We start from the raw sequence: 72,089 nt of genomic DNA, 5'->3' as shown, positions 1-72,089 counted from the left end.
GTAGTGGCTTAGTCCCTGGAGGCTCTGATTGCTTGGCATTGTTGTACTTTTGGGGTCTCGAGCCCCTTCAAGCTCTTCCAGTTCTTTCTCTGATTCCTTCAATAGGGGACCTATTCTCAGTTCAGTGGTTTGCTGCTGGCATTCGCCACTGTATTTGCTGTATTCTGGCTGTGCCTCTCAGGAGAGATCTACATCCGGCTCCTGTCGGTCTGCACTTCTTTGCTTCATCCATCTTGTCTAATTGGGTGGCTGTATATGTATGGGCCACATGTGGGGCAGGCTCTGAATGGGTGTTCCTTCAGTCTCTTTTAATCTTTGCCTCTCCCTTCCCTGCCAAGGGTATTCTTTTTCCTCATTTAAAGAAGGAGTGAAGCATTCACATTTTGATCATCCGTTTTGAGTTTCGTTTGTTTTAGCCATCTAGGGTAATTCAAGCATTTGGGCTAATAGCCACTTATCAATGAGTGCATACCATGTATGTCTTTCTGTGATTGGGTTAGCTCACTCAGGATGATATTTTCCAGTTCCAACCATTTGCCTACGAATTTCATAAACTCGTTGTTTTTGATAGCTGAGTAATATTCCATTGTGTAGATGTACCACATTTTCTGTATCCATTCCTCTGTTGAAGGGCATCTGGGTTCTTTCCAGTTACTGGCTATTATAAATAAGGCTGCGATGAACATAGTGGAGCACGTGTCTCTTTTATATGTTGAGGCATCTTTTGGGTATATGCCCAAGAGAGGTATAGCTGGATCCTCAGGCAGTTCAATGTCCAATTTTCTGAGGGACCTCCAGACTGATTTCCAGAATGGTTTTACCAGTCTGCAATCCCACCAACAATGGAGGAGTGTTCCTCTTTCTCCACATCTTTGCCAGCATCTGCTGTCACCTGAGTTTTTGATCTTAGCCATTCTCACTGGTGTGAGGTGAAATCTCAGGGTTGTTTTGATTTGCATTTCCCTTATGACTAAAGATGTTGAACATTTCTTAGGTGTTTCTCAGCCATTCGGCATTCCTCAGCTGTGAATTCTTTGTTTAGCTCTGAACCCCATTTTTTAATAGGGTTATTTGTTTCCCTGCGGTCTAACTTCTTGAGTTCTTTGTATATTTTGGATATAAGACCTCTATCTGTTGTAGGATTGGTAAAGATCTTTTCCCAATCTGTTGGTTGCCGTTTTGTCCTAACCACAGTGTCCTTTGCTTTACAGAAGCTTTGCAGTTTTATGAGATCCCATTTGTCGATTCTTGATCTTAGAGCATAAGCCATTGGTGTTTTGTTCAGGAAATTTTTTCCAGTGCCCATGTGTTCCAGATGCTTCCCTAGTTTTTCGTCTATTAGTTTGAGTGTGTCTGGTTTGATGTGGAGGTCCTTGATCCACTTGGACTTAAGCTTTGTACAGGGTGATAAGCATGGATCGATCTGCATTCTTCTACATGTTGCCCTCCAGTTGAACCAGCACCATTTGCTGAAAATGCTATCTTTTTTCCATTGGATGGTTTTGGCTCCTTTGTCAAAAATCAAGTGACCATAGGTGTGTGGGTTCATTTCTGGGTCTTCAATTCTATTCCATTGGTCTATCTGTCTGTCTCTGTACCAATACCATGCAGTTTTTATCACTATTACTCTGTAATACTGCTTGAGTTCAGGGATAGTGATTCCCCCTGAAGTCCTTTTATTGTTGAGGATAGCTTTAGCTATCCTGGGTTTTTTGTTATTCCAGATGAATTTGCAAATTGTTCTGTCTAACTCTTTGAAGAATTGGATTGGTATTTTGATGGGGATTGCATTGAATCTGTAGATTGCTTTTGGTAAAATGGCCATTTTTACTATATTAATCCTGCCAATCCATGAGCATGGGAGATCTTTCCATCTTCTGAGGTCTTCTTCAATTTCTTTCCTCAGTGTCTTGAAGTTCTTATTGTACAGATCTTTTACTTGCTTGGTTAAAGTCACACCAAGGAACTTTATATTATTTGGGTCTATTATGAAGGGTGTCGTTTCCCTAATTTCTTTCTCGGCTTGTTTCTCTTTTGTATAGAGGAAGGCAACTGATTTATTTGAGTTAATTTTATACCCAGCCACTTTGCTGAAGTTGTTTATCAGCTTTAGTAGTTCTCTGGTGGAACTTTTGGGATCACTTAAATATACTATCATGTCATCTGCAAATAGTGATATTTTGACCTCTTCTTTTCCGATCTGTATCCCCTTGATCTCCTTTTGTTGTCTGATTGCTCTGGCTAGAACTTCAAGAACTATATTGAATAAGTAGGGAGAGAGTGGGCAGCCTTGTCTAGTCCCTGATTTTAGTGGGATTGCTTCAAGTTTCTCTCCATTTAGTTTAATGTTAGCAACTGGTTTGCTGTATATGGCTTTTACTATGTTTAGGTATGGGCCTTGAATTCCTATTCTTTCCAGGACTTTTATCATGAAGGGGTGTTGAATTTTGTCAAATGCTTTCTCAGCATCTAATGAAATGATCATGTGGTTCTGTTCTTTCAGTTTGTTTATATAATGGATCACGTTGATGGTTTTCCGTATATTAAACCATCCCTGCATGCCTGGGATGAAGCCTACTTGATCATGGTGGATGATTGTTTTGATGTGCTCTTGAATTCGGTTTGCCAGAATTTTATTGAGTATTTTTGCGTCGATATTCATAAGGGAAATTGGTCTGAAGTTCTCTTTCTTTGTTGTGTCTTTGTGAGGTTTAGGTATAAGAGTAATTGTGGCTTCGTAGAAGGAATTCAATAGGGCTCCATCTGTTTCAATTTTGTGGAATAGTTTGGATAATATTGGTATGAGGTCTTCTATGAAGGTTTGATAGAATTCTGCACTAAACCCATCTGGACCTGGGCTCTTTTTGGTTGGGAGACCTTTAATGACTGCTTCTATTTCCTTAGGAGTTATGGGGTTGTTTAACTGGTTTATCTGTTCCTGATTTAACTTCGATACCTGGTATCTGTCTAGGAAATTGTCCATTTCCTGAAGATTTTCAAATTTTGTTGAATATAGGTTTTTATAGTAAGATCTGATGATTTTTTGAATTTCCTCTGAATCTGTAGTTATGTCTCCCTTTTCTTTTCTGATTTTGTTAATTTGGACGCACTCTCTGTGTCCTCTCGTTAGTCTGGCTAAGGGTTTATCTATCTTGTTGATTTTCTCAAAGAACCAACTTTTGGTTCTGTTGATTCTTTCTATGGTCCTTTTTGTTTCTACTTGGTTGATTTCAGCTCTGAGTTTGATTATTTCCTGCCTTCTACTCCTCCTGGGTGTATTTGCTTCTTTTTGTTCTAGAGATTTTAGGTGTGCTGTCAAGCTGCTGACATATGCTCTTTCCTGTTTCTTTCTGCAGGCACTCAGCGCTATGAGTTTTCCTCTTAGCACAGCTTTCATTGTGTCCCATAAGTTTGAGTATGTTGTATCTTCATTTTCATTAAATTCTAAAAAGTTTTTAATTTCTTTCTTTATTTCTTCCTTGACCAGGTTATCATTGAGTAGAGCATTGTTCAATTTCCATGTATAAGTGGGCATTCTTCCCTTATTGTTATTGAAGACCAGTTTTAGGCCGTGGTGTTCCGATAGCACGCATGGGATTATTTCTATCTTTCTGTACCTGTTGAGGCCCGTTTTTTGACCAATTATATGGTCAATTTTGGAGAAAGTACCATGAGGAGCTGAGAAGAAGGTATATACTTTTGCTTTAGGATAGAATGTTCTATAAATATCTGTTAAGTCCATTTGGCTCATGACTTCTCTTATCTGTCTACGTCTCTGTTTAATTTCTGTTTCCATGATCTGTCCATTGATGAGAGTGGGGTGTTGAAATCTCCCACTATTATTGTGTGAGGTGCAATGTTTGTTTTGAGCTTTAGTAAGGTTTCTTTTACGTATGTAGGTGCCCTTTTATTTCGGGCATAGATATTTAGGATTGAGAGTTCATCTTGGTGGATTTTTCCTTTGATGAATATGAAGTGTCCTTCCTTATCTTTTTTTGATGAATTTTAGTTGGAAATTGATTTTATTTGATATTAGAATGGCTACTCCAGCTTGCTTCTTCTGACCATTTGCTTGGAAAGTTGTTTTCCAGCCTTTCATTCTGAGGTAGTGTCTGTCTTTGTCTCTGAGGTGTGTTTCCTGTAGGCAGCAGAATGCAGGGTCCTCGTTGTGTATCCAGTTTGTTAATCTATGTCTTTTTATTGGGGAGTTGAGGCCATTGATATTGAGAGATATTAAGGAATAATGATTATTGTTTCCCTTTATATTCATATTTGGATGTGAGGTTATGTTTGTGTGCTTTCATTCTCTTTGTTTTGTTGCCAAGACAATTAGTTTCTTGCTTCTTCTAGGGTATAGCTTGCCTCCTTATGTTGGGCTTTACCATTTATTATCCTTTGTAGTGCTGGATTTGTAGAAAGATATTGTGTAAATTTGGTTTTGTCATGGAATATCTTGGTTTCTCCATCAATGTTAATTGAGAGTTTTGCTGGATACAGTAACCTGGGCTGGCATTTGTGTTCTCTTAGGGTCTGTATAACATCAGTCCAGGATCTTCTGGCCTTCATAGTTTCTGGCGAGAAGTCTGGTGTGATTCTGATAGGTCTCCCTTTATATGTTACTTGACCTTTTTCCCTTACTGCTTTTAATATTCTTTCTTTATTTTGTGCGTTTGGTGTTTTGACAATTATGTGACGGGAGGTGTTTCTTTTCTGGTCCAATCTATTCGGAGTTCTGTAGGCTTCTTGTATGTCTATGGGTATCTCTTTTTTTAGGTTAGGGAAGTTTTCTTCTATGATTTTGTTGAAGATATTTACTGGTCCTTTGAGCTGGGAGTCTTCACTCTCTTCTATACCTATTATCCTTAGGTTTGATCTTCTCATTGAGTCCTGGATTTCCTGTATGTTTTGGACCAGTAGCTTTTTCCGCTTTACATTATCTTTGACATTTGAGTCAATGATTTCTATGGAATCTTCTGCTCCTGAGATTCTCTCTTCCATCTCTTGTATTCTGTTGGTGAAGCTTGTATCTACAGCTCCTTGTCTCTTCTTTTGGTTTTCTATATCCAGGGTTGTTTCCATGTGTTCTTTCTTGATTGCTTCTATTTCCATTTTTAATTCCTTCAACTGTTTGATTGTGTTTTCCTGGAATTCTTTCAGGGATTTTTGCGATTCCTCTCTGTAGGCTTTTACTTGTTTATTAATGTTTTCCTGTGCTTCCCTAAGTATTTTCATGTCTTTCTTGAAGTCCTCCAGCATCATGATCAAATATGATTTTGAAACTAGATCTTGCTTTTCTGGTGTGTTTGGATATTCCGTGTTTGCTTTGGTGGGAGAATTGGGCTCCGATGATGCCATGTAGACTTGGTTTCTGTTGCTTGGGTTCCTGTGCTTGCCTCTTGCCATCAGATTATCTCTAGTGTTACTTTGTTCTGCTATTTCTGACAGTGGCTAGACTGTCCTATAAGCCTGTGTGTCAGGAGTGCTGTAGACCTGTTTTCCTCTCTTTCAGTCAGTTATGGGGACAGAGTGTTCTGCTTTCGGGCGTGTAGTTTTTCCTCTCTACAGGTCTTCAGCTGTTCCTGTGGGCCTGTGTCTTGAGTTCACCAGGCAGCTTTCTTGCAGCAGAAAATTTGGTCTTACCTGTGGTCCTGAGGCTCAAGTTCGCTCATGGGGTGCTGCCCACGGGCTGTCTGCAGCGGCAGCAATCAGGAATTCCTGTGCCGCCCCTTCCGGGAGCTTCAGTGCACCAGGGTTCCAGATGGTCTTTGGCTTTTTCCTCTGGCCTCTGAGATGTGTGTGCAGGGAGCAGTCTCTTCTGGTTTCCCAGGCTTGTCTGCCTCTCTGAAGGTTTAGCTCTCCCTCCCACGGGATTTGGGTGCAGAGAACTGTTTATCCGGTCTGTTTCTTTCAGGTTCCGGCGGTGTCTCAGGCGCAGGGGTCCTGCCGCTCCTGGGCCCTCCCCCACGGGAGCCCAGAGGCCTTATACAGTTTCCTCTTGGGCCAGGGATGTGGGCAGGGGTGAGCAGTGTTGGTGGTCTCTTCCGCTCTGCAGCCTCAGGAGTGCCCACCTGACCAGGCGGTTGGGTCTCTCTCTCACCGGGTCTGGGAGCAGAGAGCTGCTGCGGGCCGGGATCCGCGGGTGTGGGACTTCCGCTAAACACAGAACATGCCCGGTCCTAGAGAAATTCTGCTTCCGTGTGTCCCAAGCTCGCCAGGCAGCTTTCTTGCAGCAGAAATTTTGGTCTTACCTGTGGTCCCGAGGCTCAGGTTCGCTCGTGGGGTGCTGCCCAGGGGCTCTCTGCAGCGGCAGCAACCAGGCGGTCATTACTTTCTTAATTCCATTTTATATCTTCAAACAGGATTTAGTTCCATTACATATTCTGGTGTCCCTTTAATCCTTTAATCCTTTTTTTTTTTTTACACTCCAGATTTTATACCCCTCCTGGTCTATTCTCTGACTCTTCCACATCCTGTACCTCCTCCCCCAACCCCTATCTGCACCAGGATGTCCCCACTCCACCCACCTCACCAGCCCTCCCCACTCCCTGGGGCCTCCAGTCCCTTGAGGGTTAGGTGCATCTTCTCTGACTCTACTCATACCCCGAAGTCCTTTGCTGTATATGTGTTGGGCGCCTTGTATCAGCTGCTCTATGCTGCTTGTTTGGTGGTCCAGTGTCTGAGATATCTCTGGGGTCCAGGTTAGTCGAGACTGCTAGTCTTCTTAGAGGTATCCCTCCTCAGCTTCTTCCAGCTTTTTCCTAATTCAACCACAGGGGTGAGCAGCTTCCCTTCATTAGTTGGGCATAAATATCTGTATCTGATTCTTTCAGCTGCTTGGTGAGTCTTTTGTAGGGCAGTCATGTTGGTCCCCTTTTTGTGAATACTCGATAGCCTCAGTAATACTATCAGGCCTTGGGACCTCCCCTTGAGTTGGATCTCACTTTGGGTCTGTCACTGGACCTTCTTTTCCTCAGGCTATTCTCCATTTTTTTCCTCAGGCTATTCTTTCACACAGGAACAATTCTAGGTCAGAGTTTTTGACTATAGGATGGCAACCCCATCCCTCACTTGATGCCCTGTATTTTGCTGGAGTTGGGCTCTACTAGTCCCCTCTCACTACTGTAGAGCATTTCATGTAAGGTCCCTCCCTTTGAGTCCTGAGATTCACTCACCATGCTTGAACAGTGCATCTTATAGTTTTCTTCCTAAGCTTGCTAAGGTTGATCAAAATGATCTTCATAATAGTGGACCACAGGACATATTCTATGCTGGACGTTTCCTTTATCAATGCAATTAATCTAAATTTCTTTAATTTAACCTCAGCAGGCTCTTCAGAGAAGGGCAAAAATAGCCTTGTTCTTCACTGCAATATCACAAGAAAGATTTCGAGTCAACATACAAAAGTTCTTCCATAATACCTCTTGTTCTAGGTATGCCCCACAGTTTAAATCACTGTCAGCACCACTGTCTTCCATAGTATTACTAGGATGGCTATTAAGCGGTGCTTAACACATTCTATTGCTTTCTAAATCAAAACTCCCAAGTCCACATTCTTCCAAACAAAACCATTGTCAGACCTATTATAATGATACCCTATTCCATGGTACCAATTTCTACCATGGAAAGTTTTATTGCTATGAAGAGACATTTTGCAAAGGGTAATTCTGAACTCATATAAAGGGAAACATTTGATTAACATACACAAAACTATTTGCAATAAACTGCTTGAAAATTCAAGAAGACATCAAAAAGTTATCCACCATGATGAAGCCTATGTCATTCTAGGATGTTGTCATAGACAGGGTTTGTACTCTAGCACAAAACATCATAATCAAGAAGCAAGTTGGGGAGGAAAGGGTTTATTCAGCTTACACTGCTGTTCATCAGCAAAGGAAGCCAAGACTGGAACTCAAGCAGGTCTGAAAGCAGGGGCTGATGCAGAGGTCGTGAAGGGATATTACTGCTTCCCCTGGCTTGCTTAGCTTGCTTTCTTGTAGAACCCAAAACTACCAGGGGTAGCACACTCACGATGGGCCCTCCCACCCTTTATCACTAATTGAGAAAATACCTTACAATTGGATCTCATGGAGGCATTCTCTCAAGGGAGGCTCCTTTCTCTGAGATAACTCCAGCTTTTTTCACGTTGACCCAAAAACCATCCAGTACAATTGACCGCTTGTCAACTTGACACACAAACACATCACTATTAAGCTTCAATTCTTATTTTCTTATTCATCCCCTAGATCTAAATATCTTTAAAAGTCCCACAGTCTTTACATATTCTTACATATTAGAATGCCATTCCCTTTAAAATATAAAATCTCTTTTAAAATTCAAATTCTTTTTATAATTCAAAGTATCTTAACTGTGCGTTCCACTAAAATACTTTCTTATTTCAAGTGGGAAAAATATCAGGGCACAGTCACAATCAAAAGCAAAACCAAACTCAATGTGTGGAATGCACTCAAGATCTTCTGGGCTCTTCCAAAGAGCTGCTGTCACTTCTTCAGCTCTGCACTCTGTAGTACTCTAAGCTCAGTTTGATCCACTCCACTGACACTTCTCTTCTACATGATCATCTTATGATACTGGCATCTCTAAAACACTGGAGACCTTTGCTCTAAGAAGGCTGAACCAACAGCTGCTCATAGGTACTCTTCATGGTACCACCCTCAATACTTTGCATAACCCCTTTGGTCCTGGGCTATTAACTAGAATTGAGGATGGATCTTTACCAGGCATTCACTGAAATCTCACAGTGCCAAGACTCAGTTGCTATTTAGGACCCCTTCAAGTCCTCAAAACCAGTACTATGTGAGTGATTATTTCTCATTACCTAGTCCAGTTGCTATCTCGAGAACACAGCTTCTTTGTGCTGTCAGAAAATAATATTTCATCTTAGTGATGCTGTTCTCTCCTTAATCACTGCTAATTTTTAACCCCAGCTAACCAGCAATTATTGTCTCAGTAACACAGAGGTTTCATTTTTGTAGGTCTGGTACCTTGTTAATCACACCTGATTCTTCATTCCCAGCTAACCAAAAGCACATAATCTTTACAAACAAAAAAGCAATGGCCCCGATAAGTGTCTTTAAGCATCCCTCTGAAGTTGTGAAAGCCAGGCCTCCATCTTCTGCACTGTTCTCAATATTGTTTTCCAAGCTCCTACAGAACATCCCACATAGCTCTTAATACGCAGTGGCACGTCTAGCCCAAAGTTTCAAAGTCATTCCACAATCCTCCCAAAAACACAGTCAGGCTGTCACAGGAATACCCCACTATGCTGGTACCAATTTGTCTGAGTCAGGGTTTGTATTCCTGCACAAAACATCATGACCAAGAAGCAAGTTGGGGAGGAAAGCATTTGTTCAGCTAACATTTCCACATAGCTGTTCATAACCTAAGGAAGTCAGGACTGAAACTCAAACAGGTCAGAAACCAGGAGCTGATGCAGATGTCATGGAGGAATATTACTTACTGGCTTGATTCCCCTGGCTTACTAAGTTATTTTTATTTTATTGGATAGGTTATGTATTTACATTTCAAATGTTATCCCCTTTCCTGGTTTCCGATTCTCCCATTCCCCCTCCCTGTGCTTCAAGGAGGTTGCTCTTCCTCACACACACCCACCTATTCCCCCATCACCACGATGTCATTCCTCTACATTGGGGAAATGAGCCTTCAGAGGACCAAGGGCTTCTCTTATTGATGCCAGACAATGTCATCATCTGCTACATAGGCAACTGGAACAATGAGTCCCCCCATGTGAATTCTGTGGATGGAAGTTTAGTCCCTGGTAGCTCAGGGTGTCTGGTTGGTTGACAGTTTTGTTCTTCCTATGGGGATGCAAACACCTTCAGCAACTTTAGTCCTTTTACTACTCCACAAGAGTCCCTGTGCACAGTGTGATTGATAGCTGCAAGCATCTTAATCTGTATCAGTAAGGCTCTACTAGAGACTCTCAGGAAACATCCATATCAGGCTACTGTCAGCATGCAGCTCTGGGAATCAGGAATAGTGACTGGGTTTAGTAGCTTCATATGGGATGAATCAACAGGTGGGGAAGTCTCTGGATAGCCTTTCCTTCAATCGGTTCCACTGTAGGTCCCCATATCTCCTCCCATGAGAATTTTGTTCCCAATTCTAGGAAGGATTGATGCACCCACATTTTGACCTTCCTTCTTCTTGAGCTTCACGGGGTTCATGATTTGGATCATGGGTCCTCAGGTAGTACAATGCCCAATTTTCTGAGGAAACTCTAGACTGACTTCCAGAGTAGTTGTACCAGTTTGCAATCCCACCAACAAAGATGAGTGGTCCTCTTTATTCACATCCTCAAAAGCATCTGCTGTCACCTGAGTTTTTGATCTTAGCCTTTATGACTGGTGTGAGGTGGAATCTCAGGGTTGTTTTGATTTACATTTCCCTGATGACTGAGGATGTTGAACATTTCTTTATGTACTTCCTAGACATTTGCTATTTCCTAGCTGAGAATTCTTTGTTTAGCTCTGTACCCCATTTTTAATATGGTTATTTTGCTCTCTGGAGTCTAACTTTTTGAGTCCTTTGTATATATTGGATATTAGCCCTCTATTGGATGTATGATTAGGAAAGATCTTTTCCCAATCTGTTGTTTGCTGTTTTGTCCTAATGAGAGTGTCCTTTGCCTACAGAAGCTTTGCAATTTTATGAAGTCCAATTTATCGATTCTTTTTTTAATGCTAATGCTAAGTTACTCTTTAATACAAAACAAAACATCAACAATTTTTGTTATCCCTTAAGTAAGGGATTTTCATGCATAGCCAATTAAAATTTCCCCAACAATCTTCTAGAGTAACATATTCCCTGGACCTACTAAAGGTTCCACTAATCCAACAAAAAGCAAAACTCCTGTTAAGAGATTCCAAAGCACTACTTAAAAATACTTAATATATTGTTGGATGCTTAAGAAACCAATGTGAGAAAAATGTCATTACAAGGTAGTCATTTTAGCATGATTGTCTTTGAATGGCCTGTCTGAAACTATAGTGCAAAGCAAAAGTCATATCTATCTTGCAAAACACATCAGAATGGGGTAAAAAGAAATCATATCTCATTGGAACATTAGCAACCTGTAATTTTTTTTATACAACAGAACAAAATAAAGATTTTTTTCTTCTTTTGGAAGATGTTTGCAGATAGAATAAACCCATGGTTTATGTTCTTCCTCAGAATTCCCAGCCTTGTTTTTGGGTTCTGCTTACACACTGCTTCTAGTGCATAAGAAGTGATTGTTCCTTTTCTCACAAACCAGAAATGCCTGGGATTATTAAAGTCATTAATATGCAGTCCAAGATCCACTAAGTGGCAGTTGGGATGTTTTATAGCATCATATAGCAGCTTCACACCAGCATCTTCTAGCTTATTATTTGAAATTTGTAGACCCTTCAGGTTCTGGTTATTCCTTAAGACTTCAGCCTGGTCCTGGCAGCCACTAGAGGTGATGAGACAATGTGTCATACATAGTGACTTCAGAACACAGCTTGGGAGAGTCAGAGCCTTACAGAGAATCTTCAATCCTTTATCCTTCAGGTCATTATTGCTGATATCTAGATGGCCCAGAATTTTGTTCTGCCGAAGACCATCAGAACAATTTATCGATTCTTGATCTTAGAACATAAGCCATTGGTGTTCTGTTCAGGAAATTTTCCCCAGTGACCTTGTGTTCGAGACTCTTCCCCACATTTTCTTCTATTAGCTTGACTGTATTTGCTTTTATGTGGAGGTCCTTGATCCACTTGGACTTGGGCTTTGTACAGGGTAATAAGAATGCATTGATGTGCATTCTTCTACATACTAACCTGCAGTTGAACCAGCACCATTTGTTGAACATGCTATCTTCTTTCCACTGGATAGTCTTTGCTCCTTTATCAAAGATCAAGTGACCATAAGTGTGTGGGTTCATTTCTGGGTCTTCAATTCTATTCCACTGATCTACCTGCCTGTCTCTATATCAGTAGAGATACAGAGACAGATGTATAGATGTATAGATGTCTTAGCATCTAATGAGATGATCGTGTCATTTTTTTCTTTGACTTTGTTTATATAGTGGATTAAGTTGATAGATTTCCGCATATTGAACCATCCCTGCATCACTGGGATGAAACCTACTTGATCATTATGGATAGTCATTTTGATGTGTTCATGGATTCGGTTTGCTAGATTTTTATTGAGTATGTTTTGCATCAATATTCACAAGGAAAATTGGTCTGAAGTTCTCTTTTTTGTTGAGTCTTTCCGTGGTTTAGTTATAAGCATAATTGTGGCTTCACAGAAGGAATTGGGTAGTGTTCCTTCTCCTTCTATTCTGTGGAATAGTCAGGACAATATTGATATTAGGTCTTCTATGAAGGTCTGATAGAATTCTGCACTAAACCTATCTGGTCCTGGGTTCTGTTTGGTTGGGAGACTTTTGATAACTTCTACTATTTCCTTAGGAATTATGGGAATGTTTGGATGGTTTATTTGATTCCGTTTTAACTTTGATACTGGTATCTGACTAGAAGTATTCCATTTCCTCCAGATTTTCTAGTTTTGTTGAATATAGGCTTTTGTTGTAGGATCTAATGATTTTTTTTTTATTTCTTCAGATTCTGTTGTTACATTTCCCTTTTCATTTCTGATTTTGTTAATTTGAGTACTCTCTCTGTACCCTCTGTTGACTCTGGCTTCTATCCTGTTGATTTCTTCAAAGAACCAGCTCCTGGATCTGTTGATCCTTTGTATAGTTCTTTTTGTTTCTACTTGATTAATTTCAGACCTGCATTTGAGTTTTTCCTACCTTTTACTCCTCTTGGGTGTATTAGCTTCTTTTTGTTCTACACCTTTTAGTGGCGCTGTCAAGCTGCTAGTGTATGCTCTCTCCAATTTATTTTTGGAGGCACTCAGAGCTATGAGTTTTCTACTAGCACTGCTTTCATTGTGTCCCATAAGTTTGGGTATGTTGTACCTTCATTTCCATTACATTGTAAAACATCTTTAATTTCTTTCTTTTATTCTTCCTCGACCAAATTATCTTTGAGTAGAATGTCATTCAACTTCCATGTGCCTGTGGACTTTCTGTTGTTTTTATTGTTATTGTAGGCTAGCCTTAGTCTGTGGTGATCTGATAGGATGCATAGGATTACTGCAATCTTCTTGTACCTGTTGAAGCCTGTTTTGTGATAGATTAAATGGTCAATTTTGGAGAAAGTACCATGAGTTACTGAAAATAATATATATATATATATATATATATATATAATTTTTAAGGATGAAATGATCTATAGGTATCTGTTAAATTCATTTTGTTCATAACTTCTGTTAATTTCTCTGTCTCTGTGTAGTTTTTGCTTCCATGATCTGCCCATTGCTGAGAATGAGGTGTTGAAATCTCCCATTATTATTGTGTGAGGTGCAATGAATGCTTTGGGCTTTAGGATGGTTTCTTTTATAAATGTAGGTGCGCTTAAATTTGGAGTGTAGATACTCAGGATTGAGAGTTCATCTTGGTGTATTTTTCCTTTAATGAACATGAAGTATCTTTCCTTATCTCTTTTGATACCTTTTGGTTTAAAGTCTATGTCATTTGATATTAGATTGGTTACTCTAGCTTGTTGCTTAGGACCATTTGCTTGTAAAAATTTTTACAGCATTTTCCTCTGAGGTAGATTCTATCTTTGTCACTAAAGAGTGTTTCGTGTAAGCAGCAAAATGCTAGGTCCTCTTTATTTACTCAGTCTGTTAGGCTATGTCTTTTTATTAGGGAATTGAGCTCTCTAATGTTTAGAGATATTAAGTAATAATGATTGTTGTTTCCTGTTATTTTTGATGTTAGAGGTGGAATTCTCTTTCTTTGGCTCTCTTTTTTGAGTTTGTTGCAACAAATTTACTTTCTTGCTTTTTCTATGTGTACTTTTTCTTTTTGTGTATGAATTTTCCAACTACTATCCTTTTTATGGCTGGATTTGTGGAAAAATATTATGTGAATTCTTCCTATAATATCTTGGTTTCTCTATCTATGTTAATTGAGAGTTTTTCTGGATTTAGTAGCTTCGACTGGCATTTCTGTTCGATTAGGGTCTGTAAGACATCTGCCTGGGGTTTTTTGGCTTTCATAGTCTCTGGTGAGAAGTGTGGTATAATTCTTGCAGGTCTGTCTGTATATGTTACTTGATCTTTTTCTCTTACTACTTTTAATATTCTTTGTTTTGTGCATTTGGCTCAAAATACAGGCAGAAACAGGATGCATCTTCTCCCTGACTGCTCCCAGTTTTCTGTATTCAGAGACCTCTAGTCGGGTTCCTCTTGGGTCAGAAATATGAGCAGAAGTGGTGGTCTCTTCTGAGCTCTCAGGATTGTGTGCTCTTCTGAGTGTCTAGCTCTCTCCCCCATTGGATTTGGGTATAGATAGCTGTGAGACCAGAACAGCTCCAGGCATAGGAACACTTTTTCTTTATTTTGTTTATTATATTCTTTAATCTTTTTTTGTGCCTCCATCTTTTCTTTTTCCCCCTTTTTCTTTTACATCTTTATTAACTTGGGTATTTCTTATTTACATTTCGATTGTTATTCCCTTTCCGGTTTCCAGGCCAACATCCCCCTAACCCCTCCCCCTCCCCTTCTATATGGTTGTTCCCCTCCCCATCCTCCCCCCATTACTGCCCTCCCCACAACAATCACGTTCACTGGGTGTTCAGTCTTAGCAGGACCCAGGGCTTCCCCTTCCACTGGTGCTCTTACTAGAATATTCATTGCTACCTATGAGGTCAGAGTCCAGGGTCAGTCCATGTATAGTCTTTGTGGAGTGGCTTAGTCCCTGGAAGCTCTGGTTGGTTGGCATTTTTCTTCATATGGGGTCTCAAGCCCCTTCAAGCTTTTTCAGTCCTTTCTAGGATTCCTTCAACAGGGGTCCTGTTCTCAATTCAGTGGTTTAATGCTGGCATTTGCCTATGTATTTGCTGTATTCTGGCTGTGTCTCTCAGGAGAGATCTACATCCAGTTCCTGTCAGCCTGCACTTCTTTGCTTCATCCATCTTATCTAGTTTGGTGGCTGTATATGTATGGGCCACATGTGGGGCAGGGTCTGAATGGGTGTTCCTTCTGCCTCTGTTCTAAACTTTGCCTCCCTATTCCCTCCCAAGGGTATTCTTGTTCCCCTTTTAAAGAAGGAGTGAAGAAGGTCATCCTTCTTGAGTTTCATGTGTTCTGTGCATCTAGGGTAATTCGAGCATTTGGGCTAATATCTACTTACCAATGAGTGCATACCATGTTTGTTTTTCTGTGATTGGGTTACCTCACTCAAGATGGTATTTTCCAGTTCCATCCATTTGGCTATGAATTTCATAAAGTCATTGTTTTTGATCGCTGAGTAATATTCCATTGTGTAGATGTACCACGTTTTCTGTATCCATTCCTCTGTTGAAGGACATCTGGGTTCTTTACAGTCCAGTTCTTACCTACTTCAGATTTTTCCTCTGAAAGTTCCTCATTCTAATCCTCCTACCTCATCTGAAAGAGGATATCATCACAAACCACATCCACTTCCACCATCTCCCAACCAGTTCTTCCTACTCTCTGTGACCTCAAGTTTCTCCAGGCTTAGGTACATCCTCTCTCACTGAGGCCTGACCAGGCAGACATCTGCTGTACATGTGTCTGGGACCTCATAACGGGTAGTGTATGCTGTCAGGTTGGCTCACTGTCTTAGTGATCTTAGGGGTCTAGGTTAATTGAGACTGTTAGTATTCCTATGGGACCCCCCTCCTCCTCAGCTTCTTTCAGCCTTTCCATAATTCAACTACACGGGTCCTTGGCTTCTATCCCTTAGTTGGATATAAGTATTTGCTTCTGAATCAGCTGCTTATTTAGCCTCTCAGAGGGCAGTCATGATAGGCCCCTTTCGGTGAGCACACAATAACATTAGTAATAGTGTCAAGCCTTGGGACCTCCCCTTGAGCCGGATTCCAGTTTGGACCTGTCACTGGACCTGCTTTTCCTCGTTTTTTTTTTTTTTCTCCATTTTTATCTTTCCATTTCATTCAGACTAGAACAATTATGTGTCAGAGTTTTTGACTGTGCGATGGCAACCCATACCTCCAATCGATGTTCTGAATCTTTACTAGAGATAGGCTCTACAAGTTCAATCTCCCTACTGTAGGTCATTTCATATAAGTCCCTCCCTTTGAGTTCTGAGCATCTCTTACTTCTTAGGACTCTGGTACATTCTACAGTGTTACCTCACTCCTACCTTCTGAGGTTGCCTGTTTCCTTCCTTTTTTGAGGGACTCTAAGTTCTTGTATACAGAGTTTTCATTTGTATCATTAGAATAACCCCAGGATATTTTATATTATTTGTGACTATTTTGAAGGGTGTTCTTTTCCTAATTTCTTGCTCGGGCAGTTTATCATTCAAATAAAGAAAAGACACTGATATGTTTGACTTAATTTTATATCCAGCCACTTTGTTGAAGTTCTTTATCAGCTGTAGTTCTCTGGTAGACTTTTTGAGCTTGCTTATGTGCACTATCATATCATCTGCCAATAGCAGTACCTTGACATTTCTTTGTCAATTTGTATCCCCTTGATTTATTTTTATTGTATCATTGCTGTAGCTAGAACTTCTAGTACGATATTGAATAGATAAGGAGGGAGTGGGCATCCTTGTCCTCAATTTTAATGGGATTGCTTCAAGTATCTGTGCATTTAATTTGATATCAGTGTATACTGCTTTTATTATGTTTAGATATGAGTATTGAATTCCTGATCTCTCTAACACTTTTTTTATTTATTATTTTGATTTTACAAAATTTATTATGGTATAGTCAATAAATAGAACTACATTCTTAGGTAAGAAAGGCATTTGCTAAAACAACTTAATTTCCTTCTTTTCTTCCTTCCTTCCTTCTTCCCTGCCTTCTTTCCTTTCTTCCTGTTTCTTTTTCTTTTCTAAATAATTCTATTTTTCTTGGATACTTATATATATATATATATATATATATATATATATATATATATATATTTCAAATGTTATCACCTCTCCCTCCCCCTCCTTCTGTGAAAATGCTCCCGTTCCCACCACCTCACTCCAAACTCAACACCCTGGGATTACCCTACATTGGAGAAACAAGCCTTCACATGACCAAGGGCTTTTTCTCCCATTGATGCTGGACATTGTCATCCTCTGCCACATATGTGACTGGAGTCATGGGTCCCTCCATGTGTACTCATTAATTGGTAGTTAGTCCCAGGGAGTACTGATAGGGTTTGGTTGGTTGATACTGTTTTTCATACTATGGTGTTTAAAACCCCATCTGCTCCTTCAGTCATCTCTTTATCTCCTCCATTGGAGTCCCCTTGTTCAGCGCAATGGATAGCAGCAAGCACCTTTATCTGTGTCATTGCTTTTAATAGCTGAGTAGTACTCCATTGTGTGAATATAACAAAATTTCTGTATCCATTCCTCTGTTGAAGAACATCTGAGCTCTTTCCAGATTCTGGCTATTATAAATAAGGCTACTAGGAACGTAGAGGAATATATGTCCTTGTTATATGTTGGAGAACCTTTTGGTATATGCCCAGGATGGTGTAACTATATTCTACTCAGGTAATACTATGTTCAACTTTCTGAAGAAGTGGTAGATTGATTTCCAAAGTGGTTGGACCAGTTTGCAATCCCACCACAATGGAGCAGTGTTCCCCTTTCCTACTTCCTTGCCAGCATCTGCTGTCACATGAGTTTTTGATCTTAGCCATTCTGACTTGTGTGAGGTGGAATCTCAGAGTTGTTTTGATTTACATTTCCTGGATGTTGAACATTTCTTTAGGTACTTCTCATCTATTCTCTATTCCTCAGCTCAGAATTCTTTGTATAACTCTGTATCCCATATTTTAATAGGGTTATTTGAATTTCTAGAGTCTAACTTCTAGAGTTCTTTGTATATATTAGGTATTAGCCCTTTGTTGGATGTAGGATTGCTAAAGATCTTTACCAATCTGTTTGTTGTCATTTTGTCTAGTTGACAGTGTCCTTTGCCTTACAGAAACTTTGCAATTTTATGAAGTCCTATTTGTTGATTCTTAATCTTAGAGCATAAGCCATTGGTATGTTGTTCAGGAAATTTTCCCCTGTGCTCATGTGCTCAGGGCTCTTCCCCACTTTCTCTTCTATTAGTTTGAGTATATCTGGTTTTATGTGGAGGTCTTTGAACCACTTGGACTTGAGCTTTCTACAATGAGGTGAGAATGGCTTAATTTGTAATCCTTTATAACCTGACCTCCAGTTGAACCAGCACCATTTGTTGAATACACTATCTTTTTTCAGTTGGATAGTTTTTGCTCCTTTTTCAAAGATCAAGTGACCATAGGTGTGTGGGTTCATTTCTGGGTCTTCAATTCCTTTCTATTGATTTATCTGCCTGTCTCTGTACCAATACCGTACAGTCATTATCATGATTTCTCTGTAATACAGTTTGAGGTCAGGGATGGTAATTCCCCTAGAAGTTCTTTAATTTTTGAGGATAGTTTTCACTATCCTGGGTTTTTTGCTTTTCCAAATGAATCTGAAAATTGGTCTTTATAATTCTATGAAGAATTGAGTTGGAACTTTGATTGGGGATTGCATTGATCTGTAGACTGCTTTTGGCAAGATGGTCATGATTACTATATTAATCCTGCCAATCTCTGAGCATGGGAGTTCTTTTCACCTTCTGAGACCTTCAATTTCTTTCTTCAGAGACTTGAAGTTCTTGTCACACAGACCTTTTACTTGCTTGATTAGTCACACACCCAAGGTATTTTATATTATTTCTGGCTATTTCAAAGGGTATCCGTTCCCTAATTTCTTTCCCAGCTTGTTTATCCTTTGAGTAGAAGATGGGTACTGATTTGTCTGAATTAATTTTATATCCAAACACTTTGCTGAAGTTATTTATCAGCTGTAGGAATTCTCTGGTAGAAGTTTGGAGTTTCTTAAGTATACTATCATAGCTTCTCCAAATAGTGATATTTTGACTTCTTCCTTTTTGCTTTGTATACCTTTGACCTCTTTTTTGTCTAATTGATCTGGCTAGGACTTCCAGTACAATATTGAATAAATAGGGAGAGAATGGGCAGCCCTGTCTATTTCCTAAATTTAGTGGGATTGCTTCAAGTTTCTCTCCATTTAGCTTGATGTCGGCTACTGGCTTACTTTTACTATTTTTATGTTTGAATTCTTGTTCTTCCCAGGACTTTTATCATGAAGGCGTGGTGTATTTTGTCAAATGCTTTTTCAGGATCTAATGAGATGATCATATGATATTTTCTTTGATTTTATTTAATAGTGGATTACATTAATGAATTTTCATATATTGGACCAACCTTGTTTCCCTGTGATGAATCCCATTATTTGTGGAGAATGATCGTTTTGATGTATTCTTGGATTTGGTTTGTGAATATTTTATTGAGTATTGTAGCAGCAATATTCATAAGGAAAATTGATCTGAAGTTCTCTTTGAGTGACTTAGGTTTCAGAGAAATTGTGGCTTCATAGAATGCATCAGGTTGTATTCCTTCTGTTTCTATTTTATGGAATATTTTGAGTTTTGGTATTAGCTCTTCTTTGAAGGTCTGATAGCATTCTGTACTAAAACCATTTCTTCTGAACTCTTTTTTGGTTGGGAGGCTTTCATCCCTTCTATTTTCTTAGGGGATATGGGCCTGTTTATGTAGTTTACTTGGTCTTGATTTAAATTTGTTACAAGTTATCTGTCTAGAAAATTATCAATTTCATCTAGATTATCCATTTTTGTTGAGAATAGCCTTTTGTAGTAGGATCTAATTTTTTTTAATTTCTTCATTTTCTGTTGTTATGTCTCCCTTTCTTTCCTTTTTGATTTTGTTAATTTGGATACTGTGACTTTGCCCTTACCCTAATTTGGCTAGGGGTTTATCTATCTTGTTGATTTTCTCAAAGAACCAGTTATTTGTTTTATTGATTTCTTTGTATCTTTTCTTTGTTTATATTTGGTTGCTTTCAGTCCTGATTTTGACTATTTTCTGCTGTCTACTATTCATGTGTGCTTGCTTCATTTTGGTCTAGGGATTTTTGTTGTGCTATTCAATGGCTAGTGTAGGATCTTTCCAATTTCTTTCACAGGTTACTTAGTGCAATCAATTTTTATCTTAACTCTTTGTTCATTGTATCCCATAAGTTTAAGTATGCTGTGTCATCATTTTCTTTGAATTCCAGGAAGCCTTTAATTTCTTACCTCACCAGGCTATCATTGAATCAAGGGTTGTTCAGTTTTCATAGGTATGTGGTTTTTCTGTTGTTTTTGTTGTTATTGAAATCTAGCCTTAGTCTGTGATCTGATAGGATTTTTTCACCCTTTTTGTATCACTTGAGGTTTGTTTTCTAACTGATTTTATATGATCAGTTTTGAAGAAGGTACCATGAAATGCTGAGAAGAAAGTTTATTCTTTCGTTCTAGGGTGAAATATTCTATACATATCTGCTAATTCCATTTTGTTAATTACTTCTCTTCATTTCATTGAGTCTCTGTTTAGTTTCTGTTTCAATGACCAGCCCATTGGTGAAAGTGGGGTGTTGAAGTCTCCTACTATGACTGTGTGACATTCAGTGTGTGTTTTGAGCTTTAGTCAAGTTTCCTTTATGAATTCAGTTGCCCTTGCCTTTGGGACACATATGTTCACAACAAAGACATTCTGACAGCAGACTTTTCTTTTGATAAATATGAAGTTTTCTTCCCCATCTCAATTGATAACATTTGGTTGAAAGTCTATTTTATTGTATATTTGGATATCATCTCTAGCTTGTATCTTGGGACCATATGCTTGGAAGACCTTTTTCTAGCCTTTTACTCTGAGATAATTTCGGTCTTTGTTATTGAGGTATGTTTCTCATATGCTGGAAAATGCTGGATCTTTTTTGTGTATCCGGTGTGTTGGCTTATATGTTTTTATTTGGGAATTCACTCTGTTGATGTTGAGAGATATCATAGACAGGTAAGTGTTAGTTCCTCCTATGAGATTTTAGGTGGCATTATTTGCATGTGATTCTCTCCTTTTGGCTTTGTTGTGATATGATAAAGATTTTGTATTTTCTTTGGTATTTGTACCCTCCTTTTGTTGGAGTTTTGCTTCTACAATCTTTTGTAGAACTAAGTTGGTAAATAGATAATTGTTTACATTTGGTTTTGTTCTGTAATAATCTTGTTTTTTTCCATCGATGCTTATTGAGGTTTGCTGATTAAGGTAGCCTAGGCTGGCATTTTTGTTCTCTTAGCGTCTGCATCATCTCTGTCCAGGATTTTCTGGCTTTTTAGAGTGACTGTTGAAAAGTCTGGTGTAATTGTGATAGGTCTGCCTTTATATGTTAATTGTACTTTTTTCCTTGTAGCTTTTTATATTCTTTCTTTTATCTGTACATTTTGAGTTTTATTATTATGTGATGAGAGGAATTTTTTTTCAGGTCCATTTTATTTGGCAATCTATAGGCTTCTTGTACTTTTAGGGCCATCTCTTTCTTTAGCTTAAGGAAGTTTTCTTCTATGATTTAGTTGAAAGAGTCTTTAGGTCCTTTGACCTGAGACTCTTCCTTCTCATCAATTCCTAACATTCTTAGATTTTGTCTTTTCCTTGTGTCATGTATTTCCTGAATGTTTTGGGCTAGGAGGTTTGTTTTATTTTTATTTTGTTTATGTGTTGACTGTTTTGTTAATATCTTATAAACTACCTTCTACACTTGATATTCTCTCTTTTATTTCTTGTATTCTGTTTGTGGTACTTACATCTCTATATCCTGACCTCTTTACTAAGTTTTCCACATCCAGGGTTGTCTCCATTTATGTTTTCTTTCCTGTTTCTATTTTCACTTTAAGGTCTTGGACTACTTTGCTCAGTTCCGTTACCTGTTTCTGTTTTCCAGTATTTAAGGTATTTATTTGTTTGCTTTTTAAGGTCTTCTACATGTTTACCTGTGTTTTCTGATATTTATTTTAGTGAGTTATTTATATCCTCCTTAAGGGACTCTTCTTTCTTCATGAGATAATATTTTAGGTCAGCACCCTGATTTTCAGGTGTATTGGTGTCTCCAGAGCTTGCTGTGGTGAGAGTATTGGGTTATAATGATGTCAAAGTATATTGGCCTTGTTGCTTATATTCTTATGCTTGCCTCTCACCATCTGGTTATCTCTGTTGTTAGCTGGCCTGAGTATTTGTGTCTGGACCATGCCTCCTGTGTCTCTGGGTTGCTGAAGATCTTGTGGAGTCAGCCTTGTGGCTCTGGCTATAGCAGCCCTCCTGTGAGGCCTTCAGACCATAGGGTGTTCAGAGAGGCAGCCAAGCTGTTACCCTTAGTGCAGCAGAACTCCTGGGAGACCTTCAGACTCTTGAGCTTGTTGCCTTGTATGGGGCAAAACTCCTCAGACTGTTGGATCCTCTGAGGAGCAGACAAGCTGGAGATCTGCCCCAGAGGAAGACTCAGGCCAAAAGGAGAGTGGAGTTTGGTGTGAGGGTATGGGCCTGAGGGGTGTGGGTCTTAAGTTCACTGGGCTCCTAGGGGTTCCCAGCTGCTGCTTTTGTTTGAGAGAATACTTTACCAGTTGCCCTGCATGCAGCAAAACTCCTGGGAGTCCTTCAGACTGTGGAGTCTTTAGATGAGTAGACAAGCTGGTGATCCTCTCAGGTGGAAGGCCTAGTACACACTAAAATGAATTCTAATAAAGCGGCAAACATTGTGAAGGATATAGACTCAGGTCTATAGAGGGCAGACAAGCTGGTAATCTGCCCTAGAGGAAGGTGCAGGCTGGAAAGGGAGTGAGGTCCAGGTTGACTGGGGATGGCTGGGGGAATGAGGGGTCACACGTGATCTGGGCTCCTCAGGGCTCCCTGATGCTGCAGTTATTTGGGAGGATACCTTATCTTTTGCCCTGCATGCAGCAGAACCCCTGGGAGTCCTTCAGACTGGGGACTTTAGAGGAGTAATCTTCCCAGGTAGAAGGTCTAAACACACTAAAATGAATTCTAAAACAGGGGAAAACATTCTGAAGGATTAGGGAAAGATTTGATAGAATGAGTCAGAGATAAGTTATTACCAGTTTTTATTAGGAAAGAGAGGTAACTTAGAAACCAATGAGGGAGGGGAGTCAGTCAATTCAGTTCAGTTGAATCTTATTGACCTCAGAGCAGTTGAGATGAATTGAAATCAGTTCATTTAGGAGAGTTAAAGTAAGTTCAGTTTGGTTTGGAGAAATTCAATTAATATAATTCAGAGCCAGTTTTTCCAAGCAGAGAGATTCAGTCAGAAGATGAGAGAAGCCAACTTGAATTAGTGAGCTTGGATAGCAATTTGGGCCAGAAAAGCTGAGTTGAAACAGCCAGCCAAAGTTCGGAAAGAAGTAGAAAAGGTGAATTTATATAGCAGTAAGTCTCAGAAGCTGACATATTATATGTCTAGGTTAGTAGAAACATCCAAGGACAAGCTTACAGAAGATTACGTTGTTTAGAGGCAAGAAGCTTCTAGGCCTTGGCCTAGGAATATTAAGTCTAAGTACTCTGGGTTCAGGCCATGTATTCATAAAGCTGTGTACAGCAGTCTCTCATTCCTTCAACTGAGGAAATAAAAGTGACACTTGCAATTACAGAAGATAATTCTAAAGATTTTTTAATATACTTAATATATTACCTACTAAAAATATATAGCATTGCTCTGATAAACATTCATCAGATAAATTATTTATCTGATTACTAAATTACATTTCATCAAACACAGAATGCCACATTTCCTAAAAGTGTTCTACATCTACTACGAGGGTTCTATAAGTAGATTAAGTAATCTGTTCTAACTCACAGTATTACCAAAGTCCATTGCCAAACATTTGTCAGTGCTTTTTGTTGATTTGTTTGTTTGTTTCTGACTCAATTCATATAATAGATTTCTTAGATTACACAGTCATTTTCCTGTCTTGTATTTCCTATTGTCCATAGCTGGGATTACATTATAAAATACTTCCCATTGTTAGCTTTTAATATACGTAAGAGGACATTAATTCTTATTTGGTAAAAATGGCTATACATTTTTCATTCATACATATTCATTCAGATATATGAATATATATTATACATATATGAAGAGAGAGAGAGAGAGAGAGAGAGAGAGAGAGAGGGAGAGAGAGAGAGAGAGATGTACGTGAAGCACTATATTCAAATTCTGGATTAAGGTGATTGAAGATGAGAAATAAATACAAATTTGAGCATAGTAGGTACACGGTAGATAAGGAAACCACTAAGGCAACTAAATACCTGGCTATGCCTTTACTTGAAGTGATTTTTTTTGTCATCCAATGAAGTCAAATATGAATGTACTTTATCCTGTCCTTCTATGCTGATGATAGCTCAGGGTCTTTTGGTATTTCTATTTGTATCTTTGGTTTATGATTACTTGTTTTGTTCAGAAACTATGCGTGCTTTTTTAAAAACTATATTATTGTTCATTACAAAACCTGGGAAAAGTAATATCTTGAGGGATCCATTAATTGCTAGAGATTTTCTTAATTCCCTAGAGAAATGCAAAGAAACTTAATAATGAGCATATTACAATTTGAGTCAGAAATTTACTCTAGGGATGAATCATTTTTAATCAAGGCTAATATATAACAGAATGTGTTATATCAATCTGTCTTCTGACATGAATTTAATGTTTTATCTCATATTGACATTGCAAGGGCTTTATGCATTTTATTCTTTTATATGTACTGATAAGTTTCAATATCATCCCTTCTACATATCACTATTGTCATTTGCTGAATTTTTGCATCATTTCAAAAGTAAGAGACATTAGTATTTGCTTTTATTTATAGAATGTTACATACTGAATTATAGTAAAATCAAACAACAGGAGGTCGTAATGTTCCTAAATGTGTTGATGCATAATTATTATTTTATTAATAAGGAAAATTTTCTTATTTGGTAATTAAGTACATAATTTTATGATTAAATTACTGATTTAGTGATTAAGAAAATATGTTCAAATTTTAAACTGATAAACTTTGCAACAAAAATAAAGAAATTAAGTTGTAAGTTACTCATTTAACTTCTTGTACAGAGATTTTCCTTTTACTACCTAAATATTATTTTTGCCTTGCAACCTCCAGTGATAAGATAAAGGACAAATGCAATCTACAGTATTTTTAAATCTAAAACTACCATTTGAATATCACTATAATCTAGTTTTGATATAATTATCTTGTGTGTCTTTTTCAAAAAAATTTACTGCGCTCACAGACAGTACATTTTCTGAGTATTATATATACTCTAAATTACAGTACTACACAATGAACAAATGATGAAGCCAGAGGTAGGAAGAGGCAGTTAAGTTCAATGGGTTCCTTCATTCTGGAAAAATTGATGAGAACTTTCTGGGTTGGTCTATATGACATAGTTTCAAAATATGGTGTGATTACTGCACTTAAGTGACAACACTCTCTCATGACACTGTTTCTAAATAAAGAAGATAGAGATAATAACAAAGTGCCACAATATTTGAGTTCATTTTAAGGTAGTACAAGGAAGTCACCCTACACATATTTCTGTGGACAAATGTACAGAATATGATTTAGTAAGTGTCACATGGCATGCTCATTTCTTTCTCATATTGTACATGACAGTTAAAATAAGAATCTCAACTATGTTAGCTAACAAAATGAAATTTATTTCTTATAACACATGTCTAATATGCACTTCATAGTCTATGGATTGGCAATGTAAGCGTAAAATAAAGTTAAATGTTTCACAGAAAGTACTGTATTTTTATGTAATAAAATTCTCCTTACTCTAGAAACTGGGTTGGTTTTCATAGCAAAGTCAATTTACTAATAATTATTGTAAGTGTTTAAATTCAAGAGTTAAAACCGATACCAAGTACACTAAAAATATATCTATTGAAAGTAATCAGCAATTTGAGTGGTTTCAAAATACTTTATATTTCACATCATATACACCCTTTAAAAGCACTCCCTGAAATACCTTTCAAACTGTCTAAGCATTATTATAGCAATCTTTTGTTTCTAGGTACTGTCAGTTTATAACAGGTAAACTCACATTCATGCATGCATGCCACTTGTATATACTCTTAAATAAATCATTTAGATGGCTCAATAGTACAAGGCTTAAATATCATGAACAAAACCATTATTCAATAGCCATAAAAACAAACAGACAAACAAACAAAACCACATGAACAAACATTTGCTTATACAGGTAGAATAGGTAATGATTTTGAGGTCTTAAACAGAATGCAATCAAAAGACGAGAGAGAGAGAGAGAGAGAGAGAGAGAGAGAGAGAGAGAGCGCAAGAACAACAGAGAAAGAGAGAGTGAGCAAGAAAGAAAGAGCCCAATTGAGAGAGACAGAGAGAGCAAGAGAGAGAGAGAGAGAGAGAGAGAGAGAGAGAGAGAGAGAGAGAGAGAGAGAGAGAGTATGCATGTGTACAAGGTCTTAGGCTTTTTACTAAAGTGCATCTCTGTGACCTAACACTTCATGAGGGACTCTATTTTGTAAAAATAATTTTATTTCCCAGAAATGATTGTTTCCTAGGAGGCTTGTTACTGAATAGACTCATTCTTTCCACCATTTTCTGAACTTTGGATGGGTGGATCAACTTACCTGTTCTGGCCCAAACTCCTCTCTGAACTGACTGATTCAAACTGGCTCTTTTAGGCCTCTGACTAAATTGCTATCTTTAGCATCAAACTAACTCTGGCAATCTGTTTTAATCTTCTGGCTTCTTATTTTCTACTTTGTTCTGTCTTTACCTGTGTCTATCTTGTTCTCTTTCCAAACGGTCTCTATAAAAGATTCTCATTAAAACTCTCTCTCTCTCTCTCTCTCTCTCTCTCTCTCTCTCTCTCTCTCTCTCTCTCTCTCTCTCTCCCCCCCCCCCCTGTTTGCTCCCTATGTCACCACTCTTTCAGTTCTGTTTTCAAGGGAATTGGAAAGATACCATCTCTGACTCATTCTGTCAAATTATTCTCTGATTTATCCCTTTCTCTGGTGCTCAACTAGATTTCACATTCAAACATGGCTGATTCTTTCCACAAACTAACTTCACCTTCATTGTTTATGATTAAAGGTGTATACTAAGGGAGTGTTCGTATTCCAGCTAGAGGGATTGAAGGTGTCTTAATACAGCCTGGTCACACAGGCTTAGAAGTCTTTGCATGTGTTATCTTGCCAGGGTAGTAATATTGCTAGACTAAATTCCTCAACAATATTTTATAAATTGTGGGTCTTTGTATATTTCACACCAGCTGCTTTAACATGATCAAAAAGTATTAAAAATACTTCAATGTAAACATAGATTATATTTCCACCATCAGTTCTTATGATCTTATAAACTAGAATTATAAATATTATACTTAAAGATAGCATTCTGCTAATAATTTAGCAGTTTTTTACTAATGGAACTGAATATTAAAAATCAAATGAACAGTGGTTTTAAAAAATCTGGACTTTTAATCTGTATGCTTATAAGCAGGACAATCAGGATAGAGAGTTTTACAGTTCACTAGTTGCAGATATTCTAATATTACTACAGATTTATCTGAATCTCCTATCATTAGCAGGTACCAAGGCATACAATTCCATGGCAAATGTCAACTTCACATTTGTTACTGAGTTTATCCTTTTGGGACTGACTGATCGTGGTGAAATCAAGGTGTTTCTCTTTATATTGTTCCTTTTGATCTACGTCATTTCCTTGGTGGGAAATCTGGGACTGTTTATGCTGATCCACATAACTCCCAAACTCCATACACCTATGTACCACTTCCTTCGCTCTCTGTCATTTGTCGATGCCTGTTATTCATCAGTATTTGCACCCACATTACTACTGAACTTCTTTGTTGAAAGAGAGAGAATATCATTCTCTGCTTGCATCCTGCAATATTTCTTGTTTGCATCACTGCTTACTACAGAGGGCTTTCTCCTGGCCGCAATGGCTTTTGACCGTTACATGGCCATTGCAAACCCTCTAACTTACACAGTGGCTATGACAAAATTGATATGTGTTCTACTAGTGCTGGGTTCATGCTTAGGAGGGACTATCACATCATTAACACATACAATTGGCTTAATGAATCTGTGCTTTTGTGGCCCTAATGTCATCAGTCATTTCTTCTGTGACCTTCCTCCCCTGTTGAAGCTGTCCTGTTCTGACACCTCCATGAATGAACTGCTGCTTTTGGTATTCTCTGGAGTCATTGCCATGACTACACTTTTGACTGTGGTTCTCTCTTATATCTTCATTGTTGCTGCTATTCTGAGGATCCGTTCAGCAGCAGGCAGACACAAAGCCTTCTCTACCTGTGCATCCCATCTAACAGCTGTCACTTTATTTTATGGTTCTATCAGCTTCAGTTACATTCAACCAAGTTCTCAGTACTCCTTAGAGCAAGAGAAGGTGGTATCCATATTTTATACCCTGGTGATTCCTATGTTGAATCCACTGATTTACAGTTTAAGGAACAAAGATGTAAAAGATGCTGTGAAAAGAGTTATAGAGATCAAACATTCTCTGCATTAAAATATCACAGTGTGTTCCTGAGAATAGGACATGGGAAACTGATTCATGTAAGAATCCTTTTGATGATCAAATAAAGTTTCAAACAGGAACTATGGGTTTTGTTCACTTTCAGTACTGTTTGGTAATGATAAAAATATATATCAAAGAGCAATGTTTCATGATTACCGATAGTGTATTGTATTTTCAATAAACCATATACTAAGACCTAAGTAAATTACTGAAACATTGGTAATATTTTATTCCTTTATGTGAAGTGAAATTGTATATAAACATAGAGAGACATCTATACATTTCTAAATAACCAATAAAATCAGAATAATTAATTTGAGAAAATAAACATGACTCTCAGCTTGTCCTTTCTTTGATGAATATAAACAAAGTATTCCTCAAAACAAAATTATCTGGGACTCTCATATTCAGCAAATGGATAAGCATGAGTTTACTTATTGGGGTAAATACACCTAATAGTTTAGATCTACTTTAGGCCCATTTTAAGAAATTTTGGCACTGAATCATGTAAATCTTTTTCTTGTTCAATTTCAGATATATTCCATTTAAATGATTTTAAACAGCTATATAATTTTGATATCTATAATGTACAAATCATTATTTAAAAATTAATGAGTTTGTGATAGCTATTCCTTATTGTTAACTTGATTGCATGTAGAATGAACTACAATCCACAAATGGAGGACACACCTGTGTTCTGATCTTGAGGCTGCAAGACCAGCTTATGACCTTGAGCTTGACCTGAAGTTCTTGTGTCATAGTGGCTGTGAAATGTTAGGCCCAGGCAAGGTAGTTGATGCCTTTAGTTGGAAGAGACTGAGACAAGCTGATCTCTGAGTTCAAGGTCAGCCTGGGACAAAGCAAGTTTTAGATCCAGGTATGGTGGTACATACCTTTCACCAGAGCCACAGTTTCTGCTGGAGGCCTATATAAAGATATTAGAAGGCAGATTTGCTCTTCTTCAACTGCTTGCACTTATTGCCAAAACCTCTGTAGGAAGCCATTCCTCCAGAAGATCTGCTTATGCTACTAGCCTTGTGGGACTGAGCAGCTACTAGATTCTTGGACTTCCCATTCACAGCTGCCCACTGTTGCATTAGTTGGGGTACAGACTCTAAGTCATTACAATAAGTTACCTTAACATATAGAGGCATTCTGTAAGTTCTCTGACTCTAGAAAACCCTAATACAAAGTTTCTATGTACTTGTGGTGAATGTAGCTGTGTGTGCATGTATGTCAGCAAACACCATTGGATACTAGAATTACCTTATAAAGCTTATGAATAAATACTAGTAGGAGGAACATAGCCAAGCAGGCCCAGCTGTTATGCTGGCATATGTGCCGCTGATATTTCCTCCTTGAACCAACCTAGAATTAGACAGCGCAGCTAGAGACCTTTGATGCTGGATCAAGTGATAGAGCAAACCACTGATTAAAAGACAACTTCATATCTGGCTACTTGAGCGCCAATGTTATGCTGGGAGTGAAGTATTAATGCTTATCCAGTTCCTGTAAAACAGTTTGCCTTTGCCATTTGCCCAGCTCCTGGAGACTGTGTTGTTGAATCTGTGCTTTCTTATCCCCTGTCCCCAATGGTCTTGGGGTCTCAAGTAACAAATATTTGTTTAAAGTCTTACAGAAATAATGAGAAAAATATGAAAATATACTTGGAATTAAAAGATATCTTGCAGCACATGCTAGAAATAGAATAATGAACTAGTTACTGTTTCTTTATATGACAATACACAAAACCAAAACTTTAGCAATCACTTCTTTCTTAGAAAGGGGAGCAACATATTCATAAGAGGAGACATGGAGACAAAGTTTGGACCAGAGACTGAAGGAAAGGCCATTCGGAGACTGCCCATCCTGGGAATCTAGCCCATATACATACAGCCACCAAACCCAAGAAGTGCCAAGAAGTGCATGCTGATAGGAGCCTAAAGCAGCTGTCTTCTGAGTGGATCTGCCAGGACATGTCAACTACAGAGGCGGAAGCTCACAGCCAACCTTTAAACTGAGAATAGGGTCCCTATTGGAAGAGTTAGAGAAAGGATTGAAGGAGCTGAAGGGGTTTGCAACACCATAAAAACAACAATAGCAACCAAAGCTCACAGGGACTGAACCACCATCCAAAGAAGACAGACCCATGGCTCCAGCTGCATAAGTAACAGAGAATGGTCTTGTAGGGCACTAATGGGAGGAGAAGCCCTTGGTCCTGCCAAAGCTCAACCACCCCAGTGTAGGGGAATGTCAGGGCAGGGAGGTTGGAAGGAGTGTATGAATGGGTGCAGGACTACCCTCATAGAAGAAGGGGAAAGAGGGATGGGATAGGAGGATTATGAATGGGAAACTGGGAAAGGTGATTTGAAATGTAAATAGAAATATCTAAAAAAAGAAATAGAATCAATAAAAATGAGAGATTAGTGTCAATGAATTGCAAAATTTCATTCTTCATCTTGTTTACAAAAGAATTACAGAATTGATTCTATGTTATCATGTGCTCCTATAATTATATCTGTTTTACTCCTTTCCTTGGCTGTATATACACTCTGCACAAAAGCTACACTTTCTAAGTGTAGATAGCAAAAAAAAATAGCACAAAAATAACTCACACCAGTATTTATAATGGTTTATTTTCAGCTTCTTAATAGGTTGGAGGTTTCGATATTTAAAGAAGCAGACACAGGAGAGTTTTCCATATGTTTTGATTTGTATACCAGTGGGTTTAGTCAAATTTATATTAAGACAGTCTAAAAATTAAACACTACACTAAACATCAGTTATGCACACAAACAATTCTTCCTGTCATAATTTCTTTAACACTACAACCACTTGCAGTAGATAGGCATGGTCCCCAGTAGAGGGAGGGAGCCACTCATCCATCTCCAAGTTTTAAAACCAGAAATGTTCCTGCAAACAAAAGACAGGGACAAAAAATGAAGCAGATACTGAAGGAACACCCATCCTGGGACTGCCCCACCTGGGGATCCATCCTGCCATTATGTTCTTGACAGTGCTTTAAGTCCCTGAAGAAACAAAGAGAAACTTTTAGTATCTAGTACATTATAGTCTTTGAATACAAAGTTTACTCCAGGAATGGTTCCATTTTCTCCAAGGCAAATATATAACAAATTAAAATTATCTGAATTTGTCTCATAACACTATATTAATGATCCCACTCATATTTTCATTTAAGGGACTCTGTGACTGTGGTTTTCTTATATGTAAGGATAGATTTCAGTTTCAACCTTGCTACTTGAGATCTTTGTCATTTACTGAATTCAGGCATCATTTTAAATATAAGAACTTCTAGTGTTCTGTTTTAATTTTTGTTTGAGATAGTGATAGAGAAGCAATGGAATACATAGTCCTAGGTCCTTACATGGGTTGAGATGTTGAATTGTTTTTTCTTCTTTTACGTGTAAGCTAAATTTACTTATCTGATTATTATATATACAATTCTATAGTTCAGATACAATTTTAAGAATTAAGATTATATGTTGAGATTTTAATCTGCTTGACTTATCAAATGGCAGAGGGAAGATAAGTTTTAAATTACCATCTACTTCTTTGCTTTAAGTACATTTTTTCTCTTTCTCTATATAAACATCAAATATGTTTTACAGTTACAAACACACACACACATATGCATGGACTCACACACATGAACTGCTCACACAACACACACACACACACACACACACACACACACACACACACAAACCCCTGATGTGTTAAATTACATCTAATCTGCATTAAGGTCAATTCATATCATTAAGTAACAATTACTGTTCGAATAGAAATAGTTACTGTTTATAATTACATTATAGTTCATTGTAATATAGATATGATATAATCTATTTTAATTGTTTAATCCTCTTAAACTGTGGCACTTGTCTGAGTTTTAATCATAAGTGACAGGAACTGCAATATGATGACAGCAGTGTTCAAAATTAATTGCACTTTACATGATGTTATCTAGTTATCTACAAGAAGGACTACTAAGGTCCAATGAAATTTACTGTGTCACTTATGAAATACACCCTCTGCTCTGATAGAAATTGGTGAGAACAGCAGGGTTCAACTCCACCTGTGACTGGTATTTTTGCATAATTCCCTTTTTTGTAGTTTTATGGTTTCTAAATAAGCAAGATAAAAAAGACATAAATAAGTTAAACCAAAATTATATGTTGGAATTACTGGGACCCACTGTACTCAAAACATCACTTGCATTATAAATCCTGCAGAACAATTAATGGGAGACACTTGAATCAATTTTAAGACGTGTAAGGAAACAATCTATACATCCTACTATGGGATCAATAGTATGGAATGTCATTTAGAATAACTATAATGGCATATTTATTTGAATCTTCAAATTATACATAATACTTAAGACTATAATCTGCATTGTGGATATAGAAGTGTAAACAATCCAAAACAATCATCCAATCAACCAACCAAATCAAACCCAAGAATATTAAAGAGTATTCTTGATAATAAACAGCTAATACTTTATTTTATATATCTTTGTATTTGTGAGGTATACAGGAAGAAAAATTAAGTTTCATAGAAACACTGAACTAATTGTTCAAAATGTATTTGTAAAAATAATTGAGGCTTTTCCTATTGTAAAAATTTGGTTGCACAATAAATAAAGTTTGTAAAAATTGTGTTCAAATTTTAAGTATTTGAGTTAGTTTTAAACATTTATTTTGATATGAAAAATGAAAGTTCCTCAACATCAGAATCCTGAGTCTGTGTGTAAGAATGATTGCATACATGCTGAGTTCTAGATGTCTGCCTTTGACACAGTTAAAAGGGAAACAAACAAGTTCAAGGGACTTTGTAAAAGACTTAATTATCATTCACAAGGCACACAAACACACAGATATACATACAGGCGTGCATGTGTGCACACCTGCATGTGCACATATATATACACAAAGACAGAGAGACAGAGAGATTGAGACAGGGAAAGAGACAGACATAGAGAAGGAATTATTTATGAAAATCTAAGATTAATGTCGTTATAGGCAATACATCATTGAATAAGCTTCATAATGATTGCAAACACGTTATTCCACTCAGCTTCTATCTGACTAAAATCTCTCACTTTTTGACATATAGTACGGTTATATGTATATTTTTGTTTAAGCCTATTAATGTCTATTAAAATGATAAGATGGGAATACCAAAATGGAAACCAGGATTAAATTTCCAAGATCACTTATTCATTTTTTACACAAGGCACTAACTCTCCTTAGTGGGAACTTTTCCTTAGTTTTTCTGTGACTAAAAATTGCATTTTAAGTATATTTAGCTAAAACACCTGCATTTACTTTATCTAATAATGGGTATTATTAACAGAAAGCAAACTTACAGCTTATTAAACACTATAAACTTTTAAACTTTATTTACATGGCAGATGTCAACATCACATTTGTTACTGATTTTTATCTTTTTGGGACTGACAGATCATGATGAACCCAAGATATTTCTATTTATATTGTTTCTTTTGACCCATATGATTTCATCATTGGATAATATATGAATGTTCTTTCTTATTCACACAACACACAAACTCCACATACTTATGTACCACTTTCTTAGCTGTTTGCCATTTGCTGATGCTTACTGTTTTCAGTATTTGCACCCAAATGCTACTGAACTTTTTTCGTAAAAGAGAGATTACCACATCCTCTGCATTCACACTGCAATAATTTCTGTTTTTATCACTGCTTACAGAAGAGGGATTTTGCTTGTTGCAATGGCTTCTAACCAGTGTTTAGCCATCATGAATCAATTTCTCTATAGAGTGGCTATGGCTAAAATAATTTGGGTTGGGCTGGTGTTAGATTCGTGCAAAGAAAGTGTAATCAATTCAGTACACATACAATTGGTTTAATGAAGCTATTCTTCTGTGGGCCAAATATCATCAGGAACTTCTGCGATATTTCTCCACTGCTGAAGCTGTCCTGTTCACACCTCCATTAATTGTTGCTTTTGGTCTTCATGACCATAATTGTTATGAGTACATTCTTGACTGTGATGATCTCTTGCATCTTCATTGTTGCTGCTGTCCTGTGAATCCACTCAGCAGCAGGTGGAAACAAAGACTTCTCTCCCTGTGCCTCCCATCTTACAGCTGGGAATTTGCTCTATGGCTCTATCAGCTTCAGTTGCATTCAATTAAATTTTTGCTACTCCTTAGAGCAAGAGATGGCAGTGTCACTCTAGTGATTCCTATGTTGAACCCACTGATTTATAGATTTAGGATCAAGGAAGCAAATGACACTCTAAAATGGCTTGTGTTGATTTATAACAATGAGACAGAAAAAACTGATTTAAATAATATCGTTTATAAAAAATCAGTAAGGCTAAAAATAATGTATTTTAGTGTTTCTAGAAGTGTAATTCTATGTGCAAAATATATATTCAATAATATTATAGCATAAATGTATGGGTGGTATTTTGTTGTCTAACACTAAACTCTGACCTAGGGCACTTCTCCGAGATAATTGGTAATAGTTTCATTCTCCCACATGAATTCAAATTCATAAAAATATGTATATTTCTGATATATATATATACATATGCAATCATGTAAATATACAGAGATATTAGTAAGGATACTATAAAAGAAAACATAAAAATGAAAAATTACATTTACAAGAGCTATAGCATATTTACTTTTTGAAAAATATAATTTTCACACACCCAAAGTGTTGATATTTGATTTATCTAGAACATAACCAGATATGTGTTTAAAATCTTTCCTTGATTATTTATAGTCTAATATTTAAAGTAAATATGCTGCCTTAAAAGTACCTTCAAGATCCAAAGGCCATCTGATAAAACACTCAGTATCACACATAAAAAGCTATAGGATGATGTCATTATTCAGGTGAAGGCAGGTACAGGATAGAATGAGGTATATCATTGGACGAGAAGGAAGGATGGGCAGAAGAAAAGTTTTAGAGGAGGAGGAGACTGGAGCGAGAAGAGGAGGAGGAGAAACCAAGAGAACTTGGAGGTAGACATTAAGATTTCTCTCTTCAGATTTATAGGTTGATATAAATATTCTTAAGAGATGGATATGTACAGGATTTTGTATATCTAGACAAGCCAACTGTATCTTACCTAGGTGGGCAATTATATCTTATCAACTGGATCAGAGGTTATTGTGTTTTATGTTCTTTCATGTGGCAATTTAATTGAGTTTAAGAGAGTGTGGTGGTTGGACATACTGGGCCACCATAGAATTGGGATGTTTATGTCTGGCATGGTGGCAACCTGCCTTTGGGACTAGATGGATAGAGAGATTGTTGCTGGACTCAGAGAGTCACCATTAGCAGTGTGATATGATATGGATCTTAGTGGGTTAGATGCTTTCTTGACTGAAATGAAAATATCTAACAGATGCCATGTGACACTATGGTATGGCTCTAGTGCGAGTTAAAAGAAGTTTGGTGTGTGTGTGTGTGTGTGTGTGTGTCTGTCTGTCTGTCTGTCTGTCTGTCTGTGTATGTGTGTGTGTTACCACAACAAGAGGCTCTCTTTTGAGTTGTTGGCCAGAGCTTTCTAGAGGACACCCAAAACATCAATCCTATTGCTGTTGCTCTTGGTAATGGTCCAGAGGGATCTCTATATTGATAAGGATTCAATAAACTTTAGGAACAGAATCCAAAGAGTTCTGAAATATAAGTGAACTGACTGCTTTTGCCTAAGGAATTGCTCCATGGTATCAAAGGCATTACGCATGCATCTATAGGGGGAGACACTAACAGTCTGATCTAACTAGGATGCTCATGAACCACATTGACAACAAGCATGGTACGGTAACCTTATACATCCAGTAATGGCTCAGAAAATTTGACAGTAACAGACATCCTTATACTGGACGTAATATCTCTTTAGTAAGAGAGATAAGTGCTTGATACTGGAAGCCTAATCATTCAGTAGTGGTATAATCATGGTTATTAGAAGAGAATATACAATGACTACTTTACTAAACTAATATAATGTCTAACAAAAATCTATTTAAGAGTTAAGTATAATCTTTAGCCCTCATCAAGGAAACTTCTCTTTGCAACAAAGGTAGATTGCTACAGAAAACCACAGCCAATCAATATGCAGAATTGTTGAGCCAAGTCCCAGTGGAACGTTGGGCAAGAATGCACAGAAAGTTTGTAAAAATCAGTGGATCAGAAATTTTGCTGAAATATTTTGTTTCCTAGGGGTCAGATGCTCCACCCATAAAATCTCAGTAATACGACTGCCTAAACATGAAAATAACAAGGACATTACTAATAAACATGCTGATCTGGTTGGAGAAACACCCATGATTCCTCAAATCAAAACAATTATTAGCAACTGAGAAAAGCTAGAGAGGGAGATATGGTCTAATGCTTTGAAGGGCACATCGATGAGTCTTCCACTACCAAATAGTCAGCCATGAAAACATACATAAAAATAACAATATATGGACTCACCAGGTGATATTTGAAAATATGTATGCATACATGTATGTTTGCATGTATGTAAGTATTATAACAACAACAACTAATGGAAAAATAACAATAAAGGTGAAGGAGATCAGGGAAAGATGAAAAGGGAAAAGATGAAGTTTGTGAAGTAAGGAAAGGAAATGGAGTGATGTAATTTAAATATTAAAATAAAAATATGACAATTAAATTATATGGTGATTAAGGTCCTGTCCTTGAGATCACAGAATATTGCGAGCATTTATTAAATAAATAATTTTCCAGAAAAATACTGTATAACATTTTCCCTTGAAAATAATTATTTTAGCAAAACTGGTCATAATATGTATCTTATATTAATATGTTTAAATAATTATAGATATCGAAGTTGTTATTCTATTTTACTACACCTGCAGACCCTAAAATATACAGGTTAGCTTCTCTTTCCCAACCCATCTTGCCTGCTTGCTGAGCCCCTGGGAGAAGTCAAGCTGCCCTAAGTACCCTGCTATCAAGGGAGACCTACATTCTCCTGCCATCTCTCTTCTACCTTCATAAGACTCCTGAAATTTACAGGAAAGCTTCCTTTCTCCCATTTACAACTTCAATGATTTCTGAGTCTTCTGGGCCAAGGCCAAGCTGCTCTCAGTAGCCTGCTATCCCATAGTGACTTCCATTCTCCAACCACTTCTCTCTTCACCTTTATCAGACTTATTGCACCAGAACCATATAAACCTGCCATACTTGTCTCAAACATCCAAATACCAAAGCAATCCAAATAGCTAAAGGCCCTTGAAAGAACATAATCAGTGAAAGCAATGGCAACATATCACCTTCAGAACACAGGTATCAGACTACAGCATGCCCTAACACAACTGAAGAACAATTAAGTGATCTTAAATTCAATCTTACAAAGATGATAGAGGACTTTAATGAAGAAACAAATAAATGCCTTAAAGATGTACAAAGAAATATGATTAAAAGGTGACGGTGATAATTAAAACCACAAGACCTGAAAGTAGAAATAGAAGGAATAAAGAAAACACAAACTGAGTAAATTCTAGAGAAGAAAATCCAAGAGAAGAGAACAGGAACAACAGATACAAATATCACCAACAGAATACTGAAGATGGAAGAGAGAATCTCAGGTGTAGAAGATACAATAAAGAAATTGATGCATCCATCAACAAACTGATAAACCTCAAAAATTCCTGACATAAAGCATCCAGAAAATCTGGAATGTTATGAAAAGAACTAACCAAAGAATAATGGGATTAGAAGAAGGTGAAGGCCAGTTCCAAGGCCCAGGAAATATTTTCAACAAAATAGTAGAAGAAAATTTTACAAACTTAAAGAAAGATATGCCTATGGACATATAAGAAGCTTATAGAAAACCAATTAGAATGACCCAGAGAAGAAAGTCCTCCCTCAAATAACAATTAAAATACTAAATTTACATAACAAAGAATATTAAAATCAGCTAGGGAAAAAGGACAGGTAACATGTAAAGGGAGACCTATCAGAGTTACACCCTACATTTCAACAGACTATAAAAGCTAAAAGGGCCTGGATAGATATCTTGCAACCAATAAAAAACTCAGATGCCAACACAGACTACTCTGCTCATCAAAACTCTCAATCACCATAGATGGAAACACAAGATATTTCAAGACAAATCCAAATACAAACAATATCTATCCACAAATGCAGGTCTATAGAAAATACTAGAGGGAAAACTCTAACCAAAGAGAGATTACTATATCTAAAAAGACACAGTAAATAAGTAAATAATTAATTACATACCAGCAAAATACGGGAAACACACACAATTGAGCGTCTGACTGCTAACCACAAGTGCACACATGTGTACATACACACACACACACACACACACACACACACACATCTCCAGCATAAACATAAGAGGAAATAACAATCATTGGTCATTAATACCTCTCAACATCAGTGAACTCAATTCCCCAATAGAAAGGCACAGACTAACAGAATGGATGGAAAAAGGCGATTCATCATTATTCTGCATACAGGAAGGACATTACAGCAAAAATGTAGCTATTACCTCAGAGTAAGGGTGTAGAAAAAATTTTTCCAAACAAATGGACCCAAGATGGAATCTGGAGTTGCCATTCTAATATCAATAAAACTGACTTTCAACCAAAATTAACCAAAGAGACAGGGAAAGACACTGCATACTTTTCAAAGGAAAAATCCACCAAGATGTTATCTCAATTCTAAATATCTATGTCATAAACACAGGGACATTGACATTTACAACAGAAACAATGTCAAAGTGAGATAGCAGGTCAAATCTCAAATATTAGTAGTCAGAGTATTCCACACCCACTATTACCAACTGACAGGTCACATAGACAAACACCAAACATAGAAATAATAAAACTAACACACATCAATCAAATGGACCTAATAAACATGTATAACATATTTCACCAAAAGACAAAAGAGTATACACTATTCTTAGTACCTCATGGATCCATCTAAAAAAGTGTCCATATACTTGCTCACAAATCAATCTTTGCAAATATGAATTAACCAAGACAAATCAAAATGAAGTTAATATTTTTAATTATTTATTTATTTTTACAACTCCAGATTTTATTCCCCTCCCGATTCACCGTTTGATTGTTCCACATTCTATAGCTCCTCCCTCCCACCCCCATCTCCACAAGGATGTCCTCACCCCACCAGACCTCTAAATTCCTGGGTCCTCCAATCTCTTGAGGTTTAGATGCAGCTTCTCTGACTGAACTCAGATCTAGAGGTCCTCTGATGTATATGTGTCAGGGGCCTTATCTCAGCTGGTGTATGTTGCTGGTTGGTGATCCAGTGTCTGAGAGATTTCAAGAGTCCAGTTTTATTGAGACTACTGGTCCTCCTACAGTATTGCCTTTCTCAGCTTCCTCCAACTTTTCCCTATTTCAACAGAGGAGTCAGCAGCTTCTGTTTATTGGTTGGGTGCACATATCTGCATTTGACTCTTTCAGCTGCTTGGTGGGTCTTTTTGAGGGCAGTCATGCTAGGTCCATTTATGTGAGTACCATATAGTCTCAGTAGTGGTGTCAGGTCTTGGGGCCTCCAGCAGAAAGATAGGGCACTGAGTGAGGGATGGGGTTGCTCTCCCACAGTCAAAAGTCTGACTCATAATTCTCCCTGTCTGAAGAAAATTCAGGGATGGAAATGGAGAGGAGCCTGAGGAAAAGAAGGCCATGTGACAGGCCCAAAGTGGGATCCAGATCAAGAAAAACACTTTTTCAGTAGCTCTATCACCCCTAAAGAAATAGAAGCAGTCATTAAAAGTCTTCCGAGAGTAAAGATTCCAGGACCAGATGGGTTTAGTGAAAAATACTACCAGACTATTAAAGAATGGCTAATATCAATATTCCTCAAATTATTACAGAAAATGAAAACAAAAGGAAAATTACCAAACTCATTCTATGAAGCCACAATCACCCTGATACTTAAACCACCAAAAAGGAACAAAGAAGCAGAATTTCTATTTTTCTTGTGAATAATGATACAAAAAACTTAATAAAATTCTTGCAAACTGAGTCCAAGAACGTGTCAAAAACATAATACATAAAAATCAAGTAGACTTCCTGCCAGGAATGAAGAGATGGTACAATGGAAATCCATCAATATAATCCACTATATGAACAGAGTAAAGAAAAAAAAATACATGATCACCTCATTAGTTGCTGAAAAAGCCTTTGACAAAGTCTAACATCACTTCATGTTAAAAGCAATAGAAAGATCAGGGTTACAAGGCACATATCTAAACATAATCAAAGCAATAAACATCAAGTCAATACCCAACATCAAATTAAATGGAGAGGAGCTTATAGCAATTCCACTAAAATCAGGGATAAAACTACCCATATACTATGTATTCAGTATACCACTTGAAGTTCGAGCCTGACCGATAGGAAAACTAAAGAAAATCAAGTGGATACAATTTGGAAAGGAAGAACTCAAAGTATTACTATTTGTAGACAATATGATAGTATACACAAGCTACCATCAAATATTTACCATTGCACTCCCCTAGTTGAAAAATATCTTCAGCAAAGTGGCTGTATACAAAATTAACTCAAATAAATCAGTAGCCCTGACAAAGGGTTAAAAAAGAAATTAGGGGAAACAAACCCTTTAAAATAGCCACAAATAATATAAAATATCTTGGTTTGATGCTAACCAAGCAAGTGAAAGAACTATATGATAAGAACTTCAAGTCTCTGAAGAAAGAAATTGAAGAAGACCTCAGAAAATGAAAAAATTTTCCATGCTCATGGATCAGAAAGATTAAGATAGTGAAAATGTCCAACTTAACAAAAGCAATCTACATATTCTATGCCAGCCCCATCAAAATTCCAAGTAAATTTTTTATAGATCTTGAAATAGCATTTAATGTCGTATGAAAAAAAAAAACAAAACCGTATACTCAAGACAATCCTGTACAATAAAAGAAATTCATTAAGAATTAAGATCCCTTAGCTAAAACTATCCTCAACAATAAAAGGACTTCAGGGGGAATCACTATCCCTGAACTCAAGCAGTATTACAGAGCAACAGTGATAAAAACTGCATGGTATTGGTACAGAGACAGACAGATAGTCAAATGGAACAGAAGTGAAAACCCAGAAATGAACCAACACGCCTATGGGCACTTGATTTTTGACAAAGGAGCCAAAACATCAAATGGAAAAAAGATAGCATTTTCAGCAAATGGTGCTGGTTCAACTGGAGGTCAACATGTAGAAGAATGCAGATTGACCCATGCTTATCACCCTGTAAAAAGCTTAAGTCCAAGTGGATCAAGGACCTCCACATCAAACCAGATACACTCAAACTAATAGAAGAAAAACTAGGGAAGCATTTGGAGCAGATGGGCACTGGAAAAAAAATTCCTGTACAAAACACCAATGGCTTACGCTCTAAGATGAAGAATCGACAAATGGGATCTCATAAAACTGCAAAGCTTCTGTAAGGCAAAGGACACTGTGGTTAGGACAAAACGGCAACCAACAGATTGGGAAAAGATCTTTACCAATCCTACAACAGATAGAGGCCTTATATCCAAAATATACAAAGAACTCAAGAAGTTAGACCGCAGGGAGACAAATAATCCTATTAAAAAAATGGGCTTGAGAGCTAAACAAAGAATTCACAGCTGAGGAATGCCAAATGGTTGAGAAACACCTAAAGAAATGTTCAACATCTTTAGTCATAAAGGAAATGCAAATCAAAACAACCCTGAGATTTCACCTCACACCAGTGAGAATGGCTAAGATCAAAAACTCAGGTGACAACAAATGCTGGCGAGGATGTGGAGAAAGAGAAACACTCCTCCATTGTTTGTGGGATTGCAGACTGGTACAAATATCCTGGAAATCAGTCGGGAGGTTCCTCAGAAAATTGGACATTGAACTGCCCGAGGATCCAGCTATACCTCTCTTGGGCATATACCCAAAAGATGCCCCAACATATAAAAAAGACACATGCTCCACTATGTTCATTGCAGCCTTATTTATAATAGCCAGAAGCTGGAAAGAACCCAGATGCCCTTCAACAGAGGAATGGATACAGAAAATTTGGTACATCTACACAACGGAATATTACTCAGCTATCAAAAACAATGACTTTACGAAATTCGTAGGCAAATGGTTGGAACTGGAAAATATCATCTTGAGTGAGGTAACCCAATCACAGAAAAACACACATTGTATGCACTCATTGATAAGTGGCTATTAGCCCAAATGCTTGAATTACCCTAGATGCCTAGAACAAATGAAACTCAAGACGGATGATCAAAATGTGAACGCTTCACTCCTTCTTTAAAAGGGGAACAAGAATACCCTTGGCAGCGAATAGAGAGGCAAAGATTAAAACAGACACAGAAGTAACACCCATTCAGAGCCTGCCCCACATGTGGCCCATACATATACAGCCATCCAATTAGACAAGATGGATGAAGCAAAGAAGTGCAGGCTGACAGGAGCCGGATGTAGATTGCTTCTGAGAGACACAGCCAGAATACAGCAAATACAGAGGCGAATGCCAGCAGCAAACCACTGAACTGAGAATAGGACCCCGTTGAAGGAATCAGAGAAAGAACTGGAAGAGCTTGAAGGGGCTCGAGACCCCATATGTACAGCAATGCCAAGCAACCAGAGCTTCCTGGGACTAAGCCACTACCTAAAGACTATACATGGACTGACCCTGGACTCTGACCTCATATGTAGCAATGAATATCCTAGTAAGATCACCAGTGGAAGGGGAAGCCCTGGGTCCTGCTAAGACTGAACCCCCAGTGAACTAGATTGTTGGGGGGAGGGCGGCATTGGGGGGAGGGTGGGGAGGGGAACACCCATAAAGAAGGAGAGGGGGAGGGATTAGGGGAATGTTTGCCCGGAAACCGGGAAAGGGAATAACACTCGAAATGTATATAAGAAATACTCAAATTAATAAAAAAAAAAAAAAGAATTACCATCCCTGACCTTATTCAGTACTACAGAGCAATAGTGATAAAAACTGCATGGAAATGGTACAGAAACAGACATGTTGATCAATAAAACCAAAGACCCAGAAATAAACCCACCAAACTATGAACACTGAGTTTTCAATAAAGAAGCCAAAACCATACAATGAAAAACAGAAATCATCTTCAAAAAGTGGTGCTGGTATAACTGGATATCTAAATTCAAATAGATTTCATATTTATATCCCTGCACAAAAATCAAGTCTGAATGTGTCAACGACATAAACATAAAACCAGATACATTAAATCTCATTCAAGACAAACTGGAAAATAGTCTTGAATGCATTGGTATAGTATATAATTTCCTGTGTAGAACAGCAGCGCCTCAGGCTCAAAGATCAACAATTGATGAAACAACCTCATGAAGCTGACAGACTTCTGTAAGGCAACAGACACTCTCAATCAGACAAACTAGCAGGGTAAAAACTGGGAAGGAATCTTCACAGATCTGACAGAGGACTAATATCCAAAATTTATAAAGAAGTGAAGATGATAGACACTAACAACCCAAATAATCCAAATTAAAAAGGATGTACAGCTTCCAGTTTTCATTTGCACCTTAGAAATGAACCTGTGCCATAGCTATCCACACCCCTACTTCACCCAGAGAGAGCATGTCTCCCAGGATTTCTGACAAACCAAGACCACAGGCACATAGGCCCTCAGAGGGAAAAGTTCCTGATAAAAGTACAAGCTAACAACAGATAACCAGATAGTGAGAGGCAAGCACAAGAAACTAAGGAACAGAAAACAAGGCAACATGGCAACATCAGAACCCAGTTCTTCCAACACAGTAAGCCCTGAATATCACAGCAGATCTGAAAAACAAGATTGTGATTTAAAATCATATCTCATGATGAGAATAGAGGACTTTAAGAAGGACATAGATAACTCCCTTAAAGAAATACAGGAGAACACAGGTAAAAAGGTAGAAGCCCTCAAAGAAGAAACACATAAGCACCTTAAAGCAATTCAGGAAAACATAACCAAACAGGTGAAGGAATTGAAGAGAACTGTTCATGATCTAAAAATGGAAATAGAAAAAGTAAAGAAATCACAAAGGAAGATAACCCTAGATATCGAAAACCTAGAAAAGAAATCAGGAGTCATACATGCAAACAACACCAATAGAATTCAAGAGATAAAAGAGAGAATCTCAGGCATACAAGATACCATAGAAAACATTGACACAACAATCAAAGAAAATGCAAAATTCAAAAAAACTCATAACCTAAAACATTTAGAAAATCCACAATGAAAAGACCAAACCTAAGAATAATAGGCAATGAGGAGAGCAAATATTCCCAAGTAACAGGACTAGTAAACATTTTCAACAAAATTTTAAAAAAAAGTTCCCTAACCTAAAGAAAGAGATGCCCATAAACAAAGAAGAAGCTTACAGGACTCCAAATAAATTGGAGCAGAAAAGAAATTCCTTCCACACATAATAATCAAAACACCAAGTATACAAAACATGAAAGAATATTAAAAACAACATGTGAACAAAGGTTATGAAACATATAAAGTCAGACCTATGAGAATTACACCAGAGTTCTCAACAGACTCTAAAAGACAGAAGATCCTAGGCCGATATCATATGGACGCTAAGAGAACACAAATCCTAGCCCAGGCTACTATATGGAGCAGTACTCTCAATTACTATAGCACAACTAAAATCTTTACAACAAAAAGAAGCAAATACAAGATTAGACGGCAGGAAACAATCAAAACCAGGGATGAAAACAAACAAATAGAAACAAAGAGAACTATTCAAAGAATCAACAAAAGCAGGAGCTGGTTCTTTGAGAAAGTCAACAAAATAGACAAACCCTTAGTCAAATTAACCAGAGGGCACATAAATAGCATCCAAATTAATAAAAATCAGAAATGAAAAGTGAGACATGACAACTGATACCAAAGAAATTTATAAAAGAATTGAGATCCTATTACAAAAGCCTATAGTCAACAAAACTGGAAGATCTGGATGAAATGAATAATTTTCTAGACAGATACCATGCACCAAAGTTAAATCAGGATCAGATAAATGATCTAAACAGTCCCATATCCCCTAATGAAATAGAAGCAGTCATTGAAAGTCTCCTATCAAAAAAAATCCAGGACCAGATGGTTTTAGTGCAGATTTCTATCAGACCTTCAAAGAAGCTTCAATACCAATACTCTTCAAAATATTCCACAAAAGAGAAACAGAAGGAACACTACCTAATTCTTTTTATGAAGCCACAATTTTGCTGATACCAAAATAACACAAAGACCCAAGAAAGAAAAAGAACTTCAGATGAATTTCCCTTATGAATATTGATGCAAAAATACTCAATAAAATTCCAGGAACTAAATCCAAGAATACATCAAAACCATCATTTACCATGATCAAGCAGGCTTTATTTAAGGGATACAGATATTGTCCAATATAGGGAAACCCATCAAAGTAATTCATTATATAAACAAACTCAAAGAAAAAAATAATTGTTTTATAAACGATTAAAAAGTATTTAACAAAATTCAATACTCCTTCATGGAAGAAGTCTTAGAAAGAACAGGAATTCAATTCCCATATCTAAACATAGTAAAAGTAATATTCAGCTAACCAGGAGTCAACATCAAACTAAATGGAAAGAAACTTGAAGTAATCCCACTAAAATCAGTGACTAGACAAGGCTACCTTCCACTCCCTACTTATTCAATGTGGTACTTTAAACCAGAGCAATTAGGCAACAAAAGGAGGCCAGTGGGATACAAATTGGACATGAAGAAGTCAAAATATCACTATTTGCGGATGATATTATAGAATACTTTAGTGACCCCAAAAATTCTACTGGAGAACTACTTCAGTTGAAAACTTTCAGCAAATTGACTGGATATAAAATTAACTCTAACAAAATGGTAACCTTCCTCCACTCAAAGGATTAACAGGTTGACAAAATATTAAGAAAACAACACTATTCACAATAGTCAAAAATAATATAAAAAATCTTGTTGTGACTCTAAACAAGCAAGTTAAAGATCTGTATGACAAGAACTTCAAGTCTCTGAAGAAAGAAACTGAAGATCTCAGAAGATGGAAAGATCTACCATGCTCATGGATTGGTATGATAAACATAGTAAAAATGACCATCTTACCCAAAACAATCTATAGATTCAATGCAATCTGCATCAAAATTCCAATTCACATCTTCACAGAAATAGAAAGAGTAATTCTCAAATGTATTTGGAACAACATACAATCCAGAATAGCAAAAGCCATTCTCAAGAAAAAATTAACCTCTAGGGGAATCATCATCCCTGAGCTCAAACTATACTACAGAGAAATAGTGATTAAAAACAACAACAAAAACCACGCGGTATTAGTACAGAGACAGGCAGGTAGATCAATGGAATAGAATTGAAAACCTAGGAAGGAACCCAAGTATTTATGGTCACTAGATCTTTGACAAAGAAACTAAAACCATCCAGTGGAAAAGAGACAATATGTTCAACAAATGCTGGCTTAAGTGGTGGTCAGCATGTATAAGAATGCAAATCCAACAATTGCTATCTCCTTATATAAGGATCAGGTCCATGTGAATCAAAGATCTCCAAATAAAACCAGACACACTGAATCTATTAGAAGAGTAAATATGAAAGATCCTGGAACATATTGGCACAGGTGAAAACTTCCTCAACAGAACACCAATGGCTAAGACTCTAAGATAAACTACCTCCAAATAGGATCTCTTAAAATTGCAAAAGCTTCTGTAAGACAAAGAACACTGTAAATATAACAAAATGGAAACCTACAGAATCAGAAAAGATCTTTACCAATTCTTCATCTGATAAAGGGCTAATATCCAGTATATACAAAAAACTCAAGAAGTTAGACTCCAGAGAATCAAATAACCATATTAAAAATGGAGTACAGAGATAAACAAAGAATTCTCAACTGGGGAATACCAAATGTCTGAGAAGCACCAAAGAAATGTTCAACACTCTTAGTCATCAGGAAAATGCAAATCAAAACGACCCTGAGATTCCTCCTCACTCTAGTCAGAATGGCTAACATCAAGAACTCAGGTAACAGCAGATGTTTGTGAGGATGTGGAGAAAGAAATAAGCTCCTCCATTGCTGGTGGGATTGCAAACTGGTACACCCTCTCTGGAAATCAGTCTCATGGTTCCTCAGAAAATTGGGCTTTGTACTTTTACTACCTGAGGACTCAGCTATACCAATCCTAGGCGTATACCCAAAAGATGTTCCAACATATAACAAGGACACATGATCCACTATGTTTATAGCAGCCTTGTATTTTAAGACAGAAGCTGAAACCCAGATGTCTTTCAACAAAGAAATGGATACAGAAAATATGGTACATTTACACAATTTAGTACTACTCAGCTATCAAAAACAATGACTCATGAAATTTATAGGCAAATGAATAGAATTAGAAAATATCATCCTGAGTTTGGTAACACAGATACAAAAGAACACACATGGTATGTACTTACTGATAATTGGATATTAGCCCTAAAACTCGGATTACTCAAGATTAAATCCACAGACCACATGAAGCTTCAAAAGAAGAAAGATCAAAGTGTGGATGCTTCAATCCTACTTATAAGGAGGAACAAAATAATCATGGGAGGTAGAGGGCATCAGGGATTTGTGAGGAAGAGAGGAGTGGGAGAGAAAAAAGGGGGGCAGGATCTAGTATGGGAAGAGACAAGATTGTTATACAGAGCGTTAGGAAATTCAACAGGGGTGTTTAGCAGTGGGGCAGGGGGAACCGGGGATAACTACCAGAAAGTTCCATATGCCAGAACACAAGAGGCTCCCAGCACCCAACATGGATGACACTAACTGAAATCCCCAACAAAGGGGAGAAAGAACCTGTAGAGACCGTACTCAGAGGTTTGGCACTGCTCCCATTTGAGGAATGGGCCCACCCACACTTCTTAAAATTTTAACCCAGAATTGATACTGTCTAAAGGAAATATAGGGACAAAGAGTGGATCAGAATCTGAAGAAAAGGCTGTCCAGAGACTGCCCGACCTTGAAGGAACTCCAGTGGAACAACTGGGACACAAACCCACCCACAGAAATTTTGAACCAAAATTAATGGTGTCTAAAACAAAAACAGGATGGGTGGTGGAACAGAAAGTAAAGGATAGCCCATCAATAACTGGCCTAACATGAGTCTATCCCATGGGCAATCACCAATTCCTGACTCTATTAATGTTACTCTGTTACACTTTCAGATAGAAGTTTAGGCTTTTCTGTGAGAGGCTCTACCCAGCAGCTGACTCAGACACATGCAGACACCCACATATAAGCAGTGGAGGGAATTTGGAAGAATGGGGGAAGGATTTCAGACTCCAATGAGGATAGGAACTCCTTAGGAAGACCAACAGTATCAACTAAGCTAGACCCTTGGGGCTTTCAGAGACTGAACCACCAATTAAAGAACATCCACAGACTGGCCCTAGGCCTCTGAACATACAGCATATGTGCAGTTTGGCCTCCATGTGGATCCAGAACAACTGAAATGTGGATTATCCTTAAAGCTGTTCCGTACATGTGGGATATGTTCTTCCAGGTGAGCTGCCTTGTCTGGCCTCATTGGGAGTGGACACATCTAGGCTCACAAAGACTTAAAGTATCACGGTCGGCAGATGTATCTAGCCTTGCAAAAGCATGAATTACCAAGGTAGGGGGAATACTCTGGAAGCCCCCACTTGCTCAGAGGAGAAGGGGAGGGAGGAGTGGGAAGAATGGTGAGAGAGGTTAGCTGGGAGGGTGCAGTGAGTGGGATATAAAGTGAGAAATTAAAAAAGAAAAATATATGCAAGTGACCCCTTTAGCCATATTACCAATACCACACACTATCTAGTGTATGCCTATATGCAGATGAAGATAAGTACACATATAGACTTCAAATTAAATCACCTCCATGTTTGTGTTTTCACTATATATATATTTATATATATAATTATTACAAATAACAAATAACAATATAGTTATAGAATGAGTTTTCAGTAGGTGATATACACTAAAATCATGTATAACACATATAAAAGGATAAATAAATCAATGTTAAAATAGAAAATAATTTGATAGAAAATACATTTTCTTTCCATTATAGTATTTCATTTTGGAAGTACACCAAGGTCCTTAATTTCCTCAGGGCTAACTGTAGCATTTTTAATGAATCCCAGCATTTACAGTGCCCTGGAGATTCTATTCCCCCAAAGGCAAAAAGCCAAATATAAACTCAACAGTAAGGAAATTTAGACACAGACCAACTCTGATTCTTCACATCAGGTAGGCATCCTGCTTGTAGATTGCAACACAGCATTTATTAATATAATTGACTTCCCACGTCTTCAAACTGATCAATGTCCCTAAGCAGTAAAATAATGTGATGCAAAGTGTTGTCATTCTGAGCATGCAATTCAGGAAACGGATTCAGACAAATATCTCGGTCTGTGTTCACTTCGATGGCACACTGTAAGCTTATTCTACATTTCCTCAGACAGCTATGCTTAATGGTGTTTATCTTTCTTATTTGAAAGTTAAAAAGGGAATTTAGTGGAAGATATCATTTCTAATCAGGAAGGTTTCCTATTAACTACTTTTTTTTTCTGAATTTGAATAAGGAAACCATAAAATAAAATTTAGCTTCATTAGATCAACTAAGTATTAGACTGGGATTTTCATTTATTGAAATAAACTTACTCTAAGCAAAAGAAAAGAAAAAAACATAGTCCAGACAAAATAGAAATTTTGTAAATTAAATTATCCATTATGAAATCACTGAAATTGAACAAAACCAGAAAATATCACAAATTCAGTTTCCTTAAAATAAATCTCAATAAGGACAAATGCTGAAAACCATTAAACCAAAATTTATTTTAAAATACATTAATCTAAAATGTGATTGTGAAGTTACTCATCACACATTTATTTTGGATTTATTTTCCATAATTTTAGTCTTAGACCAGGAATGCATATGTTAAGTGTGACAGGTTTTCAGGATGCTTCCAGGTAAATCTACAACTTCCCTTTGTTTGAACAGAAAGCTGCTTAGTTGTAAAAGATGCAGAGAGCTTTGGTAGAAATAATCCATCATTATAGACTTGTGTTTTCAATAAAGTATAGAAAGTGAATACTAATTTGCAATATTTTACTAGTTATTTAATAGCTACAGAGAAATTTGAGCCTCTGATCATCCTTTACTATAAAGGTCAGGGAAATGTCTTTCTCAGGGTAATTCAGGTACATTGATTGTGAAATATTATATTTATTGTTGTTCAGCTAAAATGAAGTTTCCTGTCAAACTTACGTGAAATTCTCTAAATTCTCTAAATTTATCTTATTAAATCTCTGCTAGGCCAGCATATTATATATTCCTAGAATTATTTCATTTAGAATATTTCGTAAACATTAATTTCTCACGTATTTTTGAAATGTTACAAAAAGCCAGTGACACTGCATATTTGAGGCTATATTTTAAAATCAAGTTAGGCTAATGTTCTGTCTTTTGTGAACTGAAAGATGGATCTGAAAGTCATCAAGTACGTCAATAGAGTACACATTCTTGCTTAAATATATTTGTAGCAATTATTTCAGAGGTCAAAGGACAGAAGATAAAATCAGCACATTATAAAAATATCTGGTGCAGGCTAACCCACACTTAAAGAGTAAACGCTGTAGCAAATCAGAGCATTTATGGTAAGTTCTATTTATTGCATGAAAGCCAATTTTGTCCAGCACTGGAGCAAGATAATTTAAAGAGATAAAATTCATGGAAATTCCTTTTTATTTCATAGTGCTGATTCCCTGAATGTTATTTTCTTTTATTATATACTACAAATTGAATCACATTTTCTATATGTCTGTATGTTTATGAAAACATACTTATGATTACAATCTACTTAATATATTTATATTATGTTTTACTCTTTAACTTTTCTAAATATGATACTGGATATTTTAGATGATTTTTATATTTAATATTTTAAATTTTATAAATTAAAAGGAAAGAAGTACAATTTCAGTCAAAAATACTATCTTAGTTACTTTTCTATTGCTGTGAGGAGACACCTGTCCAAGAGAACATTTTTAAAATTTTTTTTCATATATTATATGCAGATCATGGCTCTCTTCCTTCCAATTCTCCAAATTGTTAATTGACAAGAGAACTTTTGTTTATTTGGATGTTTTATTCTTCACAGTAAATGTCCACTACTGGAAGGTGAAGTTCTTCTGACTTATTCTTGTAATTTAGAATATTCTCATATCAAGACCCACTGGCTTAACTTTCTATCAGGAAACAAATTAGACTTGATTATTACTGTGTCTAACAAAGAGTGTTGCAGTTTCTGCAAGAATTTTCATTCATATAAGACACAATCCTATTTCCTTGATGTGAGCCAAGAAAAAAGTTTTTAAGAGCCAACTTTTCACACTTGGGTAATTTAAATATAATTTGGATTGTTTTATTTAATGATGAAAGCTTTGCAGATTTAAAAGATGCTAATTGAATGATTTCATGTCTATAAACTGTAATCTTTGGACATTTTTTCCCTCTTGTTACAGATCTCTTATAAAGGAGTCACATTAATGGCTGACAGAAATTTGACTGTGATAACTGAGTTTATCCTACTGGGCCTGACTGAGGACCCTCTACTGAATACTGTACTCTCTGTGCTGTTTCTCTTAATTTATGTCATTACTGTAGCAGGCAATTTCTGGATTATTGTGATAATTTTAGCTACTGCCCAGCTTCATTCCCCCAAATACTTTTTCCTTAGTCACTTGGCTTTCTTGGATTTCTCCTACTCATCAGTCTTTCTTCCCAAAATGCTGATAAACTACTTGGTAGGGCAAAACAGCATCTCGTACCAAGGCTGTCTTCTACAGTATTCCTGTGTCAACATGTTCCTGACTGCAGAATGCTTCCTCTTGGCTGCAATGGCCTATGATAGGTATCTTGCCATCTGCAGTCCACTTCACTACAGAGGTCTTATGACTCCCACGTTTTGCATCTACCTTGTATCAGCCTCTTATCTGCTAGGGTGTGCCAACTCCCTTACCCACTTGAGGAGCCTTCTCAATTTGACTTTTTGTGGGCCCAATGTCATTGACCATTATTTCTGTGACATTCCATTGCTCTTTCAGCTCTCCTGCTCTGATACCTATGCCAGTGAGGTTTTATTCGTTGTTCTTTCTGGTGCTACATCCATAACTACTTTTCTGATAGTAGTTAGTTCCTATTTGGGAATTCTTATCACTGTCCTAAAAACAAATTCTGCCAGGGGAAGTTATAAGGCCTTATCCACATGTGCCTCCCACCTAACTGTAGTAACTCTCTTCTATGGAACAGTGATATCTACTTACCTGGGAACCAGCTCAAGCTTCCCACAAGATACAGAAAAAATCTTATCTGTGTTTTACACACTTTTGCTGCCAGTACTGAATCTTTTAATATACAGTGTGAGAAACAAAGAGGCCAAAGAAGCCATGAGAAGGATGATTAAGAGAAAAATACTGTCTCAGTAAAATGGAGCTTATATGTTTAAGTCAAATTTATTAATTCTATAGACTATGTGTTTAAATGCCTAAATCAAGGTATTTTAAAAGACTTTTATGTTTAAACACACATTCATGTTAGAATTTTAATTTTAATGTTATTGAAAATATTATGTATTCACTATAATATTCATTATCACATATATTTGTGACATATATGCCACAATATATTATATATTATATTAATCTATTATAAATAATATATAATATTAAGTGATTGCAATTTCCTACTACATCCCTCAGCTACATTTCCTAGCTAGATCCCTCAGTTTGAAAGTTATTTTGAGGGCAGATTCAAATCACAAAAATTGCATTAATGTTACTGATGGAACATAGGTGAGGGCTTAAGTATGTCAAAAGAATATTGATGGAATAGAAAGCCAAGTTTGTTAATATTCATTGTGATCACATAAAGGATCCACTTTCTTAACAGTTACAGACACAATTACATATGTCTGTATATATAGTTTAATAGTAGAAGGGGAGACAGGGTAAATTTGCACAAAAAACAAATGATGTTTACTGAAAAACTAAAAGCAGATAGGAAGCATGCAGAGTGGTTGAATCATGCTACAGTGAGTTAGCGTTCCTGTCTTGTTCTCTAAAAACAGTAAAACTCCACATAGGAAGAATCATGGTACGTTCTCTTCTTTCTAGTGTGAAGATATCAAAAAGAGTGTATTATTGCCATATCTGTTTTCACAGACTTCTGTCTTAGGTACACATAAGGGTACTCTGACAGAAGTTTTTTGTGTTTTGTTTTTACTTTTGATTGCTGTTTGCCCTTCAGAATCTCATAAGTCTTCTTTTTTTAAACTAATTTCATGTTACTGATATCTACATTTCATATTTGTAATGCTCAAATTATGATTCTGAAAAATATAGTGTCCTTTATAAAAGATTGTTTCCTGGTTGGTGATCACCAACCAGGTAGCATACACCAGCTGCTATGAGGCCCCCAACAAATACACAATAGAGGATTGCCAGGTCTGGGTTCAATCAGAGAAGATGCTCCTAACCCACAAGAGACTGGAGGCCCCAGGGAGTTTACAGGTCTGGTGGAGTGGAGTGGGGACATCCTTGTGGAGACAGAGGTGTGAACAGGGAGAAGGTATGGGATGTGGACCAAGAGGGGAATAAAATCTGGAGTGTTCTGCTGTTCTGTCTAAACAAGGAAGCAAACACTAAACATGATATCAGACATATTTTAATATTAGTAATGTGATTGCAAAATAAAAGTTGTGTTCATGTGTCAAGAATAATAAATATAATCTCAAGTATTAGTGTATACAGATAAATAAACATCAAGTTTCAATTATGCCTATGAATTTTCATTTTTCATACAGCAAAAGTATAGACTTTTAACTTATATTAATAAGTTAAATAATCTTTATTTTATTGTTTCTACATATACCACAGTTTATTTCAGAATAGTTACATAGAAAACATTTGCATCACATCTCACCAAAATGCATGTTTGTAAGTTTACCCTGTAATAAATTTTCAAAAACAAATTAAAATAGTTCTCAGGTTACCCAAAGAGCCTTCTGAATAACAGCTCATCATTACACATCTTAAGTTGACTCATATATACACTCCATTTTAAATATTGAGTAGATAAGACTTTTAACCTGCAAAATGATAATCAAATGATAATGAAAGTTTGTACATGATGATATATCTCTCCTGGTTATTTTCTGTTAACTTGACATAGCCAAAGCCATGAGAAAGTGGCCTTCATTGAGAAAATGCCTCTAAAAGATTGTGGTATAGGAAAGCTTTTGGGGTATTTTCTTAATTAGTGACTGATGGGAGAGGCCCCAGCCCATTATGGTCTGGGTATCCCCTAGGCTGGTGGTCCTAGTTTCTATAGAAACAGGGTTAATATTCAATGGTGAGCAAGCCAGTGAGCAGCATCACTCATGGCCTCTGCAGCAGCTCCTGTCCCCAGATTCCTTCCCCAATTGTGTGCTGGTCCCGACTTCCTTTGATGATAAGGAATGTTATGGAAATGTAAGCCCAATTAGCCCATTCTTCCCAGTGTTGCATTGATAAATGTATTTTACGAACAGAATAGTAACTCAAACTAAGATAATACTCTAATTTTTACATATATTTTTCCTGTGGATTTAGTTACTCAAGAAGACATATAACAGAAGAAAATATTTAAAGAGTGAAATTACATTCTGTTTGAGAAGGAGAGTATATCAGCTGAATTTTATAACAGTTATCCATGCAAGGAAAGGTCAATACAGCTGGTCCTTCATATAGCTGTTCCATGAAAACCTTCCAGAGATTGAAATCAAGAAAAACAAAGTAAAAATAATAATAAATATACAAGTAAATTACAGGATAGCAACAATAAACATATAATTAGGTTTGTTAAATTGCATGAAATATTAAGGGCAACAGAAAGTTGGGGGGGCATATTCTACAAACATTATATAGAGATATGGTACCACTATGTGAAGTCTCAAACACCATGCATTTTAGAATCTATGATGTATCTTAGGATTCATCCCCTGTGAATAACAAAAGTTTTAGAGAAAATACTTATATATTTTCATTAAGCTTCCTTACCCATTAGAAATTCCAAGTTCTAGACCATTTTTAAGTTTATGTTTTAAAGTGGTGAGAACTGAGAACAGGACACCCTTGGGGGGAATTAGAGGAAGTATTGAAAGAGTTGAAAGAGCTTGCAACCCCATAAAAACAACAAGGTCAAACAACCAGAGCTTCTAGGGACTAAAACACTAACGAAAGACTATACATGGATTGGCCCAGGGTGCCAACTGCATATGTAGCAGAGAATAGCCTTGTTGGGGCACCAGTGGAAGGGGAAGCCCTTGGTCCTGCCAAGGTTGAACCCCCAGTGCGGGGGATTATGGGGGGCTAATAAGGGGAATGTATGGGGGGAGTACCTGTATGGGGGATGGGGAGGGGAGGAGATGGGGGCTTATGGACAGGAAACCGGGAAGGGGAATAACATTTGAAATATAAGTAAAGAAATATATCTAATAAAAAATTTTAAAAAAAGAAGATACCGTTGCCCTTCCTTTGGAAAAAAAATAAACACGTGGTGAAGTAGTATTTTGTTCCTCAGTATAACTAAGACATCCAAAAAAATGCCTGAGTAGGGCCACATTCACATTTTCACTGGACCTTTGGCTCTGTTACCCTGTCTCTTTCCTCTACAATGACAAAGTAACTTTGCTCAATGCCTGTAGAAGGGGAAGCGCTTGGTCCTGCCAAGGTTGGACCCCCCAGTCCAGGGGAAAGTCGGGGGGGGTTGGTTAAGGGGAGGTGGATGTGGGAAAACACCATGTGGGGGAGGGGGAGGGGATGGGGGCGCTTATGGACAGGAAAATAGGAAAGGGAATAACATTTGAAATGTAAGTAAAGAAATATATCTAATAAAAACGTGGAAAAAAAAGAAATCTCCAACACACTTTTAATCTCAGGACTAAGAAAGCAGAGGCAGGCAGATTTCTGTGAGTTGAAGGTCAGCCTGGTCTACAAAATGAGCTCCAGGACAGCGGGAGCTGTTAAACAGAGAAAACCAAAAACCACAATTAAAAACCAAAACCCCCAAACAAAAGTCCAAAAAAAAATCAACCACTTTCACAGGTATTCCCCATTATTACGTTTATGCATTCTGAAATAGTTCCATAAAAATTGTGTCATGGACAAAGTCAGCCTAAGCACATCTCTGTCTCTGAACATTCATTGGTGAGTCTTTCTCCCAGTTGCTCCTCGCATGGGTTTCTTGTTCATTATTCATCTTTCTCCTTTCTTTTGAAATCCACCGGAGCAGAAAGCCATTAATCACTAAAAGATTTCTACTTTTGTTCTTTCAGCTCTGCATGACCCTTATATTTTGTCCTTATATTTTTACTTCAGAGTCAAATTTCTAGGATACATGCTGCACCTTGCCTCACCTTTAATAAAGATTTCTCTAATTACTTATTTTTTCTTAAAATATCTAGCTTTTGTTATATCCTGTTATTGTGGATTTCATTTTATTTGATCACTTGATGTTTTTTCTCTCCTTTATAGTCATTGTTCTTAATGACAAACTTCAAAGATTTTTATTTCTCTAATAATATTCTTGGTAATGTTCCTCAAAATATTGGATTGCTTATAGCATTTCTTCAATCATATAAGTTTCTATTTTTAACAATCTCATGCAAGTATATAATTCATCATAGTATTATTCAATATTCCATTACCTTCTTTTATTCTTTTTTTACCATTACTTATTCATAGTTTAATAAAGTAGGAAATCATAGATTAGGGTCTTGAACATTGCTTTTGTGTATTTAGCTTAGAAGCAATAATTTTAAATCTGTAAAATGCTTCACTTTATAATTGACAAAAACTGTATTTTTTCCTTGAAAAATATAAATATTTCACCAAGGAAAGACACATTGGCAAAAAACTAATATATACCAATAGACATTACCCCAAATTCATGTTTTATAAAAATTATAGTATCCAAGATATTCTATTTTTGCATTATTTCATATTATATTATGTAAAATCTTAAAATTAACAAAAATTATGAATTTGTGAATATAAATAGGATAATTAAAGATAAAATATAAAGTCAGTAATTGAAATATTACAGTGTTGCTCAATCCTGGGTTTTAAATGCAACAGATAGACCAGTAATACCACAATTTCATGCAGTGATAATGTCTTCATTGGAGACATTTTCTTGCAATTTAGGTATAGACCTTAGAGTATAATTAAAGACAAACCTCAAGAGATCAAATATGGCAGCTGGAAAACTTCTTTATTAGGTGATTTTAAGATTATGGAGAGGTCTGTGTTTCAGTGTCTGCATACCACAGATTGTTGGAGACAATCCTTTGTTGTGCAGCCTCTATAAATATGCTGGCAAGGGATCATTTTCAACACGGATACAGGATTGAGGGAAAATAGGAGTTCTAATATGCACAAAATAATTGACTTAGTTAATTTACCTATTCTTTCTTTTTTTTTTTTTTTTTTTTTTTTATTAACTTGAGTATTTCTTATATACATTTCGAGTGTTATTCCCTTTCCCGGTTTCCGGGCAAACATCCCCCTCCCCCCTCCCCTTCCTTATGGGTGTTCCCCTCCCAACCCTCCCACCATTGCCGCCCTCCCCCCATAGACTAGTTCACTGGGGGTTCAGTCTTAGCAGGACCCAGGGCTTCCCCTTCCACTGGTGCTCTTACTAGGATATTCATTGCTACCTATGGGGTCAGAGTCCAGGGTCAGTCCATGTATAGTCTTTAGGTAGTGGCTTAGTCCCTGGAAGCTCTGGTTGCTTGGCATTGTTGTACTTTTGGGGTCTCGAGCCCCTTCAAGCTCTTCCAGTTCTTTCTCTGATTCCTTCAATAGGGGACCTATTCTCAGTTCAGTGGTTTGCTGCTGGCATTCGCCTCTGTATTTGCTGTATTCTGGCTGTGTCTCTCAGGAGCGATCTACATCCGGCTCCTGTCGGTCTGCACTTCTTTGCTTCATCCATCTAGTCCAATTGGGTGGCTGTATATGTATGGGCCAAATGTGGGACAGGCTCTGAATGGGTGTTCCTTCAGTCTCTGTTTTAATCTTTGCCTCTCCCTTCCCTGCCAAGGGTATTCTTTTTCCTCATTTAAAGAAGGAGTGAAGCATTCACATTTTGATCATCCGTCTTGAGTTTCGTTTGTTCTAGGGATCTAGGGTAATTCAAGCATTTGGGCTAATAGCCACTTATCAATGAGTGCATACCATGTATGTCTTTCTGTGATTGGGTTAGTTCACTCAGGATGATATTTTCCAGTTCCAACCATTTGCCTACGAATTTCATAAACTCGTTGTTTTTGATAGCTGAGTAGTATTCCATTGTGTAGATGTACCACATTTTCTGTATCCATTCCTCTGTTGAAGGGCATCTGGGTTCTTTCCATTTTCTGGCTATTATAAATAAGGCTGCGATGAACATAGTGGAGCACGTGTCTCTTTTATATGTTGAGGCATCTTTTGGGTATATGCCCAAGAGAGGTATAGCTGGATCCTCAGGCAGTTCAATGTCCAATTTTCTGAGGAACCTCCAGACTGATTTCCAGAATGGTTTTACCAGTCTGCAATCCCACCAACAATGGAGGAGTGTTCCTCTTTCTCCACAACCTCGCCAGCATCTGCTGTCACCTGAGTTTTTGATCTTAGCCAATCGCACTGGTGTGAGGTGAAATCTCAGGGTTGTTTTGATTTGCATTTCCCTTATGACTAAAGATGTTGAACATTTCTTTAGGTGTTTCTCAGCCATTCGGCATTCCTCAGCTGTGAATTCTTTGTTTAGCTCTGAACCCCATTTTTTAATAGGGTTATTTGTTTCCCTGCGGTCTAACTTCTTGAGTTCTTTGTATATTTTGGATATAAGGCCTCTATCTGTTGTAGGGTTGGTAAAGATCTTTTCCCAATCTGTTGGTTGCCGTTTTGTCCTAACCACAGTGTCCTTTGCCTTACAGAAGCTTTGCAGTTTTATGAGATCCCATTTGTCAATTCTTGATCTTAGAGCATAAGCCATTGGTGTTTTGTTCAGGAAATTTTTTCCAGTGCCCATGTGTTCCAGATGCTTCCCTAGTTTTTCTTCTATTAGTTTGAGTGTGTCTGGTTTGATGTGGAGGTCCTTGATCCACTTCGACTTAAGCTTTGTACAGGGTGATAAGCATGGATCGATCTGCATTCTTCTACATGTTACCTATTCTTTCTAATTCATCATGGTAAGGTAAATTAACAGCTATCAATATCATGACATACAATGGTACACAATAGAGGAAAATAACTGTGTTAAGTAACACCATCAACAGCAAGACTGATAATCATGGATCCAATTCACTGTGTCAGTGAATCATGGTACTTAGAGCTTCAAAGGAGGTAAAAGCTATTATTATCGAGGTAAATGTAAGGTTGCAGAAAGAGAAATATACTTTCTATGTAAGTCTTGTAAGCATCATAATCTTTTCATAACTCATGGGCAATTTTCTGTAGATATATCTATAAAATTTTGTCTATGATTTTCACACTAGATGTCCTTTTCCTTTTACAAATATGCATGTTTCCTAAGAAATTTAGTTCATCACTTTATAGAATTATTAATTGGCTATTATCTCTATAAAGCCAACTGTTAAGCACAGCACTTGGATATTCTGAATAACTTCTCAAAGCTGAGAATTTAATTGTAGAGTATTTGTCAGGCTCCTTCAGTCAGGCTACGTGGGTAGTTATGCTGTGGACTCGGAAATTAATTTTTGCTAAGAAGAAGAAATGACAGTGTGAAGGTCATTTTAATGTAACTGGCATACAGGTTGCAAAGCAGTTGGGAGGCAGGCTAATGTAGAGGTCTCCTGGTGACAACATCCTAAATGTCAGCTTTGGAGATATTGAGGACAGAATAATTTCTATTTGCCTCTCCCGTGATTGAGGCTTTTAGAGTATGGATATAGACTCTGAGATTGTTCACTGGACAAAGAAATCTACCCCCTGTACTCTGAGACATGAGGATTAACCCATCTTTAGATTAGAAGACTATATTTTTTTTGGGGGGGGGCGAGCAGGCCAGAACCAGAACTAGTTGACTTATACTGAAAGATGTGATTAGGTCTACACAGCCAGAGGTGATCATGCAGCTGGAGGCAGAAACAACAGATTTCTGGCAGGTCTTATTTCCCAAGTATCCTTTTCCTTCAACTTTTTTTGGTGAATCGGTCCTCCATTTAGGGGAATGACTTAAGTCTGAGTCTCCTGTTATGTAAGTGTGTTGTAAATTTAGCATATTCTAATCAACCTTTCAGAGTCATTTTTATATAACTGATTTGGATACTACTTTACAGTAAAAATCTCTTAAGTAAACTTTGTTTTGCTTTTCTTGCTTTAGGCTTAATTTTGACAACATATAACATACTGTATGATGTCAGATAAAATCGCTCAAAAATCAGCTTTTCCCTGAAAAAATTACATTTGTACTGAAAATGACTGACCATTAACTTGTATATCTTAATTATTTTTAATATGTTACAACAATGATATCTTTTGTAAGATTAGGGTTTTGAAATTTTATCCTTGCTATATTTGATCTTTATAGAAAGTACTTGAATTTTATTTTATAGATATTTTAAAATATAATTGATTTTATAGATATTTTAAACTATTTTAAAGATATTTTAGTATCAAAATAAACTTTATACCAGCACACTGAGGCTGGGTACCTCGTTTTTCTCATTCCTTTATAATATGCTTCTATTAAATATCATTTTATATGTGAGTACATTTTACTAAATAGCTAAGTAATATCCCAAGCCCTTGTAATCTTCAGGAGAAATGACTTAATTAAAGGAGCTTCTTTTTAACCTAGGATCACCTGTCATGTTTTGATAATATATTCTAATTTTGACCAGATAGCGAACTTCAGGGACACCACATATGTGCTTACCTTGAAGTCTACACAGAGTACACAGAGGCGTTGGAGGTGATACTTTGGTTGTTTTCTGAGAATTTCCAAAGCCAGTGTTTGTTTAAACTCACTTAATTTGGTTATCTTGCTTTACATATTATTTCTGAACAATGTATCCATTTTTAAATAGAATGATATTAAATAATGTGTTCACAGCTGTTAGTATGTGGTGGCAGAGAGACCTTTCCATAGATGAAAGCACTGGAGTTAGTTTTACTCTTCTTTGTCAGTTCAGTCCATTATATAACAATTGATGTGTAAATCATTACAGATCTAGCATGACTGATTTCTTTCACCTTTCATCTCTTGACCGAGGCTATGGAATGTGAATGTAGAGATTTTTAAAGGTGGGTTAATAGAGTAAATTTTAGAGAATGTTTTGGTTGTTCACTCTAAACTTTGTGAAATGAATCATCTATTCCTGTCATGGTAGTCCCTGGCTCAGGTAGTAACTTAGGGAGTCCAGAAAGGTTTCTGTTGAGAAAAAAGAAAGGCAGTCTCTGCCACTAAGAATATTTTTAAATTATTGTAATATAAAACTAAATTTTCTCTTTATGTAGCCTAACGTAATGAAGTATAATTTTGTATATAATTTTGTATATAAAGATAAAAATTTGATGTTAACAAAATGTGTATTGTTAACATTGTTTCTAACAAAAAATATTCAGTGAAAAACAAGTAAATACACTGTCATTGATCAATTTCTCTATAATAAATAAATAGGAATATTTGGGGGCATGAGGCACATTAAATGATCACTTGATTATACAAGATTCAAGTACCTTTGGTATGATGTGTTGTATATAAAAACAGATTTGCTTCATATGCATGGTAGTTTCACTTTTTCTTATGTGTTTGTAAAAGCATTGAAAACGTAAGGTCTCCCATTTTCATGAGACCACTTTCTAACTCTGGTTTAAATGTTTGTTTTCAGCATTTTCCTCACAGTTTTGGGAACCACTTTTGAACAATGAACTTATTTTCTGATTTCATGTGTGCTGTAATTGGATATTTTCTTGACCCCTACCTTCATAGTTGAAAGTATTGGAATTATGTTTTAAATGAAAATCTGCAGCAGGACTTAAATCATCAATGGACAAAAAGTACAAGTGACAGAAAATAGAGAAACATGAAGAAATTTTTATGTGAATACAATTTGAGCTACATGTTTATAGTTTTCCAATATAAAAAGTAACAGACATATACTGATTCTGAGACTATATTGGATGTTGTCATTTTGTCTACAACTTAATTTAAGGTTGTTATATGACATTATAATTAAATGAATTAGTTATAGTTTCTTTCTTCAAGTTTCTTTTTAAAAGCTTTATATTTCCTAAGGCTACAATACAATTGATTCCAATAAATAAATTCATAGGAATAAAATTTTGTCTCAGTAAGAGAGTTGGATAGAATATAGTGAAACTTAGCAGAAGTATCTTGTAATTATTCTGGACACTTTGTCTTGATATTTTGAAGCATTAAAATATTCTACATAAGAATTCATTGCAATATCCAATAGAATCTGTCATCTTCTTTAAAATAAGTCAGAAGCTGGAGATGTGGCTTAGAGGTTAAGTGAACCTAATGCTTCTTCAGAGGACCAGAGTTGTGGAACACCACACATATCAGGCAGCTCCTCAAAATATGAAAATTCAGCATCCAAATTTCCAACAACCCCTTCTAATATTTTCAAGGATTTTCATTCAGGTAAAACACAGATATGCACACAAGTAAAAAATTGTTAAGTAATTAAAATTAATAAGAACTTCATAACATCATCTTTGAGCATTTACTACCTATCCATTTTGCTGTCAATGCTGGAGGACAAGTAGTCACTGATTGTTGGATCTTTTCTCTTTAGTGTGCCTTTAATTTTTTACTGTTTATTCAAGTTTAAGTCAGTGATTACATCATAAAAAATGACAGAGAATAATTTCACAAAAGTGACAGTCTTCATGCTTAGTGGATTTTCAGATCACCCGGAATTACAAGTCAGTCTGTTCTTAATATTCCTTTTCATCTACTTATTCACTGTGTGGGGCAACATTGGGTTGATCATGTTAATTAGAATTGACTCCCAGCTTCATACTCCTATGTACTTTTTCCTTAGCAATTTAGCATTCATTGACATATTTTATTCCTCCACTGTGACACCCAAGGCACTAGTTGATTTCCAGTCCACACAGAAATCAATATCATTTGTAGGCTGCTTTGTTCAGATGTACTTCTTTGTCGGTTTAGTGTGCAGTGAGTGTTTCCTTCTGGGATCCATGGCTTATGATCGCTATGTAGCAATCTGCAATCCCTTACTATATTCTGTGATTATGTCCCAGAAGGTGTGCAACTGGCTGGCAGTAATACCATACATGATAGGCTTCACAAATTCTCTGATATCCATCTGTGTGATAAGCAGTTTGCCTCTCTGTGATCCCTATATTAATCATTTCTTTTGTGACACCACAGCTCTTTTAGCCCTGTCCTGTGTAGATGCCTTCAACACAGAATTGGTGATCTTTGTTCTAGCTGGTTTCACACTCCTCAGTTCTCTTCTCATCATTACTTTCACTTATCTGACCATCATCTCAGCCATCCTTAAGATTCAGTCAGCAGCTGGCAGGTGGAAGGCTTTTTCTACATGTGCCTCTCACCTCACAGGTGTCACTGTCTTCTATGGCTCCTTGATTTTCACCTATTTGCAACCTGATAACACATCATCCCTCACCCAAGCTCAGGTAGCCTCTGTATTCTACACCATTGTCATTCCCATGCTGAACCCACTGATCTACAGTCTGAGAAACAAAGATGTGAAAAATGCTCTTCTGAGAGTCATTGACAGAAAACTCTTTTTGTAACAAACCATGTCACTGCAAGTTAAAAAGAACTTGATGATTTCAAATAGTTGATTTAATAGTTAGGAAATAGAGTAACTTCAAAAAATATAACACAAACTTATTGATACTATACTATCTTAGAATTTGAAATGTGAACCAATATTTGTTTATGGGTTATACTAAATTATTAAAAGGTCATTTCAGAGGGGTTGGGGATTTAGCTCAGTGGTAGAGCGCTTGCCTAGCAAGAGCAAGGCCCTGGGTTCGGTCCCCAGCTCCGAAAAAAAAAAAAAAGGTCATTTCAGTTCATAAATTGCTCATCTAATAAAAATATATAAGGCAATTAAAAAATCTGCGCACATTTCAATGGCATATCATAACACAAAGTATAAATATTCTTCTGTACAGATTCTTTTCTATATGAATGATTTAGATAATTGTATATATGTACAACATTCATGTGTGCCTGGTGCACATGTAGACCAGAAAAAGACATTCTGTCTTCTGACACTTGAGTTATAAATGGTTGTTGGCTACCACTTGGGTGCTAGAGCCAACTTGGTTTTGCAGGAGCAGGCTATTGATCCACTTAACCATAAGCGGTCCAGTTTTATGCCACTTAAATGTAAATCATGCTTTGAGATGTAAATTTACCGACTCATGCTCAGCTGTCTTGTAAGATTTCCACTTTATTGAATCTAGTGTAATAAACAATCAGTGTAATTTAATCTATATTTATTTTTATATTTATTTGGTGTTTAAAAAGTAATGATTTTAAATTTCTACAACATTTTTAAGTGGGTTAAAAATTTGTTTCTTCTATTGTTTTTCCTTTGTGAATGTTTAGGATGAGGAAATGAATGTGAAAGATTTATAGACTCTGTTTATGACACTACCTAATTATATTCACCTGGTTTGTTTTTACCATCTCTTTACATTTTAAATAAACATCTCATGAAGAGAACCAGTCTTCGTTCTTTTATGTTTTTTGTTGTTTTATTGGTTATTTGATTTATTTACATTTCAAATGTTATCTTTCTGGTTTCCCCTTGGCAAACATCCTATGACATCCTCCCTCCTCCTGCTTCTGTGAGAGTGTTCCCCCACCCACCCACCCACCCACCCGCTTCTGCCTCACTGCCCTAGCATTCCCTTACACTGGGGCAACAAGACTTCACAGGACCAAAGACCTTCCCTCCCATTGATGGCATATAAGGCCATCCTCTGCTACATATGTAGCTGGAGCCAAGGGTCTCTCCATGTGTATTCTTTGGTTGGTGGTTTAGTCCCTGGAAGCTCTGGGGAGCCTGGTTGGTTGATATTGTTGTTCTTCCTATGGGGTTGCAGACCCTTTCAGCACCTCAATCCTCCCCTAACTCCTTCATTGTGGTTCGCATGCCCAGTTCAATGGTTGGCTGCAAGCATTCGTATCTGTATTGGTCAGGCTCTGGCAAGAGACAGCTACACCAGGCTCCAGTCTGCAAGTTCTTCTTTGTATCAGCAATAATGTCTGGGTTTGGTGGCAGCAAATGGGATGGATCCCCAGGTGGGTCAGTCTCTGGATGGCCTTTCCTCCAGTCTCTGCTCCTCTTGTTGTCCTTGTATTTTCTTTAGACAGGAGCAATTCTAAAATTTTTGAGATGAGTGGGTGGCCCCTATCCCTCAACTGGGGGCAATGTCTAAACTTCATACTGTCTCTAAAGGTTCTCTCTCTTCTTTGTTGGGCATTTCCACTCATGTTATCCCCACTAGTTCTTGGGAGCCTCTTGCTTTCTTAGCACCTGGGACTTTCTGGTGGCTACTCCCTGTTCCACATCCCCCACTACACACCTCCCTTCAATTTCCTGACCCTCTGTACATGTCCCTAGTTTTAGAGGTCCTGAGTTCAATGCCCAGCCAACACAGCCATCTATAATGGTATGTGATGTCTTCTGGCATGCAGAGGTACATGCTGCAAAGATGCTATTTCAATCTTCATTCTAATGAAAGAAGATGCAGGCATTCATGTGTGAATTCTTGCCTTATTCCATAAATAATTTCAAATATTAATACTAATTTTTATCAATAAATTTTCACATCTGATTATCCTGCTTATGATTATTTGCTTCTTGTGATTGATATATAACCTGTATGTACCTAGCTGTGAAAATAACAGTGCTTTTATTCCTTTTCATGAGAGTGACAGGTTCCATTTGCCAAAAAATATATAAACATCTATACATGCTACTTTAAGATATTTTCCTTCTTTAACCACACACACACACACACACACACACACACACACACACACACACACACACACAAACACTCACACACAAACACAAACACACACGTGAGAGTGTCTGTTTCTATTCTTCCATCATTTCTTTTGCTTGGCTGCTCCAGATTTTATCTTCTTTCTCATACTAGATGATAAAGGACATAATCTTTATACTCTATGTTCCACCATTGGAATGTTAGATATCTTCCAGGTGTTGGAAGGTGAGAAAAGGCACTAGATTCAAATGCATTGCATCACTCTTTAAAACACTGTCACTTTTCCAGTCAGTGTGCTAGGTGATGAGTAGCTTGGTAATATCTTTCCAGTTTTTTTGGAGTTTGCATTCTTTTTCACCATCTTTAAAGTATATTTTTATGTAAAATAAAAGTAATACTTTTAAAATTTTCTACAATTCAAGAAAATAATTCATGCATTGCAGAAGAAATGAATATCAACAAAATGAAAAGAAATTAAGTGAAGATTCTTCTGATCACATACATTATGATAAATCTATGTACTTTACATATCTATATAATAATGTGACATAATTGCAAAATGTTGAATGTAGCTTGAGAACATATTGAAATGATAAAAATTTAAGGCTATTATAGTGATCCTAATTTAATTACTTTCTAATATATTAATAAATTTATATTTGACATTAGACTTAATCTATATTCATAAATATTCCATGCTACACAAAGTCTCATTACATTTTCTAATTTCTTTTTGTAATATTAAATATAAATTAAGGATATAATGTTGACTATAGTAAACAAAATTAGAAAAATATATGTGCTCAAGTAATTGTTAGGTACAAACAAAGGGAAGAAATTTGAGGAAAAATAAAATATTGTTAGCAAAATATCAGGAATAAGTTTTAATTTATTTTATTTACTTTTTGAAATCTGTTATACTTTATCCTTTTCTTTGATTAGCATATCTTCTTCTTTGAGATAAAATCCTTTTAAATACTGACACTAATGGAATTATTTTTAATCTTAATGAAATGAGCATTAAAATACCTAAATATGTTTCTGAACATTACTTTTTAGCCTAGGAAGTGACCTGATGCATTTTAATATAATAATAGGTCATTTCAAATCATTAAAAATAGTTATTTTTAATATGAAGCGTAATTAAAAAAAGACCCAGTGCCTGGTAAAGATTCTCAGAGAACATGTCATTGCTCATTTGCCCTTGAACATTTGACCTTGAATGAGTGCCAAGTGTACTCTCCTGGAATCAGGTCCCTAAAGACAGGATCATCAGTGGTTGTATGTGAAACATGTGCTTCATCAGGATAAGAGGCAATGTACTCTACTACACTGACGAACCTTAAATATTTGATATAGTTTGGGGACTGGATTTCTTATTAAAATTTTCATGTAACCTAGAAACAAACAAAATTTTGTGGTAGATTGTTTTCATTGAGAATTAAAATAAAATGAATGTACAAAAATCTAAAAATAACCACTCCAAGGAAAATAATGTTATAAAAATGTACAAGTTATCTAAAAGCTTTCATACTTTATACACTCATAAAATTTACTGTTAGAACAATAAAAAACTATATTTCTGGAAGAAGTATCGTCATACTCCTTGCCTCACAGTAAGTATGTTAAACATTATTTGGATTGTTTTATATCAATTTTTGTGTGTCTTAACATGAACAGTGTCAATATTTGCAGAAATAAAAACGAAACATTGCAGAAGTCAAGGTCTACATTCAATATAAGTATATTGAAGCACTTTTTAAATTAGGTTTAGTTTGGTCAAGTATTAAATTCTGTAATTCTAATTTACTAAAATACAGTGACTAATGATTTAAATTATATTGAGATTTAAGAGGAACTAAATATTATGTTGTTTATATTTTTTAGTATTTTTGATTAATTATATAACCTGACTTGATTCATTGAAAATGCTGTAAATTCTGGAATTGAGAGTATGGGAAGAATCATAGTGCTTTAATTGTTCTTCTTTTAGATAAGTTTCCTTAACTTTACTTAGTTTCTTTTATTTTTCATTAAATACATAGGTCACTGAAATGCCTGTAGTATTATGTACTCATAAATATTAAAGGTGTTCAAGAAGCAAAGAACTGAACAAAAAGCTTTCTTAATCTAATATTTTGTGGCATCATATTTGCACTCAAAAATGCTTAATACAAACTCTTAGCTTTACCTCCATATAAATTCTTATTAAAAATTTAAATAAGATGATAAAGAGATAGCTCAGAGGGTAGGAGCACTGACTATTCTTTGAGAGGATAAGTGTTCAATTCAGAGCACACATCTGGCAGCTCACCAGTGACTATTACTAAAATGCCAAGAAATATGACTCCCACTTCTGTCTTAGCTTAAATACACTCTTCAAGTACATGATGCACAGACAGACATTCAGTAAAAATATTCATAAACATAAAGCAAAAACAAATATTTCAGTTAATTTACTACATTGACAAACAAATAGTATGGCCTATGTTAAATGTCTATAAACTGACATAGTCCTTTGTAATTGATTTTATTTTAAAACTTCACATTTCTCAGCTTTATAATGTGAAAATTAATTTAAGACTATTATAGTGATCCTAATTTAATTACTTTCTAAAAATGTTTGCATGATAATAATAATAATAATAAGAGGAAGAATAAGAATAAGAATATAATAGAACAGCATTTATAAGTTATAAATTCACTAGGTAGAAACTATTTTTTGTAATATTTTCAATTTAATCCTAACTTTAAATCTACTTTTAATTCAAAGCAAGCAGAACAAGGATGATGAAGTGAAATGCCATATTTTATGATACTATGCCTTAAATGAATATTAAATATTCATTCTGAAACATTATAAAATAAAATTAGTGTTGATTACAAGAAATGCAAATCTTGTTTTTACTGTCCTCACATTGTAATGTGTATGACTATAAAACTAATGTTCTATTGTCTCATCTCAACACACATTGTAAAAATTTTGTGTACACCAAAGTTCTGATGTTTTTTAGGAATTTTAAGTAGCTGTGCACTCTTTGCCTTCCTTCATTTCCTTGGCAGGGATCATTTTAAGCAAACCAGTATTGAAAGACTGCAAGGTTAAATCTTTGCCAATAGGAAAAAGATCAGAAACCCCTTGCCTTAGTGCACTTTCTGCTTTGAGGTGGTTTGTTCCTCCAAGCACAGTCTCTTGAATAGGAGAATAATCCTGGCATGATCAGAAAATTCATTTGGAGTAAAGTTGCTTTCTTTGTGACCCTGAATGATTTTTTTTAGCATTTGAAAATACTAACTCATATATGCAACAATACCAGATAAATTATCTTTTATTTTCTATAAATTGTGCATTCCTTGGGAATAAAAGTCTAACTACATGCTCCTTTGAGAAAACTATACAGGAAACACTAAAGAGGAAGCATTTATTTGAACTCAGTTCTGAAAAGTGATTATTGGACATTTTTAGATTCTTCTTTTAAAATGGATGCATACCAGTATTACTGAGAGCCAAATATTTGATAATAATTGAGGTGTTATTAAAGAGAATCATTCAGAATACTCCCATTGCAATTAAAACCATGAATTATGCCACCTTTTACTGTGTTCTAGTCAAATATGACTTTTTTACCTCTATCTACCCTCAATATTTATTGATCCTTATACTGAAAAGAAATATTAATACTAAGCCAACCAAACCAACAAACATACCAGCATGTACCTTCAAAGATTAGTCTTTTTATTAAAGTTAAAAAGTTGAGTATTTGATTTTTTTCTGCTTTAGGGTTATTCACTATGAACCGTTTGAATATCACAAAAGAGTATGACTTTATCCTTATGGGGCTGACAGATTCCAAAGAGATACAGCTGGTCCTCTCTGTGCTGTTTCTGCTGATATACCTGGTCACTCTGATGGGAAACACAGGCATGATGCTGATCATCTGTCTAGATGCTCGGCTTCACACTCCAATGTATTTCTTCCTAACCCATCTGTCATTCCTTGACCTCTGTTACTCAACTGTCATCACACCTAAAACCTTCGAGAACCTCTTCACCTCCATCAAGAATATTTCCTTCATTGGTTGCTTTATCCAGCTGTACTTTTTTGTTCTGTTTGGTGGTGCTGAATGTTTTCTTCTCTCCTCTATGGCCTATGACCGCTATGTAGCTATATGCAGTCCTCTGCACTACCCAGTTGTTATGTCCAGAAGACGATGCCATGCCCTCCTCACTGGTTCCTACCTGATGGGAGCTCTAGATTCTTCTATCAATATGCTTTGTCTAAGCAGGGTGAATTTCTGTGGCTCTCATGTCATCAATCACTTTTTCTGTGACACACCAGCAATCTTAGCCCTGTCCTGCAGTGACACATATGTCATTGAACTCATAATAATCATTGTCTCTGGTTCAACTCTAATGGTGTCCCTTCTCACCATATCAGTGTCTTATGCATCCATTCTCTCTAGCATCTTGAAAATTGGTTCTACTTCTGGAAAGCGAAAAGCCTTTTCCACTTGTGCCTCCCATCTTCTGGCAGTAACCATATTTTATAGTACTATGATCTTCACTTACTTGAAACCAAAGAGATCGTACTCCTTGGGAAAGGATCAAGTGGCTTCTGTTTTCTATACTATTGTGATCCCCATGCTGAACCCACTCATTTATAGTCTCAGAAACAAAGAAGTAAAAAATGCTGTCAATAGGGTTGTAAAGAAAAGGGAGAACTCCAGGCAGTAAAGATAGGAGTGGTACTCGTCACTTGGACTTTTTCTATTTTTCTAGTTAGATCTTTCCTTGATCTATCTCTAAAACATATTGTATGTTTTATTTAAATCTGTGTGGAGCTGTTCTTTGCATATTATAACTTGATCTTAAGTCTTAAAATACTATTGTATACATGATGTAATTTTAGAGAATTATAAAGTGCATGAGATTGTATAATGAGAATAAGGACCTTTAGTTTTAATATCAAGAAGGAATAGCAAATGTTTAAGTGGTCTTGTTTCTGAAACATGAAATATGAGTTTGTGAGTCTAGATTTAGTACGTTTTAGGTTTAGGTTATTAAGGTACTAATGTTTAAGGCTATTTCCTTGGCGATTAAAGGCTCAGCAACTAGTAACACACACTACGAAAGTAAAGGATTCAAGGTCAGTTTCCAGCACCAGCATCAGGTAGCACACAACCTAATTTCTTATAACTCCAGTTCCAGAGGATCCAAGGCCCTCTTAGAGGCTCGTGATCTCACATGCATTTAGTTACACACAC

At 36.6% G+C, this 72,089-nt stretch overlaps 4 protein-coding genes and 1 pseudogene across 4 annotated transcripts; all 5 read left to right on the top strand.

Annotated features, from left to right (window-relative positions):
* Positions 1 to 27,662: 27,662 nt before the first annotated feature.
* On the top strand, positions 27,663 to 28,601 carry Or5j1 (olfactory receptor family 5 subfamily J member 1). The gene is given in 1 exon segment (NM_001000320.1): positions 27,663 to 28,601. A coding segment is annotated over 1 exon segment (939 nt).
* Positions 34,035 to 34,954, top strand: Or5j12-ps1 (olfactory receptor family 5 subfamily J member 12, pseudogene 1; annotated as a pseudogene).
* On the top strand, positions 52,285 to 53,223 carry Or5be3 (olfactory receptor family 5 subfamily BE member 3). The gene is given in 1 exon segment (NM_001000671.1): positions 52,285 to 53,223. A coding segment is annotated over 1 exon segment (939 nt).
* Positions 53,224 to 63,657: 10,434 nt separating this feature from the next.
* Positions 63,658 to 64,590, top strand: Or8i2 (olfactory receptor family 8 subfamily I member 2). The gene is given in 1 exon segment (NM_001000564.1): positions 63,658 to 64,590. A coding segment is annotated over 1 exon segment (933 nt).
* Positions 64,591 to 70,617: 6,027 nt separating this feature from the next.
* Positions 70,618 to 71,559, top strand: Or8h11 (olfactory receptor family 8 subfamily H member 11). The gene has a single exon (NM_001000672.1). The coding sequence runs from the start codon at positions 70,618 to 70,620 to the stop codon at positions 71,557 to 71,559; it is 942 nt and encodes a 313-aa protein (NP_001000672.1).
* Positions 71,560 to 72,089: the final 530 nt, after the last annotated feature.

The sequence above is a fragment of the Rattus norvegicus genome, chromosome 3 (genome assembly GCF_021556685.1).
Source record: "Rattus norvegicus strain SHRSP/BbbUtx chromosome 3, alternate assembly SHRSP_T2T, whole genome shotgun sequence".
In the NCBI taxonomy this organism is placed as follows: Eukaryota; Metazoa; Chordata; class Mammalia; order Rodentia; family Muridae; genus Rattus; species Rattus norvegicus.
This window is presented reverse-complemented; position numbering and strand designations above follow the sequence as displayed.

What these genes read in the sequence shown, in the direction of transcription:
- Or8h11 (NM_001000672.1), top strand. Translation starts at nt 70,618, where the DNA reads ATGAACCGTTTGAATATCACAAAAGAGTATGACTTTATCCTTATGGGG.